Below are 72,089 nucleotides of genomic sequence, written 5' to 3' on the forward strand. Positions count from 1 at the left end.
GTTTTTATTGATCATGAGGATGTCTTCTGTTAAGATTGAGGTTCGTTGTTCGATAGAACCTTGGTATTTCTGCCCTTTTTGGATGAGGTTATAGGTTCCTCGGGTTATGCTTTGTGGTAATTCATTGTGTGTATGTGGGCTGGACAAGATAGCATTGGGGCTTGGATCGAATTATTCGCTTGGTGGTGATAGCATTGAAATTGGATCAATGGTGCAACCGGTTATCTTATTCTTTGATCGGGTGTGACCACGATTTCGTCGAGTTTTGCATGGGTAGTAGCTTGTTCTGTGTAGGAATTGGGTGTGGTATATGGTGGTTGTCGAGGCCAACAAAATAAATACCCTAAATATTACACACTAAAATAGTGTATAGTGGTAAAGGGATCGTATCCACGGAGATTGGTTCAATTTTATAACTCTATGATAATCTTGTTGTACAAACACTTGTAAAACTAAAATAAAATAAAATTAGGGGATTTTGATCTTTTGAGATGTTTAAAAGAAAGCTAGAATTACACTAAAATTTAAAAACACAATTCAACAAAAGAAAAGTTTGATGTAAAATCAATAAGAGAAAGATGGTTGACTTTGGACTTTCATCACTTCAACATTTGGTTAAATAATCATGAGAATACCAAGGTGCAATACTTGTGTTTATAGTCTAACTTGGCTATAGCAATTTATAACCATAACTTGCCTCAACTCTTCTTTTGTATTAAAATGACTAGAGAAGCTCATAGCACATTTCCTAAATCAAAGTCACAAAACTAATGAAGCATGCAATTTTGTGAAAATCAATTAGCATTAGGTTTTAAGAGTCACCAAATCCAAAGAGTAATCTATTGCTTTCATTACCACTATGGAGAAAATATTTTCTTAGTCTAAATGAAATGAAAACAAACATTTAAACTAATTGTTGCTTGTTAAATTGAAGACAAATTACTTAGCCAAGAATTTAACCAACAAAAATAACATTCACATATCAATATTCATGACTAGAGATATATAAACATGAAGGAAGTTTTCATAAAAAATATAATCATAGATATTCAACACAAGTTCATGGAGTTCTTCAAAATAACCAAATCATTCAAGAAATTACATCCAAGTCAACCAAAAGAAGTTTAGCCTAGCATGGCTAAACTCAAGAAACTAAAATAAAAATAGATAGTACCAAACATGTAGCAAGATTTAAGAGTGAAAAGATGATGTTCTTCACAATGTTCTTGGTGTTCTTCTAGCTCCAAACTCCAGAGAAAAGTCAAAAAAATCGGATCTAAAGTTCTCCCAAAAGTGAACTACCAACCATCCCAAAATAGAGGCAAAAGCACAAAACCCGGTTTCTTCACTGCATGCTGCACGCGGACGACTGGCGAGTACACGCAGACAAGTTCTGGAGCACACGCGGACCGCGTGAATTCTGCTGAGTGGGCCATTTGGCCCATTTGATTGGCACACCAACCCAATCTTCTCATTAATGTTTCAGCCCATATGCAAAAACTCTTGAGAGCCCAATTATGCCTTCCAAAGCCTTCAAATATGCTCCAATGCTCCTTTAATCTTCCATAGGTCGAGTACTCGTCGCCTCGTCATCATTCTCACCCAAAAATTAAGTCTAACTCGATTTCTTGTTTATGCTGACACCAAGTTCAATCGCACCACTTCAAGTCCACAAGCAAACCGCAAGCCTCCAAAAGTCCCACACTCCTTCCATATATCCAATGACAAATAGTCTTCGGTAAATCCTGCAATTAAGCTCAAAAGACTGGAAAGCACCCGATAAAGGAGAAAAATAACAAAAAGAGAAAATATGCATGAAGATTAACTAAAATGATATGGTTTTAACTAAAAATAAACTATGAAAAAAAGTAAATAAAATGAAACTATCAAATCACCCCAAGCTTAAACCTTACTTGTCCTCAAGTAAGACAAGACTAAAATGAACTCGGGATGAACTATCCTAAGAAAAATAAAAAGAATGGATAGAACCGCAGAACCTGATCACCGTTAGTCAACATGATCAGAATTGATCTTGCTATTATCTCATTACTTTTTCATCCGATGACAATGGAACCATAAACCACAGCTAGGACAACTCCTCTACTTGAGTAAGGAGGGATGGTCAGTCGTAGCCCCAATGGAACATGCATACAATGAAGAACATCTGTAGTATGGAGAAAGCAAATGGATGGGCTCGCGTAGAGCTCTTATTTTAAGTGTACACTCTTATCACGAAAGTTGTGTGATCTCACGTCTGCCGGCCTCTCTCAAGTGTGATTGGGTTTCATCGCTCGGGCATCATTGTAGGAATCAGTTCACTTAGTGTTGGCCCAAACCTCCCGTAGTATCCGACTCGACAGTCTGCCTAACATCACCAATTTATGAAAACAACTCGATCTATATACAATAAAACATTCCTAAATAAATAAATAAGTATCAAACCCGGGTGACCAAAATGTAGGAAAATTTGTTCAATAATTGAACCGGTCACCTATCTAAGATTATTACAGCCATGAACCTTTCTCTCTTTTATTTTTTAAACTAGAGTACTAGAATGTAATGCACTAACATATTGAATTTTTGCTTTTATCAAGAAAACTTTTTGACTCAAAATTTGGTTCCCAAAATTATGTAAGTGGAACTGAGGGAGTAACGATAATAATCCGAATGGTCTAAGTGTGAAAATAACCATGTGTGGAGCGTAAATATGCAAGCTCCTTTTTAAACTTGTGATTTTTCAAAAATAAAGAAAATGTCCAAATGTGGACTAAAAGACTCTCTAAAATCCTAAGAAAATCGCAAAGAAAATATGGTGATGTAAAGAGACCGGATATGGATTCTACTCGGGGACAAGCACCAGTGCTTCATCCTAACGGTTCAAACATGATCAAGTGTGATCCTCTCGGCGGTAGTGACCGCAAGGCTAAGAACATCCATTGCTATAGTATATCCTACAGTTGTTAGTATTGCATGCATAATTCTTCGTGAAACTACCTGGCCATGATCACTTACCCCTTTAAGCTTCCAGCATCTGATCCCAAGTATGAAGTCCCAAACTGCAGCTAGTGGTCCCGGTTCGATGGGTGAGATAGCAACACGATCCTGGACCAATAATGATACAATAACTGTGAACCTGTTCCATGGCATCCAATGGGGGTGAGAATAAACAGATAACAAAAATGCATGAATGATAATGCCCTAAGCTAAATGTCATGTAAAAATAAAAAGTGAAAAAGAAGAAAATAAAATCTTTTTTGGAATTTTATAAAAAAAAATGAATGCAAATTAAGGCTAAAATGCTATGCAACCTAATTTAGAATTCATGAGAAAGCAAAAAGAAAAAAAAGGGAATACCCCACCCCAAGCTTAGAAATAAGCATTGTCCTCAATGCTTGGGGCGAGGCGAAAGTACCTAAACCGGGGGATCGGGAGGAGGATATGGGTATTGATTCTTGAGAGAGAAAGAATGCATAGAGAGAGGGAAACAACTGGTGTGCTAATGAAAAAGAAGGATTGCATGTCACTTAAGTTATTTGGTCAAAAGTTAATGGGAGTCAAAGCTGGTCAAAGCTGGTCAACGAATCCACGCGGACAGTTTCTGGAGTACACGCGGACCATTTGTAGTACACGCGGACAAGGCATCGGGTACACGCGGACCATTTCAATAACCCACGCGGACGACCCCTCGAGTACACGCGGTCCGCGTAAAAAGGTCTGTGACCATCCATATTTGAAGAATGACGCGGTCGATTTTATTGGCCACACGAGGTCCGTTTGTATAACCCACGCGGACGCCCTACCGAGTACACGCTGTCCATTTGTGAACCCGTGAAAAATCTCAAACCTTCATGCTTGACCAAAACGAACACCGGGGGCTTAAAATTCAACACTCTTTTACTGCAAGAAGGGAGAAGAATAAATGTGAAATGCAAAAAGGATTTATCTAAAACATTTATTTGGAATTAGAAAAGATGAAAACACTAAGTTTTCCATAAATGCCCCTCTTTAACGTCTTTGGAGAGACGTCCTTCCCTCTCGGTTTCAGTATAATGGGGCATCCAAATGGATGACATCTAGCACATTTGCATTAAAACCTTCATAGAAAGGTTTCAAGCGATGCCCATTGAGTTTGAAGATTTTCCCCGTGTCGACATTTTTTTAATTCCCACACCTCTATTATGACTCTTTTCTTGTATTTGACTTTCTTTTTACGGGAGAACCATATCGGACTTAGACCTTTGATAATAGCAATCATCCAACCATATTCTTTCTTGTACTTGTTTAGTAAGGTGACCAACTCTTCCCTCTTTGACATGGTGGTTGAGTAGATGACCGGTTGTGCGTTTTCTTTCTCGGGATACGTATCCTTTGAAGGATCTGACAGATTTAGCATTTTCGGCTCTTGTGGTTGGTCTATCACTGGAGTTAGTTCTCAATGGTAGTGGGTGGTTCAAACTCTCTTTCGTTAACCCCCAAAACGTCATCTATAGTTGCACTGACATCTTTCTCAATTTCTTCTTCCTCCTTGATAGCCTCTTCCACTTCTACTTCTTCTTCCACTTCTCCATATAACACTCTTGGGGCATCAAAAAATTTCTCATCTTTCAAAGGAATGGCACATGCATTATGCCATGGGCTCTCTTCAGATGGTAGTTTGTCTTGAGCTTCCATTATATTTATTGTTTGAGCAAGTTGTGTTATTTGTTGCTCTAAGCTTTTGAGGCTAGCTTGCGTTCATCCTGGAAATGTTGGGTAGAAGTGGCAATGCTCTTCACAATCTCCTCTAAGGACATGCTTGGCGTTTCAGGTTGTTGACGAGGTGGAGGATATGGATGTTGGAATTGTGGAGTTGGTTGGTATTGGTCACTTCTCTAAGCTTCGTATGGGCTTTGGTATTGGTTGTATCCCCAAGCTTGGTTGTTGTCCCACCATTGATCATGTTGAGGTTGATCATAACTCCATTGGTTTGACCAGTAGTAGCTTCCCTTTTCTTGTACTTCTTCCCATTCTCCTTGTAATATGGACACATATCGGAATGATGTCCATTTTGGGCACAATTATCGCAAGGAAGAGTTGTGGGTTGCACACTTTTGTCACTTCCAATCATCATAACTAACTGAGCTAGCTCAGAAAGTTGGTCTTTAATGAAAGGATTGTTCATTTTCAAACCATACTTTTTTTTTCAATTTTTGAGTTTTAAACTAGAGTACCTGCACAATGAGATCTAGGCATAGAGAAACAAACTGATTAAATATAAACCAATCCCCGGCAACGGCGCCAAAATTTGGTGGTTGTCGAGGCCAACAAAATAAATACTCTAAATATTACACACTAAAATAGTGTATAGTGGTAAAGGGATCGTATCCACGGAGATTGGTTCAATTTTATAACTCTATGATAATCTTGTTGTACAAACACTTGTAAAACTAAAATAAAAAAAAATTGGGGGATTTTGATCTTTTGAGATGTTTAAAAGAAAACTAGAATTACACTAAAATTTAAAAACACAATTCAACAAAAGAAAAGTTTGATGTAAAATCAATAAGAGAAAGATGGTTGACTTTGGACTTTCATCACTTGAACATTTGGTTAAATAATCATGAGAATACCAAGGTGCAATACTTGTGTTTATAGTCTAACTTGGCTATAGCTCATAGCACATTTCCTAAATCAAAGTCACAAAACTAATGAAGCATGCAATTTTGTGAAAATCAATTATTAAGAGTCACCAAATCCAAAGAGTAATCTATTGCTTTCATTACCACTATGGAGAAAATATTTTCATAGTCTAAATGAAATGAAAACAAACATTTAAACTAATTGTTGCTTGTTAAATTGAAGACCCATTACTTAGCCAAGAATTTAACCAACAAAAATAACATTCGCATATCAATATTCATGACTAGAGATATATAAACATGAAGGAAGTTTTCATAGAAAATATAATCATAGATATTCAACACAAGTTCATGGAGTTCTTCAAAATAACCAAATCATTCAAGAAATTACATCCAAGTCAACCAAAAGAAGTTTAGCCTAGCATGGCTAAACTCAAGAAACTAAAATAAAAATAGATAGTACCAAACATGTAGCAAGATTTAAGAGTGAAAAGATGATGTTCTTCACAATGTTCTTGGTGTTCTTCTAGCTCCAAACTCCAGAGAAAAGTCAAAAAAATCGGATCTAAAGTTCTCCCAAAAGTGAACCACTAACCATCCCAAAATAGAGGCAAAATCACAAAACCCGGTTTCTTCACTGCATGCTGCACGCGGACGACTGGCGAGTACACGCGGACCATTTATAGGACACGCGTACAAGTTCTGGAGCACACGCGGACCGCGTGAATTCTACTGAGTGGGCCATTTGGCCCATTTGATTGGCACACCAACCCAATCTTCTCATTAATGTTTCAGCCCATATGCAAAAACTCTTGAGAGCCCAATTATGCCTTCCAAAGCCTTCAAAGATGCTCCAATGCTCCTTTAATCTTCCATAGGTCGAGTACTCGTCGCCTCGTCATCATTCTCACCCAAAAATTAAGTCTAACTCGATTTCTTGTTTATGCTGACACCAAGTTCAATCGCACCACTTCAAGTCCGCAAGCAAACTGCAAGCCTCCAAAAGTCCCACACTCCTTCCATATATCCAATGACAAATAGTCTTCGGTAAATCTTGTAATTAAGCTCAAAAGACTGGAAAGCACCCGATAAAGGAGAAAAATAACAAAAAGAGAAAATATGCATGAAGATTAACTAAAATGAGATGGTTTTAACTAAAAATAAACTATGAAAAGAAGTAAATAAAATGAAACTATCAGTATAGTTATGGCATTGTTATGCTTGGTTAGCGTTGTAAGGGACGTTGTTTAGGTCTCTACAAGGCAGTGGAAAGAGGTTAAGAGTCTTTTGGCCTGTGATATGGGTCGCGAGTGCCAGAAAGAATATTTAATGTCGACATGATCGGCGTGATAGTAGGAACATTCCAGTCATAGGCTGTGGGCCCAGTGATCATATTGTTGATTTCATCTGAGTATGGTACTTTCGGTATTGATGCATTAATGGATGTCGGGAGACACAATCAACTGGTTTGGTTAAAGGGAACAATTAAAGGTTGTTGGGAGTATCGGTCGTGTATCAGAAATCCTCTCGAAATATTTGCATTATAATCTCGTTAGCTCTCAAGTTGTTATAAGGGGTTGTTTATCAAGGTTGGGAAGCGGTTTTGAAGTCTCAAATCAAAGTTCTTCGTTAATGTATCGGGTGTTTTGCTTGATGGGGGTACATCTGAATTGTTAAGGTTTGGAAGTAAATGTTGGATTCCTGGAATTCTCATATTTGCTCGTAGGAGTAGTGGTTGGCGTGGCGTGTCAAGGAGTCACGGGTTAATTAAAGGATTTTGGTGTAACTTGTGGATTTTGGATTAGTGTAAAATTCGTGATTTATGTGTTTGGGTTCTTTTTAGATAAGGTATTGAATTCTTGGTTTTGAGTTGGGTAGTGATGGTTGTCTTTTATCAGGGATCTGGTAGGTGGTTGGGGATATATGTTCTCGGGTATCTGTAAACTGGAACAATTCCATGTTCTTGTGTCATTAATTTGAAATACGTTTTCCCTTTTTCAACTAATCCTGATCTACTACAAGCTGAAAGAACACCTATAAAATAGAGTCTCACAAAGCTTTGCTAATGTATGAAGTTGTGATGTTCTATAAGGCTTCCTACAATAATGCTTGGTTTCAAGTTGAATGAATAAATTTCTAAGAATCGTTTCAAGGTGAATGAACAATATTTTTAGATTGTGCATGACATTTTTTAGTAGTACGTAAGGGCGAATTTCCTAGAGCGTAAAAAATTAAAGACTTTCGACTACATAATAAATACTATGGAGGTGGGATCGAATTATGTTAGGTTTTTAGGATCCTAAGATCCCACTACAGATCTTGCTTCCATATCGGTCCTAGTCTAATAGAGTTTGTTTTTCGTTAATAGGATCTTAAGATCTTAACAACTGTGCTACTTAAGAGAAAATACTGGTTTTTAAAAAGGTAATTTTAGGAAACACCTAAAATTTTGAAATGTTTTCAGTAAAAACTTGATATTTCTTTTCCGATTTTAATATAACAAGACTCGAGTTTATTTTATTATTTGGAAATCTTAGCACGTTACCATGTTTGAAGTTGGTGAGTGTCTCATTGATTTTGCTTATTTGGCAACTGATGTGGCGCTGCTAACGTGCACACTAAAAGAATATTAGTGTGATTTCATTCCATTCCTTAGTGATTTCATTCCATCCATCCAACCAAACACACAAAAACAAAATCAAATTACTTACTTCCATTAAAACACATGTATGATGAAAACAAATCATCACCAAAAATCTCCACAAGAACACTTTCCATCTTTAAACAGATGAAACCGAACTAAATCTCTCACAAGAATCTCTCTCTGATATTTGAAATTAACTTAGTTGCATTATGACAATCCCCACATACCCTCAAGTTTTTAACAACTCTAATAGTCATACCCTTATGAATAAAAATCAACCCAAAAGAAATAGCAAGTTTCTCACTATGATGATTAAGCATCCTTATCTTTTCACTCTCTTCCACATTATGAAGAGCAAATATTACATCAGGAACATACCCTTCTTCTATCATCTTAGTGTTCAATTTTTCCAACTCATCATAAATTTATCTAAATAAGGACTTGATCTATCATCAGCTGAAAATACATGCACTTTGTTTTTATATTTAATCCAACTAAACCCTGGGGTTTTTCTTATATCTTTATCTCTCATTTCACTTTTTAAATTCGCCACCTCACCCCATATCCCTTTAGCAGCGTACATTTCTGATAACAACACATAACTTGTAGGATTCTGAGGCTCTAATTCTTTTAAACACTTTGAAGCCCATTTACCGATTTCAAAATTCCCATGAGATCTACATGAACTAAGTAATGTAGATAATCCAAATGCATCACGGGAAAAAGGCATATCATTTATAAAACATTTAGCTTCTTCAATATATCCAGCTCTACTCAATAGATCAATCATGCAACTATAATGATTAGAAACTGGAACAATTCCATGTTCTTGTGACATTGATTTGAAATACTTTTGTCCTTTTTCCACTAATCCTGCTCTACTACAAGCTGAAAGAACACCTATAAAAGTTACTCCATCTGGCTTGAGTTGACTAGTCAACATTTTTTCAAAAAGATCGATTGTTTTATTGGCTTCCCCGAATTGGGAATACCCTGAAATCAAAGAAGTCCATGACACCTCATCTTTGACTTTCATTTCATTAAACATTTGATTAGATTTCTCAATTGTTCCACATTTTCCATAGAAGGATACAAGTGAATTGGAAACAGTTATGAAAGAAATCAAACCTGAAACTCGTGCATGACAATGAAACTGTTCACCTTCTTCTAAACTAGCAAGATTCCCACATGAACTTATGACACTTCCAAGTGTAAAGTCATCTGGATGTATTCCATTTCTTTGCATTTCACAACAACACCTTATTGCTTCTTCACAATGACCGTTTTGCCCATACCCCACTATCAATGCAGTCCAAGAAACAATGTTTTTGACTTTCATTTTACTGAATACTGTTTTTGCATAGTTTACATGTTTACATTTTACATACATGTCAACAAGGGAGCTTCCAACGTATACATTGTCCATGATGTCAGTTCTTATGATGTATGCATGGATTTGGGAACCTTCTTTTAGAGACAGAGTTCCTCCACAAGCTTTCAAGATGCTTCCAAAAACAATATCTAAATTTTTTAGTGACCTTTGGCCGCACTTTTAATAAAAAGTGTGACAGACCGTTTTTCAAAAAGTGTGACCATATGTCATTTTTGTACTAGTGAATGGCTGTTGAACTATAAGCTAGAATGGAAGTTACAATGGCTAAGATTGGTTAGCAGTTATGTTAGTTATTCTCCTGAAAGTTAGTTATGCAGTTAAAGTATGTTAAAGGGTATATGCCCCTTTTGTATGTATGTATATAAGTCAAACTTGTGTCTATGTATAAAGTATAAACTAATGACTATATAATAAAAGAAAAGAATTCTAAAAGCATATTCAATGCTAAACCTATATTTTAGATAGATATGGATTTATTAATATTGATCTCTAATTAAATTGTTTTTCTAACGGTTAAACTTTTTTATGACTTTTTTTTATTAATTTGAATATTTTATCCGTATCAATCTAAAATATTATATAAAACTTTCTCGTTTAACTAAATGTTTTTTAAACATAGCGTATTTAAATATAAGATATCGCCACCTTATTATTTTATTAATATTGGCTTCTAATTAAATTGTTTTTACAATGGTTAAACTCTTTTATGACTTTTTTTATTAATAGAAATATTTATCATTATGTATCTAAAATGTTATATTAAACTTTCTCGTTTACCTAATCGTCTTTTAAACACACCATATTTCAATATAAACATTCACTCACGCAAAATGATTCACATATTACTACAGTATATGTTTAAATATTTATATATTTGTTTATCTATAAAATTTAGATAAATAATAAATACTTAAAATCAAATCAAAAGGATATATAAAATGAAATATTACTGAATAAAAAGGATTGAGTGTTCAAAATATTAAACTATATGAGTGGTCAATAAAAATTAACAAAAAAGTCATCATCTCCAATGGTGTTAAGTTATTTTGACCACTCAACAAAATAATAATAAATTATAAAAAACCTCATATTGAATATGTTCTAAGTATTTAAACTATATTTTCTTGTTTGTCCTTACAACATCCACCATTAGCGATTAAAACATGTTTTAGAAAGATAATTCTCCTGGGATCCAGAAAAAACTTTGATTAGCATGAAACGATATAAGTTTCTTGTAGCAAATAAGAGGTGGAGTAACATAGTATCCTAGTTACAGACCAGCGATTCCTTTGTATTTCTTTTATTGTTATTATGTGGCATATATGCATCAGATATATGTTAATTATATGGAGAATTTTGTATATACCCTTAATAAACAACAAAATATCAATTTTGTCCGACCTAATCTTTAAATATCATATATGTTTTTCTTAAACTGTCAAAATATCATATTTATCCAAATCTTTTTTTTTAACATTTTTTAATCATATTTTATTATTTAAAATCATTTTAACCAAAAAAAAATTAGATTGACAATAACACCCTTGTTTCAAAATTCCACGATTAATTTGTATCCCACCACAAACATGAACCAAGCTTGGAAAATGGAAATCCAAACAACACAAGTCTAGCCATTATCATCGTAGCTCCGCAGTTCAGACTCATCGCCGATTTTGTAAAACCCGGAATCTTGAGGAATAATTGTGGAAACAAATCCCCTTTCTAGGGTTAGGCATAGCGTGTTGGAGGAACCAACACGGCGTGTCTAGATTTAATAAACGCAACTTTCTTTAAGGTCAACACAGCGTGTTTATGGAGCAACACGGCGTGTTGGCGGTTGGTGGAGAAAACTTTAATTTTAGGGTGTTGTACCCTATATAAAGGCCTTAAGTCCTTATGGTTGGCCTCTTTACCGGCCTCTATTGTCACTAAAACCCTAAAATCGATCTTTAAGTCTCTTGGTGGTGTTCTTGAGCTAGTATGAAGTTCTTGGTGCTCATTTTTGGTCTTTGTGAAGGAAGAGGAGATCTTGAAGTTGCTTTGCTTGGGGAAAAGGCTTTGGATCCAGATTCATCATCATGTGGGGAAGCTTTATGAGGTATCAAGTTTGCATCTTGTCTTGTACATATTTAGATCTCTTCATAGTTAGTTTGTTGTGCTTTTGGTCCCTTTTTGGGTTAATGGATGAGTTAGGTCATTTAAGGGCTTGTTCTTTCAGATCTGAGTTTGTTTTGGTATCCTTGAGCATAAAAGTGCAAGATTTATGAGATTTTTGGTGTTATGCATGCATTAAGTCAATTACTAAGTCCTTTTAAGCTTAAGAGCTTCATTTAAACATGCATAAACGTACAGTTGGCAACTTTACGTGGTTTTCCAGCTCAATGAAGTTAGATCTATGTTTTGGGGATAAGTCTTTATGGATTAAGTGCTTATTGGTCAAGCTCTTGCACTATTAAGCTTATGGATGGAGTCTTGACCCTTTTTGGGTAGTCCCAATGGATAAAGTTTGAAACTTTATCCTTCTGGACCACATGAGAGGCTAGATCTGAGCTTTGGAGCTCTTGGTATCGGAGAAAACAGCTTATTGTATTAAGCTGTTGGATCTCGGGCAAACACGACGTGTTGGCTAGGGTTTTCCCGATTATCTGGATGATTGAAGAAAACGGCATGTCCAAGGGGCAACACGGCGTGTTTGGTCAACATGGGTTGTTGACTTTGACTTTGACCAGAAGTTTGATCATGGTTGACCTTGGGATGTTTTGGGCCATGTTTGGGCCTTTTGGATTGTTGATTTTGTTCTTGGCTTTGGGGGCAAGTTATGAAGAGGGTAAAAAGGTCGTTTACCCTTGTTTGGACACTTAGTGTGGGTCGGATCCTATTATTGATGGATATTTATCTTGTGATTGACAGGGCGTGGATTCTTGCGAGCCAGCAGCTAGTGATTCTTTCCATGAGATTCGGCAGTGCGAGGTGAGTCTTCCTCACTTTACTTGTTGGTTGAAGGCACCAATGACGGCCCATTGGATTGATATCTTGTTATGCATGCTATTATATTGTTATGATCTGTTAGATCGGTATCCTGGTAGATAGGATGTTGTTATGTTGTTATGATCTGTTAGATCGGTATCCTGGTAGATAGGATGTTGCTATACTTAGTGATCTGTAGATCTGTTTGACTGGCTGTGGACTGTTATATGATTATCTATTATATGTGCACATGTATAGCCGGTAGCTGAGGCTTTCACTACTTTGTGCGTAAGCCAACAGGCCGGGGCATTCCAACCCGATGGTTGAGGGGCCTGGGGTATTCTAACATGATGGTTGATTGGACCCATAGTATGTTGGCATTCCAACCCGATGGTTGAGGGGCCTGTGGTATTCCAACCCGATGGTTGATTGGACCCATAGTATGTTGGCATTCCAACCCGATGGTTGGGGGCCGAGGGTATTCCAACCCGATGGTTGATTGGACTCATAGTATGTTGTTATTTTGAATATGTTATTTATTTGTGTGTTGTTATTTTGGGGGAACTCACTAAGCTTCGTGTTGATAGTTTTGGTTTATGGTTTCAAGTACTTCAGTGGACCGTGGCAACGCGAAGGTGTAACCGTACACATCCTTGCTTTACAACTGATTGGATCCTGGAAGACTTTGATTTTTATTAATGTTTTGAAAATAATAGTTTGTAAACACTTTTATTAATAAATTGGTCGTTTTTGGAAGTTTTAAATTTGTTGGAATTTTTGGGATGTTACAGATTTCCTCATCAATAACTTCGATTCCACCAAGGCATTGTTGTCGATGTTCTTCCATTTTTTAATCAATGTTGATTTCCTCATCTGATTCGGATTCCACATGTAATTTCATCTTCAGCGACTTCGTGTTTTGGAATCGTTTCTATTTCCTCATCACCGAATTCAATTCCGAAAGGTAATAGAATTGTGTTTTACTGATTTCATCATCAATGATTTTGGAATTTTGTTTTAGTGATTTCATCATCAACGATTTTGGAATCGTGGTGTACTGTGTTTTACTAGGAGTTGTTGTGAAGTCGATGGAGAAACCAAGGTTAGTGTTGAAGTTCATCTGGATGAAGAAAAACATCGGTCTTGCATCAGACCAAGTGATTCCAGGATACGAGAATATTCCATTAAGTCCTTACTATTTTTTGCCAAGGAAACATGCTTGGGAAGTGCTTAAGGTAATACTTGAGAGTAAGCCGTGGATTTCTCAAAAGCAAGTGATTATTATTCTTAATCAAGGTACTAATATCATTAACTTGCGGCAGCAGGGTGGTAGTTATATACAATAAGTTGTCAATTCTTTAGATATGTGTAGATTATGATGACTTGTTACAGGTTGATACTATTCACAAATTGATAGAGATGATTGCTATTTAAGTAGTGTTTCTTTTATTGTTTTATTGGCATCTACTCCAGTTTCATGATCCAATATACTACTTTTTTTTGTTGATACCTTCTTTGATGAAAAACAATAAATAGAGAAATGTTTTACCTATTCATTTTGGTTGTTTATATGTTCGTTTTATCGGTCTCAATCGTTGGTATGAGGTTAATATAAAATATTGGTAATGCATCTGTTGTCTTCATAGGAATCGTATTTCCACGTAACAGTAAATTACATGTTTTGTTTCTGACTATAGCTTATTTTGTTATAAACTTATCCATCTATCCATAGTTTTTGTTAATTAAAGCATTCTCTTTGTCTTAGTAAATTTGGTTTGAAATATTTTTCTTGAAAAGATAATAGTTTTTAACATTATGGGCGTGTTCGGCACGGAACGTTTGAGAGCTTCTAGCTTCTAGCGTTTGACAAAACGTTTCGTTTAAAACAGAAAGCCTCGTTTGACACTACAAGCTTCTAGCGTTTAGTTTAATCAAAACGCTCCAAATCCAAATGCTACTTCATGTAGCGTTTAACAAAACGCTACAAGCTACAAGCTGTCCGCTACCTGCTACAAGCTACCAGCTAGTTCTGCTGAACACGCCCTATATGCAAGAGAAATCATGGGTGATAAAATTGGTTACGTCAAATTAGAATCTACCCACTGTTGTCATGCATTTACAATTAGGCTTCTTATGTTAATTTGTTGAATTAATATTTATGTTTTAGTAAAATTGATTAAAATAATAGTTTGGATAAATATGATATTTTGACAATTTATTAAGGGTATAAGTGATATTATAATAAACTTAGCTTTATAATAAGGGTATAGTAGTCAATATACAAAAATAAGAATTTAAAATGATTAAAAATGTTTAAAAAACAAATTTAGGTAAATATGATATTTTGATAACTTACTAAGGATATATATAATATTTAGATTTTAGGTTGGACAAATATAATATTTTACTGTTTATTAAGCGCATATCATCTATGAATTAAAATCTAGTCTTTGGTGGGTAAATTGTTGTAAGGCTCTTGGTACTCTCCATGAAGGCTCATTATATTCCTTTTTTCATGTTGCAAAAAAGATGTGGACCTTCAAAGTCTACATAAAAATAATGAAATTTATTATCTAATAAAAAACCTAAATTCCAAATAAAAAATAAAAAATAAAAAATAAAAAATAAAAATGTGGAAAAAAAAAAGTATATTTTTATCTTTTATCTTTTAAAATACAAATTGATAAAAAGGATATTTGTCAAAAAATAATAATAATAAAGAATTAGAAAGTCCATCCTATCGAATTAACACCCTGTTCTCGAGTTTTTTAAAGAATGAAATGAGAGGAAATTGAGGAAATAAGATGATTGTAAATCATTTAAGGGCCTTACAAAAATGTCAAAATGTAAGAGTGTGTTTGGTTCGCTGGAATGTAATGGAATTCGGGGGGGAAATGATTCCAATTCCACTTCCAGTGCTTTGTTCAATTTTGTGTGATGGAATTGGAATTCTGTCATTTTACATGGATTCTAATTCTATTTTTTGCCAACCAAATAGAATCTGGAATTAATTTCAATTCCATTTCCTGCCAACCAAACAATATATGAAATTGGATTCAAATTCATGACATTCATTTTCTAATTCTAATTCTAATTCTAATCCTTCATAAACATTTTGCGAACCAAACAACATATAAGGTTTTTCTCGAAATTAACATTTTTTTTACTTTATATAAACTAAATGGAAAACTTCATTTTCAGAAGTATATATTTTAATTTAATAGATAAATTCCCCAGTTTAGTCGAATATAATCTCATAATTAGGTAAAGTTGTGAATATCTGATTTTAGTTATAATTGTTTTTCAAGATCATGATTATAACATATTAGATGGGGATCGAAAAAATACTATCAAAATAAACTAGTTTCCAAATTTGCTAACAAATTTTTATTTTGAGCCACAATTATAAGTTGATATATTAACATATCATGGGCGGAATCATCTTTAACTTCTTAGTTTTTAACCATAATTTTATAGATAAGTTGATATATTAAGATATCATGGGTGGAATCATCTTTAACTTCTTAATTTTTAACCATAATTTTATAGATGCAAATCGCAACAATTATGGAGAAAAGAAAATGCATTGCCCATACATGCATCAAGAGTAAAGTTGCTAACTTTTTCAATTTTCCCTAAACAATATATAAAATACTATTAAAACAATACATGGTAAAGTCTCATCCCATTCCATTCCTTAGTGATTTGATTACATTCCATTCCATCCAACCAAACACACAAAACAAAATCAAATTACTTACTTCCATTAAAACACATGTATGATGAAAACAAATCATCACCAAAAATCTCCACAAGAACACTTTCCATCTTTAAACTAATGAAACCGAACTAAATCTCTCACAAGAATCTCTCTCTTTGTGATCTTTGAAATTAACTTAGTTGCATTATGACAATCCCCACATACCCTCAAGTTTTTAACAACTCTAATAGTCATACCCTTAGGAATAAAAATCAACCCAAAAGCAATAGCAAGTTTCTCGCTATGATGATTAAGCATCCTTATCTTTTCACTCTCTTCCACATTATGAAGAGCAAATCTTTCATCAGGAACGTACCCTTCTTCTATCATCTTAATGTTCAATTTTTCCAACTCATCATAAATCTTATCTAAATAAGGACTCGATCTATCATCAGCTGAAAACACATGCACTTTGTTTTTATATTTCATCCAACTAAACCCTAAGGGTTTTTCTTATATCTTTATCTCTTATTTCACTTTTTAAATTCGCCACCTCACCCCATATCCCTTTAGTATCATACATTTCTGATAACAACACATAACTTGCAGGATTCTGAGGCTCTAATTCTTGTAAGCACTTTGAAGCCCATTTACCGATTTCAAAATTCCCATGAGATCTACATGAACTAAGTAATGTAGATAATCCAAATGCATCAGGGGAAAAAGGCATATCATTTATAAAACATTTAGCTTCTTCAATATATCCAGCTCTACTCAATAGATCAATCATGCAACTATAATGATCAGAAACTGGAACAATTCCATGTTCTTGTGACATTGATTTGAAATACTTTTGTCCTTTTTCCTCTAATCCTGCTCTACTACAAGCTGAAAGAACACTTATAAAAGTTACTCCATCTGGCTTGAGTTGAGTAGTCAACATTTTTTCAAAAAGATCGATTGTTTTATTGGCTTCCCCGAATTGCGAATACCCTGAAATCAATGAAGTCCATGACACCTCATCTTTGACTTTCATTTAATTAAACATTTGACTAGATTTCTCAATTGTTCCACATTTTCCATAGAAGGATACAAGTGAATTGGAAACAGTTATGAAAGAAATCAAACCTGAAACTCGTGCATGACAATGAAACTGTTCACCTTCTTCTAAACTAGCAAGATTCCCACATGAACTTATGACACTTCCAAGTGTAAAGTCATCTGGATGTATTCCATTTCTTTGCATTTCACAACAACACCTTATTGCTTCTTCACAATGACCGTGTTGCCCATACCCCACTATCAATGCAGTCCAAGAAACAATGTTTTTGACTTTCATTTTACTAAATACTGTTTTTGCATAGTTTACATGTTTACATTTTACATACATGTCAACAAGGGAGCTTCCAACGTATACATTGTCCATGATGTCAGTTCTTATGATGTATGCATGGATTTGGGAACCTTCTTTTAGAGACAGAGTTCCTCCACAAGCTTTCAAGATGCTTCCAAAAACAATATCTAAATTTTTTTAGTGACCTTTGGCCGCACTTTTAATAAAAAGTGTGACATACCGTTTTTCAAAAAGTGTGACCATATGTCATTTTTGTACTAGTGAATGGCTGTTGAACTATAAGCTAGAATGGAAGTTACAACGGCTAAGATTGGTTAGCAGTTATGTTAGTTATTCTCCTAAAAGTTAGTTATGCAGTTAAAGTATGTTAAAGGGTATATGCCCCTTTTGTATGTATGTATATAAGTCAAACTTGTGTCTATGTATAAAGTATAAACTAATGACTATATAATAAAAGAAAAGAATTCTAAAAGCATATTCAATGCTAAACCTATATTTTAGATAGATATGGATTTATTAATATTGATCTCTAATTAAATTGTTTTTCTAACGATTAAACTTTTTTATGACTTTTTTTTATTAATTTGAATATTTTATCCGTATCAATCTAAAATATTATATAAAACTTTCTCGTTTAAGTAATTGTTTTTTAAAAATAGCGTATTTAAATATAAGATATCGCCACCTTATTATTTTATTAATATTGGCTTCTAATGAAATTGTTTTTACAATGGTTAAACTCTTTTATGACTTTTTTTTATTAATAGAAATATTTATCATTATGTATCTAAAATGTTATATTAAACTTTCTAGTTTAACTAATCGTCTTTTAAACACACCATATTTCAATATAAACATTCACTCACGCAAAATGATTCACATATTACTATAGTATATGTTTATATATTTGTTTATCTATAAAATTTAGATAAATAATAAATACTTAAAATCAAATCAAAATGATATATAAAATGAAATATTACTGAATAAAAAGGATTGCGTGTTCAAAATATTAAACTATATGAGTGGTCAATAAAAATTAGCAAAAAAATCATCATCTCTAATGGTGTTAAGTTATTTTGACCACTCAACAAAATAATAATAAATTATAAAAAACCTCATATTGAATATGTTCTAAGTACTTAAACTATATTTTCTTGTTTATCCTTACAACATCCACCATTAGCGATTAAAACATGTTTTAGAAAGATAATTCTCCTGCGATCTAGAAAAAACTTTGATTAGCATGAAACGATATAAGTTTCTTGTAGCAAATAAGAGGTGGTGTAACATAGTATCCTAGTTACAGACCAGCGATTCCTTTGTATTTCTTTTATTGTTATTTTGTGGCATATATGCATCGGATATATGTTAATTATATGGAGAATTTTGTATATACCCTTAATAAACAACAAAATATCAATTTTGTCCGACCTAATCTTTAAATATCATATATATTTTTCTTAAACTGTCAAAATATCATATTTATCCAAATCTTTTTTTAACATTTTTTAATCATATTTTATTATTTAAAATCATTTTAACCAAAAAAAAAATAGATTGACAATAACACCCTTGTTTCAAAATTCCACGATTAATATGTATCCCACCACAAACATGAACCAAGCTTGGAAAATGGAAACCCAAACAACACAAGTCTGGCCATTATCATCGTAGCTCCGCAGTTCAGACTCATCGCTGATTTTGTAAAACCCGGAATCTTGAGGAATAATTGTGGAAACAAATCCCCTTTCTAGGTTTAGGCATAGCGTGTTGGAGGAACCAACACGACGTGTCTAGATTTAAGAAACGCAACTTTCTTTAAGGTCAACACAACGTGTTTATGGAGCAACACGGCGTGTTGGCAGTTGGTGGAGAAAACCCTAATTTTAGGGTGTTGTACCCTATATAAAGGCCTTAAGTCCTTATAGTTGGCCTCTTTACCGGCCTCTATTGTCACTAAAACCCTAAAATCAATCTTTAAGTCTCTTGGTGGTGTTCTTGAGCTAGTATGAAGTTCTTGGTGCTCATTTTTGGTCTTTGTGAAGGAATAGGAGATCTTGAAGTTGCTTTGCTTGGGGAAAAGGCTTTGGATCCAGATTCATCATCATGTGGGGAAGCTTTATGAGGTATCAAGTTTGCATCTTGTCTTGTACATATTTAGATCTCTTCATAGTTAGTTTGTTGTGCTTTTGGTCCCTTTTTGGGTTAATGGATGAGTTAGGTCATTTAAGGGCTTGTTCTTTCAGATCTGAGTTTGTTTTGGTATCCTTGAGCATAAAGGTGCAAGATTTATGAGATTTTTGGTGTTATGCATGCATTAAGTCAATTATTAAGTCCTTTTAAGCTTAAGAGCTTCATTTAAACATGCATAAACGTACAGTTGGCAACTTTACGTGGTTTTCCAGCTCAATGAAGTTAGATCTATGTTTTGGGGATAAGTCTTTATGGATTAAGTGCTTATTGGTCAAGCTCTTGCACTATTAAGCTTATAGATGGAGTCTTGACCCTTTTTGGGTAGTCCCGATGGATAAGGTTTGCAACTTTATCCTTCTGGACCACATGAGATTCATCATCATGTGGGGAAGCTTTATGAGGTATCAAGTTTGCATCTTGTCTTGTACATATTTAGATCTCTTCATAGTTAGTTTGTTGTGCTTTTGGTCCCTTTTTGGGTTAATGGATGAGTTAGGTCATTTAAGGGCTTGTTCTTTCAGATCTGAGTTTGTTTTGGTATCCTTGAGCATAAAGGTGCAAGATTTATGAGATTTTTGGTGTTATGCATGCATTAAGTCAATTATTAAGTCCTTTTAAGCTTAAGAGCTTCATTTAAACATGCATAAACGTACAGTTGGCAACTTTACGTGGTTTTCCAGCTCAATGAAGTTAGATCTATGTTTTGGGGATAAGTCTTTATGGATTAAGTGCTTATTGGTCAAGCTCTTGCACTATTAAGCTTATAGATGGAGTCTTGACCCTTTTTGGGTAGTCCCAATGGATAAAGTTTGAAACTTTATCCTTCTGGACCACATGAGAGGCTAGATCTGAGCTTTGGAGCTCTTGGTATCGGAGAAAACAGCTTATTGTATTAAGTTGTTGAATCTCGGGCAAACACGGCGTGTTGGCTAGGGTTTTCCCGATTATCTGGATGATTGAAGAAAATGGCGTGTCCAAGGGGCAACACGGCGTGTTTGGTCAACATGGGTTGTTGACTTTGACTTTGACCAGAAGTTTGATCATGGTTGACCTTTGGATGTTTTGGGCCATGTTTGGGCCTTTTGGATTGTTGATTTTGTTCTTGGCTTTGGGGGCAAGTTATGAAGAGGGTAAAAAGGTCTTTTACCCTAGTTTGGACACTTAGTGTGGGTCGAATCCTATTATTGATGGATATTTATCTTGTGATTGATAGGGCGTGGATTCTTGCGAGCCAGCAGCTAGTGATTCTTTCCATGAGATTCGGCAGTGCGAGGTGAGTCTTCCTCACTTTACTTGTTGGTCGAAGGCACCAATGACGGCCCATTGGATTGATATCTTGTTATGCATGCTATTATACTGTTATGATCTGTTAGATCGGTATCCTGGTAGATAAGATGTTGTTATGTTGTTATGATCTGTTAGATCGGTATCCTGGTAGATAGGATGTTGCTATACTTAGTGATCTGTAGATCTGTTTGACTGGCTGTGGACTGTTATATGATTATCTGTTATATGTGCACATGTGTGGTCGGTAGCTGAGGCTTTCACTGGGGTATTCTAACCTGATGGTTGATTGGACCCATAGTATGTTGGCATTCCAACCCGATGGTTGAGGCGCCTGAGGTATTCTAACCTGATGGTTGATTGGACCCATAGTATGTTGGCATTCCAACCCGATGGTTGATTGGACCCATAGTATGTTGGCATTCTAACCCGATGGTTGATTGGACTCATAGTATGTTGTTATTTTGAATATGTTATTTATTTGTGTGTTGGTATTTTGGGGGAACTCACTAAGCTTCGTGCTGATAGTTTTGGTTTATGGTTTCAAGTACTTCAGTGGACCGTGGCAAGGCGATGGCGTAACCGTACACATCATTGGTTTACAACTGATTGGATCCTGGAAGACTCTGATTTTTTATTAATGTTTTGAAAATAATAGTTTGTAAACACTTTTATTAATAAATTGGTCGTTTTGGAAGTTTTAATTTTGTTGGAATTTTTGGGATGTTACAGATTTCCTCATCAATAACTTCGATTCCACCAAGGCATTGTTGTCGATGTTCTTCCATTTTTGAATCAATGTTGATTTCCTCATCTGATTCGGATTCCACATGTAATTTCATCTTCAACGACTTCGTGTTTTGGAATCGTTTCTATTTCCTCATCACCGAATTCAATTCCGAAAGGTAATAGAATTGTGTTTTACTGATTTCATCATCAATGATTTTGGAATTTTGTTTTAGTGATTTCATCATCAACGATTTTGGAATCGTGGTGTACTGTGTTTTACTAGGAGTTGTTGTGAAGTCGATGGAGAAACCAAGGTTAGTGTTGAAGTTCATCTAGATGAAGAAAAACATCGGTCTTGCATCAGACCAAGTGATTCCAGGATACGAGAATATTCCATTAAGTCCTTACTATTTTTTGCCAAGGAAACATGCTTGGGAAGTGCTTAAGGTAATACTTGAGAGTAAGCCGTGGATTTCTCAAAAGCAAGTGATTATTATTCTTAATCAAGGTACTAATATCATTAACTTGCGGCAGCAGGGTGGTAGTTATATACAATAAGTTGTCAATTCTTTAGATATGTGTAGATTATGATGACTTGTTACAGGTTGATACTATTCACAAATTGATAGAGATGATTGCTATTTAAGTAGTGTTTCTTTTATTGTTTTATTGGCATCTACTCCAGTTTCATGATCCAATATACTACTTTTTTTTGTTGATACCTTCTTTGATGAAAAACAATAAATAGAGAAATGTTTTACCTATTCAATTTGGTTATTTATATGTTCGTTTTATCGGTCTCAATCGTTGGTATGAGGTTAATATAAAATATTGGTAATGCATCTGTTGTCTTCATAGGAATCGTACTTCCACGTAACAGTAAATTACATGTTTTGTTTCTGACTATAGCTTATTTTGTTATAAACTTATCCATCTATCCATAGTTTTTTTTAATTAAAGCATTCTCTTTGTCTTAGTAAATTTGGTTTGAAATATTTTTCTTGAAAAGATAATAGTTTTTAACATTATGGGCGTGTTCGGCACGGAACGTTTGAGAGCTTCTAGCTTCTAGCGTTTGACAAAACGTTTCGTTTAAAACAGAAAGCCTCGTTTGACACTACAAGCTTCTAGCGTTTAGTTTAATCAAAACGCTCCAAATCCAAATGCTACTTCATGTAGCGTTTAACAAAACGCTACAAGCTACAAGCTGTCCGCTACCTGCTACAAGCTACCAGCTAGTTCTGCTGAACACGCCCTATATGCAAGAGAAATCATGGGTGATAAAATTGGTTACGTCAAATTAGAATCTACCCACTGTTGTCATGCATTTACAATTAGGCTTCTTATGTTAATTTGTTGAATTAATATTTATGTTTTAGTAAAATTGATTAAAATAATAGTTTGGATAAATATGATATTTTGACAATTTATTAAGGGTATAAGTGATATTATAATAAACTTAGCTTTATAATAAGGGTATAGTAGTCAATATATAAAAATAAGAATTTAAAATGATTAAAAATGTTTAAAAAACAAATTTAGGTAAATATGATATTTTGATAACTTACTAAGGATATATATAATATTTAGATTTTAGGTTGGACAAATATGATATTTTACTGTTTCTTAAGCATATATCATCTATGAATTAAAATCTAGTCTTTGGTGGGTAAATTGTTGTAAGGCTCTTGGTACTCTCCATGAAGGCTCATTGTATTCCTTTTTTTCATGTTGCAAAAAAGATGTGGACCTTCAAAGTCTACATAAAAATAATGAAATTTATAATCTAATAAAAAACCTAAATTCCAAATAAAAAATAAAAATAAAAAATAAAAATGTGGAAAAAAAAGTATTTTTTATCTTTTATCTTTTAAAATACAAATTGATAAAAATGATATTTGTCAAAAAATAATAATAATAAAGAATTAGAAAGTCCATCCAATCGAATTAACACCCTGTTCTCTAGTTTTTTAAAGAATGAAATGAGAGGAAATTGAGGAAATAAGATGATTGTAAATCATTTAAGGGCCTTACAAAAATGTCAAAATGTAAGAGTGTGTTTGGTTCGCTGGAATGTAATGGAATTCGGGGGGGAAATGATTCCAATTCCACTTCCAGTGCTTGGTTCAATTTTGTGTGATGGAATTGGAATTCTGTCATTTTACATGGATTCTAATTCTATTTTTTGCCAACCAAATAGAATCTGGAATTAATTTCAATTCCATTTCCTGCCAACCAAACAATATATGAAATTGGATTCAAATTCATGACATTCATTTTCTAATTCTTATTCTAATTCCTTCATAAACATTCTGTGAACCAAACAACATATAAGGTTTTTCTCGAAATTAACATTTTTTTTTTTTACTTTATATACACTAAAATGAAAACTTCATTTTCAGAAGAATATATTTTAATTTAATAGATAAATTCCCCAGTTTAGTCAAATATAATCTCATAATTAGGTAAAGTTGTGAATATCTGATTTTAGTTATAATTGTTTTTCAAGATCATGATTATAACATATTAGATGGGGATCGAAAAAATACTATCAAAATAAACTAGTTTCCAAATTTGCTAACAAATTTTTATTTTGAGCCACAATTATAAGTTGATATATTAACATATCATAATTTTATAGATAAGTTGATATATTAAGATATCATGGGTGGAATCATCTTTAACTTCTTAATTTTTAACCATAATTTTATAGATGCAAACCGCAACAATTATGGAGAAAAGAAAATGCATTGCCCATATGTGCATCAAGAGTAAAGTTGCTAACTTTTTCAATTTTCCCTAAACAATATATAGAATACTATTAAAACAATATATGGTAAAGTCTCATCTCATTCCATTCCTTAGTGATTTGATTCCATTCCATTCCATCCAACCAAACACACAAAACAAAATCAAATTACTTACTTCCATTAAAACACATGTATGATGAAAACAAATCATCACCAAAAATCTCCACAAGAACACTTTCCATCTTTAAACAAATGGAACCGAACTAAATCTCTCACAAGAATCTCTCTCTTTGTGATCTTTGAAATTAACTTAGTTGCATTATGACAATCCCCACATACCCTCAAGTTTTTAACAACTCTAATAATCATACCCTTAGGAATAAAAATCAACCCAAAAGCAATAGCAAGTTTCTCACTATGATGATTAAGCATTCTTATTTTCTCACTCTCTTCCACATTATGAAGAGCAAATCTTACATCAGGAACATACCCTTCTTCTATCATCTTAATGTTTAACTTCTCAAGCTCATTATAAATCCTATCTAAATAAGGACTCGATCTATCATCAGCTGAAAACACATGCACTTTGTTTTTATATTTAATCCAACTAAACCCTGGTGTTTTTCTTATATCTTTATCTCTCATTTCACTTTTTAAATTAGCCACCTCACCCCATATCCCTTTAGCAGCATACATTTCTGATAACAACACATAACTTGCAGGATTCTGAGGCTCTAATTCTTGTAAACACTTTGAAGCCCATTTACCGATTTCAAAATTCCCATGAGATCTACATGAACTAAGTAATGTAGATAATCCAAATGCATCAGGGGAAAAAGGCATATCATTTATAAAACATTTAGCTTCTTCAAGATATCCAGCTCTACTCAATAGATCAATCATGCAACTATAATGATCAGAAACTGGAACAATTCCATGTTCTTGTGTCATTGATTTGAAATACTTTTTCCCTTTTTCAACTAATCCTGCTCTACTACAAGCTGAAAGAACACCTATAAATGTTACTCCATCTGGCTTGAGTTGACTAGTCAACATTTTTTCAAAAAGATCGATTGTTTTATTGGCTTCCCCGAATTGGGAATACCCTGAAATCAAAGAAGTCCATGACACCTCATCTTTGACTTTCATTTCATTAAACATCTGTCTAGATTTCTCAATTGTTCCACATTTTCCATAGAAGGATACAAGTGAATTGGAAACAGTTATGAAAGAAATCAAACCTGAAACTCTTGCATGACAATGAAACTGTTCACCTTCTTCTAAACTAGCAAGATTCCCACATGAACTTATGACACTTCCAAGTGTAAAGTCATCTGAATGTATTCCATTTCTTTGCATTTCACAACAACACCTTATTGCTTCTTCACAATGACCGTTTTGCCCATACCCCACTATCAATGCAGTCCAAGAAACAATGTTTTTGACTTTCATTTTACTGAATACTGTTTCTGCATAGTTTACATGTTTACATTTTACATACATGTCAACAAGGGAGCTTCCAACGTATACATTGTCCATGATGTCAGTTCTTATGATGTATGCATGGATTTGGGAACCTTCTTTTAGAGACAGAGTTCCTCCACAAGCTTTCAAGATGCTTCCAATTGTGAACTGATCTATACTGAGCCCTTGCTTTCTCATTTCTCTGAATATATCGATTGCTTTTTTGGATAAACCGTTTTCTGTAAACCCTGTAATCATGGTTGTCCAAGTGATTGAATCTTTTTCAGGTGTGAGATGAAATAATTGCTCTGAATCTTCAATCATGCCACTACGGAGAAGATTGATAATCATTGTGTTATACATTACGATATTTCTCTCAGGCAATTCATCGAACACTTGTCTTGCATCATTTATAATACCTGCTTTTGAGTACATTTCAACCAATGGACTACCCACAAATACGTAAGACTGAAACCCATGAGATACTATCTGCGCATGAATCTGTTTACCCAAATCAAGAAACCCGTTGTTTGTGGATAAACTGAGCATAGTCGAAAATGTAATCCTATTCAAATTCACAGATTTTCCCTCTTTTAACATCAACTTATACGCCTTTAATGCTTTATCACAAGAACCAAAACTAGCGTAACCTGAAATAACTGAGTTCCATGAGACACCATCTCGTTTCGGCATGCTATGAAAGATCTTTTCCATTTCTAATAGGTTCCCTGATTTCGAATAAGCAGAAAGCATGGTGTTCCATGAAAAAAGATTTGGTTGAGGAATTTGATCAAACACTTTGCGTGCATAAGTAATATTCCCCAATTTGTTATAACTGCTGATGAAATTATTGAGCAAAAAGGTCTCGATATCTACTATGGTTTTAATTATAAAGCAATGGAGCTTCTTTGCTTGAAGTTGGTTACGGGTTTCACAACAGAGCTTGAGCAGTGAACAGTAGGAGTTTGATACGGAAATACACATGCTTTAATTTAGCGGGTAGAACTCTTTGATTATCAAAGCGCGAAACGCCAATAAAAGTCGTCAACTTAGATTCAAGGTCCCAACGCACCAAATATATCGTGTAAGTGTAAACGATCTTCGAGAGAAAGGGGAAGCAAACAGATCATTCCATTCTTATGGAAAAATCGTGTGTGGGTCGTAATATGAAAAACATTGAACAATTCCCTTCAAATAATATCATTCCCTTAAAACATATTTTTGGTATTAGATTAGTTGTATGTATAATGTTTGATAAAACTAGTACAACTAAAGGTTAAAATTTGAATGTTTATCATATATTGAATTCTTAGTTTATTTTATCATATAATAATCATAAATGACATGTATTTAAATTGCTTTGTTAAAATAATATCTATATATAATTTGTTAAGATATTATTTTTATTTTATTAGCATGATTTTTTTTTTTTTGAGAAGATGCAGATCAAAAGTGGCATAACATGGTATCCAAGACATGGACCAGGATTTGAGTCTCATTCCAAGTGATTCCTTGTATTTTCTTTTATAGTGCTTAATTAATTATTTGGCATGCATCGGATACATATTATGTGCATGGGATTAAAAGCCACTCTTATGGAGTGGTTTAGTGGGTATATTGATGTATTCCTTTGTATTCATTGGTTCACGTCATTTTTCAAATATGCAAATATTAACGGCCACTTGAGCATAATATATTAGAGTTAAGGATTAGTTGAAAACACATTGAAATGTAATTTTAGAGTTAAGGTTTTAATTGGAAAATTTTGTGGCTTTTTAAAAGAACATGTAATGTAAGATCTTTTTGAAATTAACATTTTTTATTCTAAAATAAAAACTTCATTTTCGATAGAGTAGATTTTTAATTAAAAGATAAGTTCCTCATTTTAATCAAATAGAATTTAATAGACAAAATTGTTATGATATTACAAATATCCTTTTAATATTTTTTTAAAATCGTGATCGTAAGATTGGATCGTAATCGTAGGATCTTACTAAAATAAAATAGTATCCAAATTTTTAACAAAGTTTTATTTTTGAGATTGTCATTATAACTTGTTGACAGTGGCGGACCTTAGTGGAGCATTGGGGGTCCCGGGCCACTGCTCAATTTCCGGCACCTAGTGTAAAAAAAATTGTTTTATCTATTAGGTGCACCGGCTTGAAGTACGAAGGACACCCCTATTAAAACAGTCTACGTCTGCCACTGCTTGTTGATTAAGACATTGATGGTGGAATTAACTTTTGTTAGGATTTAAGTACTTCAACAACTTGATAAACAATTTCTCAAACAGAGTAAAAATACAAAAATAAAAATAAAAAATACAATTAATTTACGTAGTTCACACGATCAGGATGATCGACAATTTGAAGTTTTAGTAACAAATATATTTTCAACATTCAAAAACCTTTGAATGCGGTTTTGTGAGATTTTATTGTTTCTCATTCGTTTTTTTTTTTAATTAGTACACAACAATACACCTACATACATAAGGAAATTATAATGATAATCAATTATATTTGCAAAGGGAAATGTTTTAATAGACAAAATTATAAATATAATATGCTAGATTATACAATTGTATTTATTAAAATAATAATTATATATCAAACACGATATTTAAAACTTTGCAAGCTTTTAATACATTTTGGATGACATTCGACCTCTTTGATGTATTTAATTTTAACAGGTATTATATAAATTTGTTTGACATATCAGCATAAAATATAGCAAATATTTCATATTTTAGATAAATTGGTCAAAATTGCTACCTTATTTATTATTAACATTTTTACTATATGTATAATGACATTAAAAACCAATAATATTTCTTTAAATATCATTATGGTACAAAACATATATTTTTATAAATTTAGTCGTTGTGAACAGTTTATAAGTTTGATTTCTTAATAGGTTGAAATAAATCAATACAATTCAAAAAAAAAAAAGTTGATATAGAACCTAAAATGATTCATACTCGGAGAAGGGATAATGACATAAAATGATAATATATTTTTTGATTTGTACACATTTGATTACTGAGTTTTTTTTCCGACCACATTTGCCCATTCAACTTGTTTTACTGTCCACATTCAATCCTTATGTCCGGCTACTCCAGACACGCCAAAAAAAATAACTTAATTGGGTAATATATTTATCATTTTGTATACATTTAGTCTTTAATATTTTTTGCACATTTACTCATTAATATTTTTTTTGTTGCAAAATAAGTTCTTATTGTTTTCATACACATTCAGTACTTATGATTGGTTTCTTTAGATTTTCTTACGGTATGTTATGTGAGACAATTATTAATGAAGTGTTCGAGATTATTGATGCTTAATTTTTAAAGGAAAATGCAAATTTGAATTAAAAATACAAATTAATTTATAAAACGTAAATCAAAACATTGTACGATAGTATTATTTAATAAATAAAACATAATAAAAACTCACTTTTTTTTTTAATAATACAAACGTTTAACTTTTAATTCAAACAAAACGATTTAAATACAAATATTAATTTATATAGCGTTTAACCTGTGGGCCATATGTGTTTGGGTTGTTGGACCTCATTCAATCATTATTCTTTGTGTTGTGGGCTATGTGGCTTTGTGAATGTCCATGAGAAAAAAAAGTGCCTACATTTAGAATTTATGGATTCGTTTGCAAAATAAAGTAACACTAATTAATATAATCAATATTCTTTAAAAGAAACTTCACCACTAAAAATTAAATGTATAGATATAATTATGTATAATTCATTTTTCTTAGGGTTATTTTACATAAATTGACCTTAGTTACCATGGAGCATTCATAACAATTTCCATAACACACAATCAATCCTACATCTACACAATAGATAGTTAGAACACAATAACTTTTATATATATATATATATATATATATATATATATATATATATATATATATATATATACTAGGTTAATATCCATGGAAACGATGGTCTGAGAAAAAAACACTATTGATTATTTCAAATTGTAATACTAATCAAAGATTTGCAAAAATATATTGATTTACAAAGATAAATCTTTTATCTATAAATTTATAAATGATCAGTTAAAATTAAGATATACATTATAAAATAACATAGAAACTATAAAAAATCATAATTATTAATCATAAATTTATAAAAAAATTATTTTTATACAACATTGATATTTTGTTTGTAAGTCAATTATTGTTATTTTAATTAATATATAAAATTGTTTCTTAATCATAATATGTTTGAAAACAATTTATGAAAACTATAATAACGATAAAATACAAATGAACACTTATACAATTACCATTTCACATCATGTTCCAAACTTGTATAGTAGATGAACTAACTCTTGACATTTGATATGTTTGACAAGTTTTTGGAATTTCTATTATCAAAATATATTTTTATCAATTTTTCTGTTATCTAACACCAATATAATCCATGTTTATACAAATCAGTAAACCAGTATAATTATCATAATAAATATAATAATGATATATTTTTAAATATATATTGTAACTTAACTTAATGTTTATTTAATAAGTGTTAGAGAATTATTTGTCAAAATATATATATATATATATATATATATATATATATATATATATATATATATATATATATATATATATGTCAATTGAAAAGTCCGTTTAATTGTGATAGAAAATCACTTAAATTATTTATTATGTTGGATTAGTTAATGTTGGATTAAGTGTCTAAGCTCATAACTATAATTGATATGTACTTGAATTGATAGCAACACAGTCCTTTTGGGTTGCCTTCAAACCTAGCAACTGGACAAGAAAATTATGAAAGGAGAGATATTAATTTATTATAAGATTAATAAATTAATATAAATGATTTATTAATATGTTAAAAGATTAATATATTAATTAGAAATCACTATGTTTAATTAATAGTTAGCCAGAAATTAATCATAATTAATTTTGGGATTAAAAGTATTAATTATAAAGTGCAAGGACTAGTTTGTAGTTATCAAATAGTTGAGTGGAAGGCTCGAGAACCTCCTTGGAAGGAGGTGGACGAAATTCATAGGGGAAACCCTAATGATTTTGTCCAAGGGGCTTAGATAAGGCCTTTGGATAAGCTTAGGCCCCAAGCAAAGGAGTATTAGGGTTTTCCCTAAACCCTAGATCCCTCAGCTATATAAGGAGCCTCCCAGCTCCTGAATTCGCCCACTCCTTCATTGGTGAAACCCTAGGGCCGAAAAATTACATACTCCCTCTCTCTCTCTCCTTCTAATTTCCTTCTTGCTAGCTCTTGGGTGTGATTCCATTAGAGGCATTACAATTGTGGTGCTAGGCTTCCAAGAAGATCAAGATCAAAGGATTGTCAATTGTTCGCTATAACAATTGAAAGGTATGTAACTCTTAAACCCTAATTGGTATTTTCGAAAATAGCCTCTCTCCTTAGGGTTCTTGTTTTGCAATTCAAAGTTATATGTTCAATAGTTAAAACATAGATCTAAAGTAGGTTGCATGTGAACTTAGGAATTGTTTTCTAGTTTATTTGTTTTACCCAAAACCCATCAGTGGTATCAAAGCCTTGTTTGTTTTAAATTGAATTGCTATAATGGTTGAATTGCAAATTAGGGTTTATAGCTATTAAACCCCAAAGGCCAAAAAAATTTCGATTTTTAGGGTTTTGGATCAAAGGGTTTTCGAAAAACCCTAGCCTCCATGAACCCTAATCGAAATTAGGGTTAGGGTTTTGAAAAACCCTAGCCTCCTCCCTTGATTTTCGAAATTTACATGGTAATTTAGGGTTTCTTGTTTTTGGATAATTGTTGCCTTATTGGATAATTGAGAAAAATAAAGAAATTATCATATCCCCATATTTTCGAAATCTAGAAGGGATATGGATTAGGATTAAATTAGTTGTTTAATTTAATTAGATAATCCTTACAAGATTTAATAAATTAATTAAAAGTTAATTAATAGATAAATATTAAATCTGGTTATTTGGTTTATTTTTAAATTTAAAATTAATGGCTTAATTTTTGAAATTTATATATAAACCTTAAAGTTTTAAAAAGTTTAAAACACATCTTATATATGTATTATAATTAAAAGTTAAATATTATATATGTATAAGAATATGGTCAGTCAAATCGCTAGTATGCCTCATTCACGAAACTAGTCTATAAGGGGGGTATAAGGAAACTGCCTATAAAATGGTAGTTGAATGGGTGTCCTCTCTCACCCACCGTTTCCTTGATTAGTGGAGGGTCGTTAGCAGAACGGGTTTGATAGGACAACTACATCTCATTAAAAGTATAATGTTATTAAAGAAAGTACTAGAACATTATTTTACAAAATCCCAACTTTAGTTACTTTAGGAAAAATGTGAAAAGTATGCTAATCCATGAAATTGCACATTATGCTTTATTGGTCGTTAGTGGAGCGTGTGTGGATTACCAGCACACTAATAGGCACTAATAAAGAGTAGTAATGGGTATCTCATAATTATCATTTTGGTGGAGCGTGTGTGGTTTTCCGGCACATCAATAGTTAATGATAAAGACAATGAGGTTACCAAGCACATTTGCATGGTTATTCACATCTTATTTGTGATCCTCGGTATCCCAGTCACAAATAGAAGAGCATAATCCGAGATTAAAACATGCCATTGAATAGTTTCAATGTATCTCAAAAGGGATTAGGAATTTCACTTCGTTTATTTCGTCTAATGGTGGAATTGGTGAATCGTCATTCACCTACCTTTATGAAATTTACACTTGGATCTCGGCATCCCATTTCTAAGTTATGAATCTTCATAGTTGGATCCTAACCTTGATATTATATCTTTTGGTTATTATATTGAGGTATCTTGAAATCTAACTAAAACTATCTTTCTTTTCAGATGTCTACTCCTGGAAACAATTCTGCTTCATCATCCTCCAACCACAACTTCTCTTTGCTCAACATTTGCTCCAAAGTCGTTATGGATGGCTCTAACTATAATGATTGCATGCGTAACATCAAGATGGCGCTTCGTTTTGAGGACAAAGAATATGTCCTTGAATAGGAGCTCAAAGAAATTGATGAATCTAAAGCTACTCCTGAAGAATATGTTGCCTACAAGAAGCACTATGACGATGCCACCAAAGTGGCATGCATCATGGTCGCAACCATGTCCCCAGAACTGCAGAGGTACTATGAGGACTACTGGCCCTTTGAGATGAACAAGGACCTTATGGAGAAATACCATAAGCGAGCTCGTCAAGAAAAGTTTGAGGTAGTCAAGTCACTCATGGCTTGCAAGATGAAGGAAGGGGAGTCGGTTGTTAGTCATGTGCAAAGAATGCAACGCTACATAGAGCGTTTGGTCAAGCTCAACATTCAATTTGATGAGGAATTGGCCATTGACATGGTTTTGAACTCATTACCCGATTGTTATGGTCAGTTTATCCTAACTTACCATTTGAACAACACTGAGCAGACACTGGCCCAATTGCACAACTTGTTGCAGACAGCTGAAGCAGGGATGAAGGGTAAAAGTATAGCCTCCACTCCTGCAAGTGCCCATGTCTTGGCTATTGGACAGGGAAAGGGGAAAAAGAGGAAAGGTCCTCCTAAGCAAAATTGGAAGGGCAAGGCCCAAGCTGGGTCATCTAGTAATGGCCCAAAGGCTAAGCCCAATGCTACTATTCCCCATGTTTCTGATCCAAAGGATGTTGATTGCTTTTATTGCAATGACAAAGGGAACTGGAAGAGAAGCTGCCCAAAATATCTGCAAGATATCAAAGATGGCAAAGTGAAGCCATCTTCGGCAGGTATTTCACTATTTCTTCTAATAACTCATTATCTTCTCGTTCATGGGTCCTTGATACAGGATGTGGTTTTCACATCTGTTCTGATTTGCAGGGGCTAAAAGAAAGTGAGGAGGTAGAGCGAGGGAGGATAAACTTGATCATGGGGAACAGAAAGTCTTCACCGGTAACCAAGATCGGAGTTTATCAACTTTTGCTTAATAATGATGTTAGATTAGATTTATTGAATTGTTGCTATTCGTCTGAGATGACGAGAAACATTATTTCATTTCATGCATTGTTCAGATAAGGTTTTAAGTATTCTTTTAATGATTTGAATGGTTCAATCTCTGTTTATAAGAATGGTGTCTTTGTGTTTGAATCTTTACCTTGTGATGGTGTGTATGAAACAGTGACTTGTGTTGATAGCTTAGGTAATAGTGTGTTTAATATTGACTTGTCTAATAGTGTAGACAAGGCATGCTTGTGGCATTGTCGTCTTGGACACATTAACAAGAAACGTATAGCCCAACTCCAAAAGGATGGAGTATTGGAATCATTTGACCTAAAATCGGATGATATGTGTGAATCTTGTCTTTTGGGAAAGATGACGAAATCACCATTCACAAGGTCTTGTGAAAGAGGTGAAGGTCTGTTTGACCTCATACATACAGATGTATGTGGGCCCTTCAGATCAACTACAAGGGATGCTAATCGATTCTATGTGACTTTCACTGATGATTATAGCAGATATGGCTATATCTACTTAATCAAACATAAGTCAGAAACCTTTGAAAAGTTAAAAGAGTTTAAGCATGAGGTCGAAAATCAACTGGGCAGGAAGATAAAGGTACTTAGATCCGATAGAGGCGGAGAGTATCTTAGTATCGAGTTCAACGACTATCTAAAAGAATGTGGGATAGTCTCACAATTAACTCCTCCTAGGACACCACAATTAAATGGTGTAGCTGAGAGGCGTAATCGAACCTTGTTAGACATGGTTCGTTCTATGATGAGTCGTGCTTCGCTTCCTATTCACTTCTGGGGGTATGCCTTAGAGACAGCCGCCCACATCCTCAATCTTGTCCCTACAAAGAAGGTTTCCAAAACACCTCACGAAATGTGGACGGGGAAAGTTCTCTCGTTAGCACATATTAAAGTCTGGGGTTGTGAAGCTTTCATAAGACTAGAGACTCGCGACAAGCTAGCAGCTAGAAGTGAGAAATGTGTTTTCATTGATTACCCAAAACAGTCTTTTGGATATTTGTTCTACAGACCTAGTGAAAACGTGGTCTTTGTAGAACGAAGAGGAGTCTTTCTAGAAAGAGAGCTCATATTCAAAGAGGACAGTGGGAGCACCATTGACCTTGAAGAAATTCAAGAGTTAGCCAATGAAGGAACCTTAGATGACACTAGCACTCAACCAGAGGAAACAGTTCCTGTTGAACCAGTTGATAACTCATTACCTCTTCGAAGATCCACTAGGGTGAGTCTGCCACCTGAGTTGTATGGTTTTCATATCACTTCAGATGGTGACACATTCATCAGTGATAGGACACTGGTAAATTTAGATGAACCAGTTACTTACAAGGAAGCAATGGCAGGCCCAAAGGCTTCCAAGTGGAAAGAGGCAATGGACAGCGAGATTAAGTCCATGTATGACAACCAAGTTTGGAATTTGGTTGATAGTGCACCAGGTCGTAAGACAGTTGGGTGCAAATGGATCTTCAAGAAGAAGACAGACATGGATGGAAACGTGCACACATTCAAGGCTCGACTGGTTGCAAAAGATTTCACTCAAACCCCAGGGGTTGATTATGATGAGACCTTCTCACCAGTAGCTAAGATTAAATCTATTAGGATATTGCTCGCCATAGCTGCCTTTCATGACTATGAAATCTGGCAGATGGATGTTAAGACTGCCTTCCTTAACGGGAAGTTGGTTGAGGATGTTTACATGAATCAGCCAGATGGTTTTGTTGATGCAAAGTTTCCCAATAGAGTGTGCAAGCTTGAGAAATCCATTTATGGATTGAAACAAGCATCTCGGAGATGGAATCTTTGCTTCCATGAGAAAGTCAAAGAGTTTGGTTTCTCTAGAAGTGAAGATGAGTTTTGTGTGTATATCAAGGCTAGTGGGAGTATAGTAACTTTTCTGGTATTATATGTCGATGACATATTACTCATTGGTAACGACGTTCCAACCTTGAAAGATGTTAAGACTTGGCTTGGAAAGTGTTTTGCCATGAAAGACCTTGGAGAAGCTGCCTATATTCTTGGGATTAGAATATTGAGAGATAGAAAGAAGAGACTAATTGGACTTAGTCAGAGCACATACTTGGATAAGGTACTAAAGAGGTTTAGTATGGAAAATTCCAAGAAGGGAGAGCTACCTATCCAAAGCAATACCAAATTGAGTAAGACTCAATGCCCGAGTATAGAAGAGGAAATAGCTGACATGAGTCATGTACCTTATGCTTCCGTTGTCGGATCGATCATGTACGCTATGACATGTACTCGCCCTGATGTGGCATTTACTTTGAGCATGGTCATTCGCTATCAGGGAAACCCGGGTAGAGCTCATTGGATAGCGGTTAAGAATATACTCAAGTATTTGCGAAGGACAAAGGACTGGGTCCTTGAACTTGGTGGCAAAGATACTTTGAGAATAGATGGTTACAGTGATGCCAGCTTTCAAACGGATAGAGATAACTTCCGTTCTCAATCAGGCTGAGTATGTTTGCTGAATGGAGGAGCAGTTACTTGGAAAAGTTCCAAGCAAGATATGGTGGCTGATTCTACTTGTGAATCAGAGTACATAGCAGCGAGTGAAGTGTCAAAAGAAGCAGCTTGGTTGAGGAACTTCATCGGAGATCTCGGAGTTGTTCCAACCATCCAGGAGCCTATGGAACTGTTCTGCGATAATGAAGGAGCGGTTGCCTTAACAAAGGAACCCAGAGATCATGGTAAAACCAGACATATCGACAGAAAGTACCATTTCATAAGACATAGAGTAGAAGAAGGCCATCTTGTTGTAAAGAGGGTATCATCTGAAGACAACCCAACATACCCCCTCACAAAGGGTCTGAGTAGGATTAAGCATATTCAGCATGCTCGGAGCATTGGACTGAGAGATGATATTAGTTTTAGTAGTTAGATTAGTTTTATTCTGAAACTTGTAACAAAGTAAATGTAATTGACCTTTGGTGATTAAATAATAAAGTATTATTTATGAGTTTGGTTATTGCCTTTTGTCAATTGTTTATGACTGTGTTTCATATTTTGCATCTTTTACTTCCTGAATAATAGGATTATTCAAACTCCACAGTCTCTCGTACTTTTGGAAGTAAGTAGTGAATTAAGACTCTCATGAATTGGATTGCAGATTGTCTAAGGAAAGACATAGCAATAGAATTGCTGCAATGATTCATGAGTACTCATAAATTGAGATTTGAGTATTGGATAAACCCTCGCTCAGAGTATTACTTCATGGAATTCATCACGAGTAATACTGAGACGATAATATCTTATAATTTTGAAATGAAGATATATGAGTTGTAATTTGCAAATTCGGTTATACATTGGTGATACGAAAACGCATCAGTAACTTGGTGTTATAAAACGTATTACCATGTATGGTTTGATGAGTAAAAGATACAAGCATATGAGTCAACGTTTATTCGTTCCTTTTGCCCTAACCGGAAAAGCGATATCTATGGGCCCCTCGATGATTTGGTGTTGACTTATGTGTTGGGCCCAGTCAGGACTAAATTGATGTGTTCAATTAGAAGTCCTATATCATCACAAATCAGAAATCGGGAAACATAGATTCTGGACAAAGAGATTGATTACATTCCATGTCTTATGTCTGGGGATATCTGGCAGAACGAAGGATTATATGATCACTTATCTTAGGACATGTAACTGACTGGGTCAGAGTTCAGCAGCGGCTTTTGGAAGCTACAATTTGCTGCTCAAATTTAGAAGTCATACTAGCAATTATAGTTACAGACTTATCCAAGTGGGAGACTGTTGGATTAAGTGTCTAATCTCATAACTATAATTGGTATGTATTTGAATTGATAGCAGCACAGTCCTTTTGGGTTGCCCTCAAACCTAGCAACTGGACAAGGAAATTATGAAAGGAGAGATATTAATTTATTATAAGATTAATAAATTAATATAAATGATTTATTAATATGTTAAAAGATTAATATATTAATTAGAAATCATTATGTTTAATTAATAGTTAGCCAGAAATTAATCAGAATTAATTTTGGGATTAAAAGTATTAATTATAAAGTGCAGGGACTAGTTTGCAATTATCAAATAGTTGAGTGGAAGGCTCCAGAACCTCCTTGGAAGGAGGTGGACGAAATTCATAGGGGAAACCCTAATGATTTCGTCCAAGGGGCTTAGATAAGGCCTTTGGATAAGCTTAGGCCCCAAGCAAAGGAGTATTAGGGTTTTCCCTAAACCTTAGATCCCTCAGCTATATAAGGAGCCTCCTGGCTCCCAAAATTGGCCACTCTTACTTTGGTGAAACCCTAGGGCCGAAATTGCATACCCTACTCTCTCTCTCCTTCTAGTTTCCTTCTTGCTAGTTCTTGGGTGTGATTCCATTAAAGGCATTACAATTGTGGTGCTAGGCTTCTAAGAAGATCAAGATCAAAGGATTGTCAATTGTTCGCTATAACAATTGAAAGGTATGTAACTCTTAAACCCTAATTGGTATTTTCGAAAATAGTCTCTCTCCTTAGGGTTCTTGTTTTGCAATTCAAAGTTATATTTTTAATAGTTAAAACATAGATCCAAAGTAGGTTGCATGTGAACTTAGGAATTGTTTTCTAGTTTATTTGTTTTACCCAAAACCCATCAGTTAAAACATTTAAAAATAGAAATTATTATTAATATTAGATTAAAAAAACATAATATAATATATTGTTTAATTATTAAATTATTTATTAAAATTAATAAGATTAGACACTAAAATATAAAACCTAATTTCAATAAAATTTCTATAAACAAAATACCTAATGAAAATAGAAATCATTTCAGTTGAAATGCCTAAATCTATCTCATCCCATTTAAAAAAGTATGAATCATCAGTCTTTTTTTCCCCTTTGTACTTTAAATTGTGATGAATCACCAGTTTAGCAACAACAAAAAATGTATATATTTTGCGTAAATCTGGACAAATTTCAATCATTATAGTCTTTTAGACAAATGATGCCAATATCATGGTTTTTCACTTTTTTTGCAGGTTTATTTTATGATTTTAAGAAAGCTTGTATGTTGGATCCCACTTCTAATGGATGTGGTGTTTGTCGATTCAAAATTGCCCTTCTTCAGGGGCTTGAAAGGGTAAGCACTCCGACTCTCTAATGGTGTTTTGGGTTTTCTCTCTCTCCATATCTCAAGTTCTTTTTTATGTTTAGGATTTTAATCAATGAAGAATCCTATTTCATTTAGATTTAGAAAATGTTGTGTTTTTTATAGACATCACTACTCAAATTACATCCAAGCTTACATAAGTGTTGCTGATAAGGTGACCGGTGAGTGTTTTAAGATGCATTGTTTACATTATGCTTATTCTCACTTTCTGTGCTTATGCCAAATTGCCAATTATACTTACCTCCTAAGAACCCTCAAATTTGCAATACAGTAGTAAACATGTTAAATCACCAAAATCAAACAGAATGGTGGAATTAAGAGGTGCTGACTAATTAAAATTTAACTATCGTTATTTCTTAATGATGAAATGAAGTGATGCTACTCCGCTCACCATACTTTCATCATTTTTAACTCCATATCTTCCTCTTCTACATTCTCTGAAACAATAAAGACTTTTGTCCCTCAATGCCTCTCATGCTAAGATACATAAAAATGAATCATTAGACTGATAGAGTAAATTAATATGAAGTTTTGCAGAGGTTTAAGAGCATATATACCTGCAGAAGACAAAATTGTTTGAGAAGTATGTATGATCCAAACATACAATATAGAATATACAACCACTTTAAAAGCATGACCCGTGGTCATGGCCTTGAGACCTATTAGGTAGAAATAAACAGGAAAATGGTGATTAATAGAATAAAAAGGAATAGAAAAAGGATTTTATATTGCATGTTAAAACTAATAAAGGACAATTTCACTTTCTCCAATCATCTTATCGAAGAAAGAACTAAAGGGAAATTAACCTAAATGAAAGTCACGGTTATCATTTGCTCTTTTGTTTTACACCATAAAAAATATAGGCATATCATTTTATTATCGAAACATCTAACACAAAAAGTAGACTTTTTTCATAGTATTTGTTTTTTTAGGGATTACATATAAAACATCACATGTTGTCTAAGAAGCAACATAACCCAACCATCCGTGAATGAAATACAGGTAACTTGAGACACCCTCTTCTCCTAAAATCCAAAAAGAAATACACCAACTGTTGGTAGAAAATTGGGCTTTATTGAAGCAACATGCAACATACCTGTAGATTGACTTTCTGCCTATACATAACCAAGTGAACAATCTTCATCACAGATTAATTGTAATCTCTAATCCTTACAAAATCACATAGATTAAGCATCACCTTGCAGGTAAGGTATCCAGTAGCCAATTCATATTTAAACAATCTATAACCATGAATTGATTGCATTCTGTTAATCTTTGAGGTAAATGCAAATTTAGCAAATTACTTTATATTTTTTAATAGGGATAATGACTTAAAAGGGTAATATATTTTTCGATTTGTACACATTTGGTCACTGCGTTTTTTTTCGTCCACATTTACCCCTTCAACTTGTTAAACTGTATACATTCAGTCCTTATGATCGGCTACTCCAGGTTACCCGGTAAAAATGACTTAATAGGGTAATATATTTCTCACTTTGTACACATTTAGTCCTTAATATTTTTGTACACATTTAGTCCTTTTTTTTTTTTTTTGCAAAATAAGTCATTTTTTTTGTACTCATTCAATACTTTTGAATGATTTTTTAGTTTTTTCTCACAAAATCTTACGTGGGACATTCATTAATGAGGTGTATGGGGCTTTTGATGCTTATATCTATCGCGATCTCGACTACTTGGTTGCTTAGGGTCATGTGTTCTGAACGTCATAACTTATTCATATAATCTCGGATTTTAACGATCTTTATATCCATGCGTTCGTATTTTAGTCTACTACAACTTTCATTTAGATTACTTCCATTAAAAAATAATATATTTTTACTTACGATTTTTATATCCATACGCGGTGGCGGATTTAGTATGGTCCCGGTGTTGCACCGACAACACCTGTTTTTTCTGTCCGCAGTGGAAAATTTTTCGTTTTTTTTTTTACGTTTATACCTATTTTCCATGTATCGGCAACACCTATTTCATCTCGGCAACACCTACTATGTATTACTGCGTCTTCCCCTGTCTATACGTTTTTTATGAATGCATGTATGTATGTTTTTTTTATAAAATTGTTAGTAAAAATATATTACATTTTAACGGGAGTAATCTTAATGAAAGTTGTAGTAGACTCAAAAAATGAACACGTGGATAAAGATCATTAAAATCTGATATCGTATGAAGAAGTTACGATGTTCAAAATACAAGACCTAAGCCAAACCACAAGACTTACGCAACCAAGCAGTCGAGATCGCATTGGACATAAGGATCAACAACCCCAAGCACCTCATCAATGATTGTCTCACGTAAGATGTCGTGAAAAAAACCTAAAGAAATCATTCATAAGTACTGAATGAGTACAAAAAAAGGACTTATTTTGAAACAAAAAAAAATGTTAAGGACTAAATATGTACAAAAATATTAAGGACTAAATGTGAACAAGATGAAAAATATATTACCCTATCAAGTCATTTTTCCCGGCTAACCTGGAGTAACAGGTCATAAGGACTAAATGTGTACAGTTTAACAAGTTTAAGGGGTAAATGTGGACGAAAAAAAAAACTCAGTGACCAAATGTGTACAAATCGAATAATATGTTACCCTTTTAAGTCATTATCCCTTTTTAATATTATATCAGCAACTATCACATAACAACTTAAAAACGTTGCATCATACTTTGAAAGCGTTTTGTATGATGGAATTCGGGAAGGAATGGGATGGTTCATTAAAAGAATGGAATGAAAAAGGACTTATTTAATAACGGAATGGAATGGAATGAACCTAGCCATTCCTTTTTACTGATTTCATTATTAGTGGGGTGTTTATTAATTACCTGATGGTAGAAATCTTCAAATGTCGTAAAAAAACGAATCTTCAATCCAATGGGAGAAGGTAAATGTCTGCTGCCTTACCGATACAAGAAAGTGAATGGTGAAGAATGTTAGGCTTTGGGGAGTGGTCACCACCAACCCACCGGAAAAATGGTGCCACCTCTGCGCCACGTCACCTTCACCACCACCCACTCCACATAGGAAATGGTCACCACTAACAATATTCATTTTTTTATTTTAAAACATTAGATTAAATAAAAAACATTATTATAAACTTAAAAGTAATCATTTTACTAATTAAAAAATCAAATAAACATATTATTAATTATTAAAATTAAATAAACATAATTAATTATATATAGTTAAGGGTTTAACATAATTCAAATAAAAGTGAAAGGGTATAATAGGATTAAATGACAGAATCTCATGGACCAAATATGTAAGTTGAATTAAATCATATAAATTTTCCACCCAGTTGTCTTCTTCGTCTTCTTCACCCGATTTACTGTAAAACGGGTCCATCCCTTTCTTCCTCTTATTTTTTTTTTCTAGTACGATGGATTAAAAGGAAAAACCAACGTGCTTAACGGTCAAAAAAGCATTCAACCAATCACTTCTTCCCAATGTTTTAAAACTCGGGTTTTTAGTTGACCCGGTGTGATGACCGGTTCACGGGTCAACCGGTTCAACCGGTTGAACCGCCGGGTCAACCCGGTTTATGATCTTTTTCTATTTTTATATATTTTTAGTTTCCTGCATAATGCATAAACATATAAAACCAATAATTTGATGTCCACAAAGTTTAAACATTGAAAAACACCGAAGAAACCGCAAACGGCTCGCTGTTTTGGCGTTTGCTACTAGTATCCAACTATCGAAACCCTATTAAAACGGGTCAATCCGATTTTAACCGGTTCAACATAAACGGTTGAACCGCGGTTTAGGGGAAACCGGCCGGTTCGATCCGGTCAGTATTTGTACAAAAACCCGTTCTCAATTGACCCGCCTTCTACCCCGGGTCACGGTCCAACCGGTTGAACCGGCCGGGTCGACCCGGGTTTTAAAACATTGCTTCTTCCGTCTTCTCTGTCTCCGTGAAGACGCAAAGCTCAGCCCACCGGGGTGGGGGCGGTGCTCACGTGTGGAGAGAGGCTCCACGTAAGCATCTCACGCGTGGAGCTCCCTCCACTCCGGGTAGCCTTAAACTCCAGGGATGAGTGAGGTAAATAAAAAAGGAGGTAATTAATGGGGTGACGGTTCATATTTTTTTGATAAAGATTACCGATGCTGATTTGTTGCCTAATATTGTTGAAATTCAAATAAATGCATTAACTTTGTGCTGATTTGTTAGGATATAATAATTGTTTATAATTTAAACTCCTAATATTAAGGAACGGATTTAAGAAGAAGGAATAGGCGGGAACATGTGAGTAACGTAATGTCATGCGAGTTGTAAAGGGCAGAAGGTCAAAATTGGTATTTACATTGAAATTTTCTCGAATGTTGAGATGCCACGTTGCATTAGAGCAAATTTTTTTTTTTTAATTTAATTAAGCGAAAAGTCATTAACCGATTCGGTTAGATTAGTAATTTTCCGTTTGTATATATACGTGGTTTGGGTTTTTTACCTTTTTGTTTCAGCAAGAGGATGTTTTGCTGTCATCGTAGTACTGTGTGCTGAAAAATATGTACAGAGAACAACACAGACCTTTCTTTTTCTATTACCAGAGTCATTACCGTTAAAACCTACCGTTTTTCACGTAAGTATACCTTCCTATATGTAATTATGTTTTCTTGTTCAAAATCAAGAACTACCCCTTTCCTCATCTACAAATAAGCACCCAATTAGGGTAATTATTCATACACAAATTCACAAGTTCACATTCTTATTCTCCTTAGTTCTTCCTTCGATTCTTTTAGAAATTCCACTGAAATTCTTAATTCTTCATTTCAAAAACAATGAAAAATTCTGCCCAAGATTCAAAAACAAGGAGAAATTCTGCCCAAGATTCAAAAACAAGGAGAAAGCGTGATGATTCCGCTGCTATGGGATACAACAAGGAGGCTGAGGATGAATATTATCTGAAAAAGATCCAGGAATTAGTAAACAAAAAGATGGAGTTGTTAGCAGTGCAACAAGAAAAAGACTCCAAGACATTGAAGCCTCCCACTGCGAAGAAAAAAATGAACAGTAAGCCAAAGGTGAGCACTCGGAGGTTGAAGAATTTCATCACGACTGTGATGAATGGCAAAGATATGACACTCGTCATCAACAAAAAACTGTATGAAAGCGATCTTTTGGAAAGTCAGAACAGGTTGAGTATGCCGATGAAACAACTGAAAACGGATGAGTTCTTGACAGAAAACGAGAAACAAGATCTGGAGAATGGAAAGGAGTTTGAGGTGGGATTATTGGGGCCAACATTGCGATTGCATCAGAAACCAATGGTGATGAAGATGTGGCGATTGAAAAGCACAGGCAGACGCAGTTATGTGTTGAAGACGAACTGGAATGAGTTTGTGAAAGAGAACGAGAAGGAAATGAAGCGACATTCAAAGATTCAGGTCTGGTCTTTTCGTAAAGATAACCGGCTGTTCTTTGCTCTTTCATGCGTATAGAGAGTTTTTAGTTCAAATGTTTATATTTGATTGATAGAGAGAAGAATTATCGGAGGTTGTATATGGATTTAACAATTGAATTTTGATATAGATTTCAAAAAACCCTAAATCTTTGAAGTTTTCCGCTTATGCTAAAAGTCCTGATTCGCTAAAATCAATTACATTCTTTGAAAACATAAAATTTTGATTGAACAAGTTTGCCTGTTGTTCATGCTTGAAGATGGCGACAAACAGGTTTAAAATTTCCCGCGATCTTGGATCAGTAACTGTTCGTTTTTTCATCTTTGATTTCGATTCTTCATCTGGTGGTTTGAGTTCGAGCAAGTTTAATGTTTTGGGTGAGATCTGGAAACGAAATCGTTTTCTCCATCCTCGATTTCGTCTTTCTCAATGGGTATGGAAGTTTCCGGCGACTTGTAGTCCATCAACGGCCTTTGTTTGTTTTTTTTTTTTCATTCTTGATTTTGGCTTTTGTCAGTTGAAATTTTGAAGTTAAAGCAGAAGACGTTCTTTTACATCATCTGAAACTTTAGATTAGGGCAGCAGCACTGCAACAGATTTTGAAATGGAAGTGATGATGCCTGCTGATGTTTTCTAATTCAAGTTTATGCTTTTCTTAATTGTAACTTCTCTATGTTTCAATAATTTGCTTATTATTTTCATATTCTGTTTGATATAATCTATTTATCCTTTTAATATTTTGTTTTTGGTGTAAGTACAATATATCTTTATGTCATTTTTTTCACACAAGTAAATCATAAACCCACTATTATATATTGTCCTCCTAAATCAACACCCGCGTCAGAAAAAAAAATATGTTATATGTATGTATAGCCAAACAAACGCATCAGTTGTCGAAGATATGTTTGATTGTGGGATAATTTTATATTTTTCTTAACGTGTATCATGGTTGTGGGGTTGATATGATCATTTGCATCTTGGTCATTTATAATCTTGGATTTTGTATGGAAAGATGATACATATCAAAACTCGAACCCTGTTATAACTAGGCTCGGTCCATAACAAAGATTGTGTAAAATACATTTAATTTGTATTGTTTTATTTGTTTGGGGAGCTATATTTCCATTTGTCTTTTTTATCCATCCACATGAAATCAAAGAATCTGGACTTTTTTGCCCTTATTTTAATTTATAAAAAATATAAAGACCGAAAATGGTTTATAGTTTATAGTTGTCACCTCTTATCTATCAGACTATCACCATTAATCGTCTTCGCTTCCCTATGTTAGCTGGAAACACCATCACTGCCACCATCTACAAACCTCTATTCTGACTGAAGCTTACCATCACCATCATTTGTACAACCCTACTTCTCTTTCAGTCGATCATCTTCTACATCAAACCACCAGCCATCATACGCTCTCTTCATCTCAACCACCACACCATCATTCACATCCAACAACTATCAATCCTTGATACACCATAAAACCAGAGAAAACCTCAACGTCTTCTCCTAAGAACACCACCATCACGATCATAATCATCTCATGCCACACACCAGACCCTACTGACACAATTCACACGCAGCCCCCACCATCTTCTTAACCAGACTGTGTTCTCGACAACCTTCATCATACACAACAAGAGTCATCATAGTTCCACCTTCAGGGAATTACCATAATGATCTCCACCCCTGTTCCATGACCATTGGCTTCACCTTACACAAGGGCGGTTTTAGGGTGAGTCCATGGTAGCACCAGCAACCCCTGACTTTTCAAGACACAGTGGAAAATTTTCCGAAATTTTTATTTTTTCTACTATCGTGCAACCCCTGACTTTCCCGTGACACCTCTACTTGTGAAATCATGTGTCCGCCCATGACCTTACACCAACACCATCAAGCCCGTAAATTAGAACTAGCAACCAAAACAACATCTCCGACCCCCTGTTCTGATCATCACCATCATCTTGTTTTAGAAGCCCTCATCAATAGGATCCCCTGTTCAATTCATTTACATTATTCCAATTTGTTTAATCAATTTTAACAATAAATTTTATGAGTAGGGAAACAAACATATACCCTGAACAGGAAAATGCTAGTTATTTTAAACATTTTATGAATTTTGTTTTATTTGTTTTGTACTTGTACTAACTTGATGCCATTGTAACAGAAAGAATTTGAAGAATCAAAAAAAGAGTTGCATGGGAACTAGAAAATGGTAAATCTCTTGACCACATAAGGAAGAAAACTATATGAAAGATTTAACCAAAATAATTGTTTGCATTACAGTTGCTCTCTAAAGGAAGAGGATTACAAGTTGAAAACTCTATCTCGATAGGAACCGAAATCCATTAAACAAAAACTCATGTGTAACAAGATTTAGAACAAAAAAAACTTACTTACTGTTGAAGAATAATGGCGACCGACGACTTGGAAGAAGCAATGGCGGTCGGCAATTCTTGAACGACAATGAGGAATCAGCGTTAGTCGCTTGGGAAGAAGAGTTAGTGTCAAAGGAAGAAACAGAGGGTGTTTGGGATTACTTTTCAATGTGACTTTATAGACTTTTGGCTTTTTCAAAAAGCCAAAAGTTTGAAAAGGTGTTTGGCAAACCCTAAACCCTAAACCCAAATCTAAAAAGTTCTTTTAGAATGAATTTTGGCAAAAAGAAAAAGAAGTTGTTTTAAAAGTCATGATTTTGTGACTTTTGGTGACTTTTGGCTTCTTGGCTCTTACTTCCTCAAAAGTTAATCCAAACACATTCTAAAACCTCCTTTTGGAAAAAAAAAAAAAACTATTAGCCAAAAAGTCATTTTGTCAACAATGACTTTTTAGACAAAAAAAAACAATCCCAAACATCCCCATGGTTCCAACGTTTGAGATCTTTCTTTGTCTTTTGAAAAACAAAATAAGGGCAAAAAGGTCACAACACTTTAATTTTAAGTGGAAGGATTAAAAAATGGAGTGGATTTATCAGCTCCCATTTGTTTGTGTTCTTTCTATATTTTTTTTTCACTTTAATACATTTTATTTTAACGTATGTAGTTTTAAAAGGGGAATTGTAATTATGATGAATCAAATACAAGCACGATATTGTTAGAGATTTTTTTGTTTGACATATTTAAGCGTGTCGGGGTTTCCGCCAAGAAATAGGTATCTGTGAATTTCTTGACTGGCCCGGCAGAAGAAAGGTCAATCCTTAGACCGACTGACGTTTTGATTTTTACATGGGTTGGATGGAAACACGCATGTGTGGACCTTACAGGGTTTCCCCTCCCGTGAGCTTGAGGGTTGGGGGTTTCATGGCGAGACAGACTGATTTAAAAGCTGTTACATGCAAAGTCACCATACATGAGAAATCGTGCATGGAAAATCAACATGTGTTCATACCATTTACATTTGATACGTTTGGTTTTCTAGCACCGGATGCAGTGGAGCTTCTTAATAGAGTACAAGGGATCATGAATACCAATGTTATATCCTCTAGATCTATGAATGTAGTTTTCAAAAGAATTAGTTTTATCATACAAAAAGACTTAGCTGCACAACTTGTTGCCCGTTTGTCATCTCATTCGTTGTATGATGATAATTAAATTAATGAAAATTTAATAACCAATCCAGATAAATTTTATAAGACTAAATCAAACCATTGTTAAAAAAATACTACTTAAATAAAACATAATAAAAAGTCACAATGAACCTTATAAAACAAAATACTACTTAATAAATAAAAAATAATAAAATGACAAAATAAACCTTATAAAACAAGGCTCGATTAATTTCAGTTAAGAAGGTTTCGGTTGTTGGGCCTCAATCGATTCTTATTCTTTGAATCTTTGTGTTGTGGGCTTGTCGCATTGTGAAAAGAAAAATGAGTTGAATTTATGGGTTCAAAGTTAATTAATTCGTGTATGTTGAGTTATTCTTTTTCAAAATTTAACTCGAATCTTTCCTTGTTAATTTAAAACTTATATGTTTTGTCGCTGAAATCATTAGGTAGACATCAAAAGATTATTTTGCCCTTATTAATTTCTTTTCGATTTATTTCTAATTTGTGTGTTGTTTAATAATTAGATTTTTTAGAAAAAGAAAAGATACACCATTCTTATACCTATCCCTTCGTTTTTCAAGAACACACCCTCAATCCCGTCGACTTCTCTACTTCACCGACGACATGACCTTCTTCATCTCCATGGTTCCACCGACGACATCACTTACTTTATCTCACATCTCCTTCTTCTGTCGTTGCTCAACCTCTCTCTCTCTCTCTCTCTCTCTCTCTCTCTCTATATATATATATATATATATATATATATATATATATATATATATATATATATATATATATATATATATCAAGTTATGTTGTTACTCCACCTCTTTCTCTCTCAAAAGTTTTCTTTCTCTCAAATTCTAGTGCCGATCCAAACACGAAATCGTCACTCCAGTTGGGTTTATGATTTGTTCATATCATTTTTGGCAAATTTGTTCATATGATTTTTGGGTTACCCACTCTTCCACAAGCAGCCCCTAAACTGAAACCTCTCTAAACTCTAGACAAATGAAAACCAATGAATAATGAACAATAGGGTTATTTCTGGATTTACATAAATGAAAAATGATTTTATAGATTTTGAGATTGTTCTAAAATTCATGGGTTTGTTTGAAATGAAGGATTGTTCGTATGCATATTGTTGAAATTCATGGGTTTGTTCTTTAGCTTTTAAAAAAAAATTATGATTTACATAAATGAAAAATTATGTTTGTAAACTTCAATTTAGCTCTTAACTACTTCAGACTCTTTTTAAGACCTCTATTTCTGTAACTTTTCACGACTCTCTTCTTTCTCACTCGACCATCTACCCACACTTATCAAAAATTGTGGTCTTCGATTTTTAACTCTAAACTCTCACACGACTTTTTCTGGATAATTTAATGACTCTACGATCAACAAAAACCAAAGTAAATCGTAGAAGTGAAATGAAAACAAAAACAATCATTCGGTTAAATGTCTTTAAACAAACCAAAAATCAAACCAAATACATAGAAACACACCAAAACAAATCAAAATCAACCAAACCAAATAAAAACTCAAAAATAACCGAATAAAATTCAAAAGGATATGGTGGTTGTCGAGGCCAACCAAATAAATACCCTAAATATTACACAATAAAATAGTGTATAGTGGTAAAGCGATCGAATCCATAGAGATTGATTCAATTTTATAACTCTATGAAAAATCTCTTTGTAAAAATACTTGTAAAATGACAATAAATTAAAAATGGAGGGTTTGGTATTTTGAAATACTTGAAATAAACTAGAATTAAACTAAGATTTAAATAGACAATTTCAACAAAAATAAGAGTTTGATGTAAAATCAATAAGAGAATGATGGTTGACTTAAGGTTTCCTCACTTTGACTTTTGATGAACATATCATTAGAATCCAATGGTGCAATAATTGATTTAAATCCTTAACTTGACTATAGTAATCCAAGAAGCTTGAGATTACCTAGACTTTTCTTAGTTGTTAAAATGGTTAGAGAAGCTCATAACAATTTCCTTAGTCAAAGTCACAATTTCCATTAAGCATGTAATTAGTGAAAGTCAACTAGCATTAAGAATTAAAAAGTCACCAAATCCAAGAGGAGTCAAATGCTTTCATTACCATGTTGGAAGAAATGTTTTTATGATTGTGAGAAGTAAAACTAACACAAAAATCACTTGTTTTTTGCTAATTTGAAGATTCTTTTACTTAATCAAGAAATTAGCCAACTAATCACCACAAACACATTTAAACTCATGAATAAAAACATACAAGTAGTGATAAGATGTTAAAACACAAAACATTTTCATAAAGATTCAAAGACAAGTTCATGGAATCTTCAATATTCAACAATTAGTCAAAGGATTCCACCAAAGTCAACCACAATTAGTCTAGCCAAGCATGGCTAAACTTAAGAAAACAAAGTTAGTGAAGATTATACCCAACATTTAACAATAATCAAGAGGAGAAAATGATGAAGTTCTTGAGGGTTCTTGGCCTTCAAAGTGCTCCAAAACTCCAGAGAGAATGAGTCAAAATCGGATGTCAAAGATAAGGTTAAAGAGGCACACCAACCTTCCCAATATAGAGCTCCATTTGAATTTCCGAAAATGCCCCCTGCAGGGATCCACGCAGGCCGCGTGGATATCTTACGCGGGCCGCGTAAGAGGACGGGGTTATGGCATTGTTCAAATCCTGGGCTTTCACAACTTAGTCTATTTGCCTAGCTTTGGCCCAATCAGCTTTTTGGTCATTTTTCTTCAAGATTTCTTCATTTTGAGCCCAATTAGACTTTTCTAAACGATCCATAGCTCCCGTAATTGCTCGACCATCAATCTTCACGGACTCGAAAATTCTCCCGCACCTTGCAAATTTAAAGTTTAATTCTTCCAAGCCTTCAAGTAATTGACAAGCCCACTCCATGCATCATCACCATAGTTATCAAGCCCAAAATTCTTGACGACTTCTAAGCCCAATCGCTTCCCAAATATCCCGCTCCGCTAGTCTCCAAAAATCTGCAATAATGCTCAAGAACTAGAAAGTACTTGAAATGGTCATAAAATAACAAAAAAGAAAATATGCATGGAAATTAACTAAAATGCGAATGAAATGTGCTAAAATAAACTATAAAAAGAAGTAAATAAAATGAAGCTATCAAATCACCCCAAGCTTAAACCTTACTTGTCCTCAAGTAAGACAAGACTAAAATTAACTCGGGATGAACTATCCTAAGAAAAATAAAAAGAATGGATAGAACGGCGGAACCTGATCACCATTAGTCAACATGGTCAGAATTGATCTTGCTATTATCTCATTACTTTTTCATCCGATGACAATGGGACCATAAACCACAGCTAGGACAACTCCTTTAGGTGAGTAAGGAGGGATGGTCAGTCACAACCCCAATGGAACATGTATACAATGAAGAACATCTGTAGTAGGGAGAAAGCAGCTGGATGGGCTCGTGTGGAGCTCTTCTTTAAGTGTACACTCTTATCACGAATGTTGTGTGATATCACGTCTGTCGGCCACTCTCAAGTGTGATTGGGTTTCATCGCTCGGACACCGTTGTAGGAATCAGTTCACTTAGTGTTGGCCCAAACCTCCCGTAGCATCCGACTCAACAGTCTCCCTAACATCACCAATTTGCGAAAAACAACTCGATCTACATACAATAAAACATACCTAAATAATTAAATGAATATCAAGCATCGGGGTGACCAAAATGTAGGAAAGTTTGTTCAATAATTGAACCGGTCACCTATCTAAGACTATTACAGCCAGACACTATTTTATTTATTATATATATATATATATATATATATATATATATATATATATATATATATATATAGATTAAACACAATGCACTAACATATTGAATTTTTGCTTTTGTCAAAAAAACTTTTTGACTCAAAATTTGGTTCCCAAAATTATGTAAGTGGAACCGAGGGAGTAACAATAATAATCCGAATGGTCTAAGTGTGAAAATGACCATGTGTGGAGCGTGAATATGCAAGCTCCTTTTCAAACTTTTGGTTTTTTCATAAATAAAGAAAATGCCCTAATGTGGGCTAAAAGACTCTAAAATCCTAAGTAAATCGCAAAAAGAATACGGTGATGTAAAGAGACCGGATATGGATTCTACTCGGGGACAAGCACCAGTGCTTCATCCTAACGGTTCAAACATGATCAAGTGTGATCCTCTCGGCGGTAGTGACCACAAGGCTAAGAACATCCATTGCTATAGTATATCCTACAATTGTTAGTATTGCATGCATAATTCTTCATGAAACTACCTGGCCATGATCACTTACCCCTTTAAGCTTCCAACATCTGATCCCAAGTATGAAGTCCCAAGCTACAGCTAGTGGTCCCGGTTCGATGGGTGAGATAGCAACAAGATCCTGGACCAATAATGATACAATAACTGTGAACCTGTTCCATGGCATCCAAGGGGGGGGGGGGAGAGAATAAACAGATAACAAGAATGCATGAATGCTAATGCCCTAAGCTAAGTGTTATGCAAAAAATAGAAAGTGGAATAGAAGAAAATAAAATCTTTTTGGAATTTTTGCAAAAAAATAAAAAAAAAAATGAATGCAAATTAGCTTAAAACTAAAATGAAATGCAACCTAACTAAAAAATGCATCAAAAAGTAAAAGTAAAAGGAAATGCCCCACCCCAAGCTTAAGAACAACCATTGTCCTCAATGCTTAAGGAAAGGGCGGAAATGACCTAAATCAGAGGGTCGGGCGGCGGAAAGTGACAGTGGTGGTAGTGGTAATCCCACATATCTTGGACCTGGAAAGAAGTGAGTGGGAAGGACTGCTCCAGCTGATCAACACGGGCCGCCACATCCTGGATAGCACGGGTGTTCTCCTGCGTCTGAGTATCGATGCGCTGAACCGTGGAGAACATCATGGCGAATTGGTCGAAGAAGTTAGGGGGAAATATGGTGGGAGCTCATTTCCCCCCTGCTGCTGTAGCTGATATTGAGGTTGGTTAAAATGTTGTGGAGGCTGAAACTGGTCATCATCATCATCCACAGGAGGAGGGTAGTCGGATGGAATGACCCATTGTTCGGGGTCGGTTGGTTCGAAACACCCTATATACTCGTGAGGAAGAATGAGGTATGGTTGATTATCAAGGTTCCAAATGTGACCACCGACTGATTCGCGGATGATTTGCATCCGCCAGAGTGCAAGGATGTCAAGGCGAGAGGCCCTGGTCGCCTTTTCAAATGGGAGGGTGGAGAGAAGGAGCTGAAGTGGGGGTCTAGATGCAATGAGTGTGATCAAGCTGCCGATGAAAATGTCCTCGATGTCCATAGTGGTGAGATTATAGCATTTGGTGAAGAAGAAGGTGGCAAAATCCGGGTTGGGTCCGTTTTCGCGAGTCATGCACCATAGAAAGAATAATTCAACTTTGGAAATTTGACCCAGTTCGGAGCGGGCAAAAATGGTGCATGTAAGGACTCGGTGGGCCAAGCATAAACATGGATGAATGATTGAGGAGGCCTTGGAGGAAGATGATGAGTATCGTGGCTTGTGAGTGATTTGCTGCCAAAAATGGTGTTCGTTAAAGGTGGCGGGCCAAGGATCCCGTTGGGAGTAAGTGTGATCCACATGGGTACCCATTAAAGCATTGACGACCCGAAATGGCAATGACCTACTCTCGCCTAACATTTGGAAGGTGATGGTGTTCATATCGTCATCAGCGCGGAATATGGAGAGGAATTCCAAAGTCGGCTCAACGTAGGTCGCTGCACGATTATGAAGAAACTGACCCTAGCCAATGTTGTTAAAAAGTGCTTGAACTCCCTCAAGAACTCCGAGAGTTTCAAAAGACTCTCGATGGAGAGACTTGGTTGATTTGACCTTGCGCTTGTTGGAAACAAGAAAGTCATATGTTTTGCGGTCGTCACGATTCAACAAACGAAATGGGGGGTCATTGGATTTGCCTTTCGACCCACCCTTAGATGAGCTAGGTCCTGTTTTGGCTCGCTTAGACATTGACTCGGGACAAAAATTTGACAACAATAATAATATTCAAATCACACCAAAGACCACCCGGGTGATGACACAATTCCACCAACAAACGGGTATTTAACAAACAAATAATCAAGTTAAAGGAACGAGGGTACCCAATTAGCTTAAACCCGGGACTAATGGTGGAAGCGGAATGAGAGTCACCAAAGAGATTCTCCAAGACACACCCCAAGCTTATGATTTTGCTCCGTATTTGACGCTTGAATTGCTAAAACAACCCCACAAACGAGCTTCAAGATGATTTTCCGGCGACTAGAGTGGCGGCACTTGGAATTGGGCGAAAATGTTTGGTGAGATTTCGGGGGAAAATTGGTATGTTTAGAAAGCTCTTGATGAGAGAAGCAAAATTCCGTGCTCGGAATCTCCAATGGTGGTCGGAGTTGGCCGGGAAATGCGAAAGAAGGTGGTGGTGGGTGGTGGTGGCGCCCGGAATTCTGGCCACAGATCGGACCGTATTTTGGGTGGGGTTTGTAGGGCTCGAAAATGGGAGAGAATGGCTGTGGTTTCTCGAGATTCCGACCGGTAGAACTCCGGGAAATAGAGTTTTTGTGTGGGGCTTCAATGGAGGTTGGGTGTTTTTGAGAGAGAAAAGAAGGAATATAGAAGAAGAAGAAAGGGACGATGGAGGCAAGAAATGAGATGGTTGTTCTTTAATCTCCAGTCAACACAAGTCAAAAGAAGCTCAATGTTGGTCAACATGAGTCAAACCATTAAAAAAAATCCAGTCAATGACCAACACGCGGGTAGGGCGCGGGCCGCGTGTCGGCTGCGTCTATCTGCTCGATAAAGGGTATGGTCTTATACGCGGGTGCTGCTCGGGTCGCGGGGTTGGCCGCGTTTGCTGAACGATAACTGCACCATCGATCTACACGGGCCGCAGGCTTTCTTCTACAATCCTCACGCGGGCCGCGGGCCCTTCCTGTGGGTCAAAATTTGATTTTTCTAAAAACTTGATTTTTAGCTCAAAATGATACCCGTAAGGCCCGGTTTCAAAATTTTCGACAAAACTTGGAATAAAACGGGGAATGAAGGGTGAAACCTTTCAAAATTTTATTTTCAAAATCCCGAAAACGCTTTTTAAAATGATTTATTTGGATTTGGAAAAGGTGAAAGCACAATGCTTTCCAAAAATGCCCTTCTTTAACGTCTTTGGCGAGACGTCTTCCTTGCTTACTTCAACACCCCGGGACATCCAAATGGATGATTTCAAGAGAATTAGCATTGAAACCTTCATAGAATGACTTCAAATGGTTCCCATTGACTTTGATAATTTGTCCCGTCTTTTCACTTTGAACTTCCACCGCCCCATGGTCAAAGGTCTTTATCACAACAAAAGGTCCAATCCATCTTGACCTTAGCTTGCCCGGAAATAACTTCAATCGTGAATGGTAAAGTAAGACCCTATGCCCCGGTTCAAAATGCTTCCGGGTGATGGACTTTTTGTGGAAGAGCTTCGTTTTCTCCTTATAAATCCTCGAGTTTTCATAGGAGTCATTTCTCAATTCTTCTAGCTCTTGGAGTTGAAGCTTCCTATTAGACCTGGCAAACGTGTCGTGTCGTGTCAGGTTCGTGTCGTGTCAATACATTAAACGGGTTGAAATGGCTTGACCCTAACCCGACCCGTTTAATTATCGTATCGTGTCGTGTCAACCCGTTTATTTTCGTGTCGGTTTCGTGTCAGGTTTCGGGTTAAGGTTTAGACCTTGTAAATATGTTGTGTCATGTTGGGTTGAAATATTTTAAAGGTTGGAAAGTAGAAGTTGTGGAGGCAAAGAGGAAAAAGTGAAACACTGGAGTTAAGAGATGGAATGGCAAAATTTATAGTAAGTTTAGAAGGAAAAATGAAAAGAGTTAAAGTTGGGAGCAAAAGGGATAGGTGGTGAGGAACTGATGATGACTAAAAGTAAGTAACTTTGAAATTTTGAATATTACTTCTAATTATTGAGTTTGGCCCACTAGAAGTCTATAACGTATAACATATTTATAAAAATATGAAATTTATAATAAATAATATATAATTATACGGCTCATCTTCGAGTCATCTTCGAGTTGAAAGTCTTGACCCTAACCCTACCCATTTAATTATCGTGTCGTGTCGTGTCGTGTCGTGTCAACCCGTTTACATAAACGTGTCAAAATCTCTTACCCTAACCCGCTAATTTCGTGTCGGGTTCGTGTCGTGTCATGTTTTGTCAGGTCTACTTCCTATGTCTTCCCGCCTCATCAATATCGTAATTGCATTGTTTGACCGCCCAAAATGCACGGTGCTCTAATTCGACGGGTAGATGACATGGCTTTCCAAAAACCAACCTAAAGGGCGACATTCCTATCGAGGTCTTGTAAGCGGTCCGATAGGCCCATAAGGCACCATCAAGCCTCAAACTCCAATCCTTCCTTGTTGGATTCACTGTTTTCTCTAGAATACTCTTCACCTCACGATTTAAGACTTCCGCTTGACCGTTCGTTTGAGGGTGGTAGGCGGTTGTGACACGATGGGTCACATTGTACTTCTTCAATAAAGCCTCCATCATCTTGTTGCAGAAATGCATCCCTCGATCATTGATCAACGCCCTAGGCACACCAAATCTCACAAAAAGATTAGACTTTAAAAACTCGATAACCTTTTTGGCATCATCCGATCTTGTGGCTTTGGCTTCAACCCACTTAGAAACATAATCTACCGCGAGCAAGATGTAAACGTTGCCAAACGAAACGGGAAATGGGCCCATGAAATCAATCCCCCATACATCAAAAACTTCACAAACAAGGATGAGATTTTGTGGCATTTGGTTCTTTTGTGAAATGTTTCCCATTCTTTGGCACCTCTCACAACTTTTACAAAACATATAACAATCGCGTGACATGGTTTGCCAAAATAGTCCACACTCAAGAACTTTTATCAAAGTTCAGCTAGGCCCGAAGTGTCCCCCACAAGCAAATTCATGGCAAAATTGTAAAATGGATTGATGTTCTTGTTGGGACACACATCACCTAATGATTTGATCGGGACAATGTTTCCACAAATAAGGCTCATCCCACACATAATATTTTGCATCACTTTTTAATTTGTATTTTTGAGCACGTGAGAATGTGTCGGGATACCTTTTTGTGACCAAAAAGTTAACGATATCGACATACCAAGGAGTAGATTGAGTAAGGGAAAAGAGATGCTCATCCAGAAACTCGTCCCGCAACGGGAGAGGAGTTTCATTTGAAATGATCCGGCTTAGGTGGTCGGCAACAAGGTTCTCGCATCCACTCTTGTCCCGGATTTCCAAATCAAATTCTTGTAACAATAAGATCCACCGGATGAGTCTTGGCTTTGCATCTTTCTTCGTCATCAAGTACTTGAGAGCCGCATGATCCGAATACACTATAACTTTGGTGCCAAGTAGATATTACCTAAACTTCTCCAAAGCGAACACTATGGCCAATAGCTCCTTCTCCGTGGTAGAGTAGTTGCTTTGAGCATTGTCTAGTGTCCTCGATGCATAGTAGATCACATGGGAGGCTCTTCCATTCTTTTGACCCAAAACGGCGCCAATAGCATAATTGCTTGCATCACACATGATCTCGAAGGGGAGATCCCAATTTGGTGATTGTATGATGGGGGCGGATGTAAGCAATTCTTTGAGCTTGTCGAAAGCTTCTTTGTACGCATCATTGAACTCGAAATCAACTTCTTTTTGCAAGAGTTGGCACATCGGTCTTGTTAACTTTGAAAAGTCATTGATGAATCGTCGGTAGAAACCTGCATGGCCCAAAAAAGAACGAACTTCCCGAACACAAGTCGGGTAAGGTAAGCTATGAATAACCTCAATTTTGGCATTATGTACCTCAATTCCTTTCTTTGACTCAATGTGCCCCAAAATAAGACCTTGACTCACCATAAAATGACAGTTCTCAAAATTTAAAACCAAATTTGTTTCAATGCATCTTTTTAAAATTTTGGTGAGATTGGTCAAACATTCTTGAAAAGAGTTTCCATATACCGTAAAATCATCCATGAAAACTTCGATTATATTCTCGACATACTCCGAAAAGATACTAACCACGCAACGTTGGAAAGTGGTTGGGGCGTTACACAATCCAAATGGCATTCTCCGGTATGCAAAAGTGCCAAATGGACATGTAAATGTTGTCTTTTCTTGGTCTTCTGGTGCCACTAGGATTTGGTGAAAACCGGCGTTGAGACAACAATAGTGAGATTTTCTGGCCAACCTTTCTAACATTTGGTCAATGAAAGGCAATGGAAAATGATCTTTTCTTGTGCTTGCATTGAGTTTGCGGTAGTTAATACATACTCTCCACCCATTTTGCACATGGGTGGGGACCATCATACCTTTGTTGTTCTCGACAACCGTGATCCCCGTCTTCTTCGGTACCACTTGCACCGGACTCACCCACTTGCTATCCGAGATTGGATAGATCATCCCCGCATCAAGAAGCTTCAATATCTCTTTCTTCATAACTTCCATCATAGGCGGGTTCAATCTTCTTTGTGCGTCCCGGCTTGGCTTGCATTCATCCTCCATCAATATCTTGTGCATACAAATGGAGGGGCTCAATCCCTTAATATCCGCGATTGTCCAACCCATGGATTCTTTGTGCTCATTCAACACCTTAAGGAGTTGCTCTTCTTCACATTCAGATAAGTGAGTTGAAATAATAACCGGAAGGGTTTCATTCTTTCCTAAATAAGCATACTTTAAGTGTTGAGGTAGGACTTGCAATTCCAATTCGGGCGGTTGAATAAGGGATGGCGACAACTTCGTGTGGGTTGGGGGCAAATCAATTTGCTTGACATCAAATCTTATAGATTTCTTCACCTTTAAATTATTGACCAACCTCTCAATCTCTGGATCCAAAAAAATAAAGCTTTAATTGCTCGGCTAGCTTCCCACAATCAAACCTTTTGCTTAAAACCATTTCCAACACATCACCATTAGACAACTCGAACAATTCTTGGGTTATTGGCTCAACAACATCAACAAAGTACAAAGACGAAACATCACTAGGATATCTCATGGCATCATAAATATTAAAACTTATTGTTTCACCATCAAACTCCATTGTCAAACTTCCCGCATACACATCGATCTTCGTCCTATCCGTCTTCAGAAACGGTCTCCCAAGTAATATTAGAGCCGATTTGGAGGATACCTGCTCATCTAGATCAATCACATAGAAATCCGTCGGAAAGACCAATTGATTCACTTGCACCAAAACATCTTCCAGAACACCTCTAGGAAAGACACTCGACTTATCCGCAAGAGATATTGTAACGACGTAAATTTCCAAAACAATTTTTCATTTTTAAATCATACTTTCAATCACAAAACATAATGTATCCACTGTGTCATAACAAAACATGTCCCAGAATCTCAATAACATAAACTCCATAAGTGTGTACGGATCATGCCGGCGCCTTCCTGCGATCCTCGCTAGTACCTGAAACACATAACATAACAACTGTAAGCATAAATGCTTAGTGAGTTCCCCAAGATACCACATACCACACATACGCCTTTCCAGGCCATACTCTGTAGGATCTTCTGATCCATGTGTCTCAGGGGACTTCCGTCCCGAATCCCGGTAGACCTTCCGGTCCCTCCCGTATCGACCTTCCGGTCCGTAACCTCTTGACCTTCCGGTCCATGTCATATTGACCTTCTGGTCTGTAACCTCTTGACCTTCCGGTCCATACCATACATAACATACATAGCACATACATATCACATAACCGCATATAGCACATACATCTCATAGCATACAAGACCTCCTGGTCACACATAGGTACCCTTCCATGTACAATATAGTGAGAAGACTCACCTCAATGAAGTCGGATAAACTCTCGTGCTCAACGTCCCGACCTAGCCTCCTCCTATTATTCAAATAATATTCCCGATCAATATTCTCTCATAGCCTCATCTCTACAGATTGGGTAGAAGGCCATTCTACCCTTCCCTGAACTCTCTTGAATCAGTCTTGACCAGAACCCTAAAGTCAACGAAAGTCAATGATCAAACTTTGACCCGACTCGTCGAGTGCACAAGGGTGACTCGGCGAGTCCAAGCGGGTCCTCTGAATCCTTTCAGCCTCTCTTGGCTCGTCGAGTCATCGTCCCACTCGACGATTTACACCTGTCAAGAATCGCGGGGCAACCCCGACCCGACTCGTCGAGTCCACTTATGGACTCGGCGAGTTGCTTCCATGTTCTTACTCAAATGACCTTCTAAGGTCAGATCTGCTTCCCTAACTATCAGATCTACCCTTCAAGTGTTCAAATGTCACGTAAAGGTGCAACCTTTACGTGCATGCAACCCACAACAAGTCACAAATGGAGAAATAACTCTAAAAATGGCAACCTAGTCCCTAATCTCTCATTTGCTTGAATAAAGCTGAGGGATAGTGACTCTATGGACCTCTAATGGTCCAGATCTGATGCTATTAACACAAAGGGGACCTCATACTCACTAGCTCTTACATAAAATGGAGGTAAAAACCCTAAAATCATGAAATCTATCATATCAACATGAAATAGAAAGGATTATACCTCCAGAGATGAATTCTCAAGATGATTAGCCCAGATCCAAGCCCCCTTCACGCTCTAGATGGGTGTTTCCTTCTTCCTTCTAGCAAAACTACACCAAAAGTGATGTATTAGCCTCCTCTTGCTCTCAACTCTCCCACTGCTCTCTCTAGGGTTTCTCTGGGATGAAGTGGCCGCAAATGGAGGCTATAAAGGCGTTTAAATAGGGTACAGACCCCGAGAGTTAGGGTTTCGAATTACAGCGCGGACTCGCCGAGTACACGCATCGAATCGTCGAGTCCTTCATTAAATCAGACAAGAAATGTGCGCTCCTACTCGGCGAGTCTGAGCGCCTACTCGCCGAGTCCCTCCATAAAACTCAAAATAAATGAACTTTATAGCATACCTGGAAATCCGGATGCTACAATTCTCCCCCACTAGAGTCAGACTTCGCCCTCGAAATCGCTCCTCAACCACATAGATAGAAACCAAACACTCGAAAAGCACCACTGAGAGGTTCTCACACCAAAACGATATCTTTCTTCATGAATACCTGGATCCGACCAGGAACTCCAAATTTGGAACAAAATCGGCCCCTCTGTCGCTAAAATACCCTTTTCTGACCTTCCCAGAATCGGGAAACTCTAGTGAGCTGGCCTGCCGCCAAACCCTCCACTCACGCTATCATCATGATATTCGCTCTTCGAACATCAAACCCTGATAACTCACTGCCCCTCTGATCTTCACAAAACAAAATCCGAAAATCGGCCAGCGATCGCTCATACCAACATACCCAAACAGTCTGAATCACGCCCCAAGGAACGAAAGGGTTTACATCCCACCAGGGCTCATCCACTGAACTACTAACAGAATCCATCCGAACAATGAACTTTCAACATCCTGTTCTTTGACACAAGAGAATCATGCTCGCTCAGAAGTCCTCAGACATCTAAAATCATAAGCCTCGGATGCATCCCTCGTTTCCCCTTTTTAACACTGAGTACCAGATCTGATCTCGACCCAACAGTTGAACCTCCAGGGTCATCTGTTGCATTATCCCAACCGTCTCCATGGTTTCCTTCTTACTACAACCACATCAGCCCAAGGTGACACACGAATAACAAAGTTCGCTTAACCCTAAGCGAATGCCACCTCCCCAACTGGAGATCGACTCAACCCCGACCTCTGTCATCTGTTACTCATCGATCCATGCAACTTGCGGTACCTCCCCTACCCGAGTACTGACCCACACAGGTCTAAGACGTCAGATGACAAACAATACTCCTCAACATGGAACCCACCTCAGAGTCCAGAATCTCATTTCACCTATTCAATGCACCACCAGAGCCAAACTCAACTCGAGGGTTTGGTCCGACCCAGAGTTGGAACCACTCGTCTCAACGAAGCACTCAACTCAGAACTCATTTTCCGCAACTCATGCGTACCTCACTTATCCCATTCTTTCGGATTGCAATGACCACACCTTACTCAGAACATAATGATCCCCCAACATTGAGGAGACCCCGATCTCGCCCCTGGTCCGACCACCAGGTTTCCAAAAACTCACCAATCAAGGCCACCCCATGCCTAAAACTCTCTGCGCCATGCTCTGATCAAAGAGTACTTTACCATAGCAACTTCTCACTAACTAGTGTGTACTACGTCTTCCCGTAGCACCACCTCGACCTCTCACTGACCGGTGAGTACTACGGCTTCCCGCAGTATCACCACAACCTCTAACTGACTGGTGAGTACTACGGCTTCCCGCAGTATCACCACAACCTCTAACTGACTGGTGAGTACTACGGCTTCCCGCAGTATCACCACAACCCTTCACTAGTGAATACTACGGCTTCCCATAGCATCACAACAACCTCTGACTAGTGAGTACTACGGCTTCCCGTAGCATCACAACAACCTCTGACTAGTGAGTACTACGGCTTCCCGTAGCATCACAACAACCTCTAACTAGTGAGTACTACGGCTTCCCGCAGCATCACAACAACCTCTGACTAGTGAGTACTACGGCTTCCCGCAGCATCACAACAACCTCTGACTAGTGAGTACTACGGCTTCCCGCAGCATCACAACAACCTCTGACTAGTGAGTACTACGGCTCTCCGCAACATCACAACAACCTCTGACTAGTGAGTACTACGGCTTCCCGTAGCATCACAACAACCTCTGATTAGTGAGTACTACGGCTTCCCGTAGCATCACAACAACCTCTGACTAGTGAGTACTACAGCTTCCCGTAGCATCACAACAACCTATGACTAGTGAGTACTACGGCTTCCCACAGCATCACAACAACCTCTTCTGCTGCAATCCATATTCTCGGACACTCTCACTTGCTGTCATTAACCGAAAGGGCTCTCACTAGAATTATCGATACCTGACCCACCACTTGCCGTCTCCACTCAAGACTCAAAATTATCCGAAATTCAATGCATTAAATTCGGATACCTCGATATACCACATGGGACCTCACGACGTCTCATCTCATCCACTGATTTTCCTATTCCACAACCTAGAATTGGTTGTCTAATCAACTTCTACCCTTTCCAAGCTGAATAACAGCCCCATCGTTTAACCAGAATTTCTCAACCGCCGAACTCACCCTACGAGCCAACCATCTCGAATTCACCATTATGACCTTGAAGAATTCCCATTCACCCCAAGGTCTCCGATCAACGGCCACTTGCCGTGGAGGCACTCATCCTTTTCAAACATAACACATGCATCATCTCGCTCTGCACCTCGTCTCAATCGCCAACAACCCTGGCTTATGAGTTCGCACTGCCGATCTCTCCATATCCAGATCTCTAACCATTCTCGATCGAATCTCTAATCCCTTCAATAAAATACCAGGTTCTCCCCCACTTAGGGTTCGAACCAACCCCAATCGGCGCACCAGCAATCTATCCCACAGACTGTTTCCACCATTAACATCGCACCGACTCCTAGAAGGTGCTACACAACGCTCGATGATCTCCTGACAAAGATCGATCAACTCCAATGCCCCGAAATTCAGATGAAATCCTCAGAACTTTCTACCATGACTGCCTTTAATCATTCAAAATCTCACACCATTCCATCAACGGACCTCCTCAACCGTTCGGTATTAACCCTGACTCTTAGTTTGGAAGTAATGATCTACCGTACTCCTTATCATCGACTCCTCAACCAACGTTCCATCGCGTCACTTATCATAAGAACAGAACCCATATTTCCACTCTTAATACCTATCAAAGACAATAAGGGCCACCGCCCTGATATACTCTTCTTGATCGTCCGACGTTGCAGCTAACACATGCCCTACTATACTCAATTACCGAAATCTCATCACCTCTTTAGTCTCCCACAGGAAACGGAAATAGCACCACTCGGGTCACAGAAAGTGACCTCTCCACTATCGGCCGGTCGCCCAACCCAGACCGTATTCTCCCATAATGCACCATCCCTACTCATTCCTGAGTCTTGCGACTCCAACTGGCATATCACTCACAATCCCTCGGAGCTCACTCGATTTCCCTTTTCAAGGGATGCTCCACTAAAACTTGTTCATCAAGGCCTTCTGGCCCCATACTCATCCACCACTGATCTCAGTCTAGAAAATCCCCACGGAATAACCGGTAAAAACCCGAAATACTAACCGCCACATGTCATGGTACTCAAACCGCGTGGCCACCTCTCGATCTGCTATGAATCATGGTATCTGCACCATGTTATCTCCTCTTAATCTTCTACGAATCATGGTACTCGAACCATGTTCCCTCTTCTCATTCCACCTCACATCATGGCACTCAAACCATGACATCACCTCTCGACCTGCTACAACTCATGGTACTCGAACCATGACACCACTTCTCAATCCGTTAATTATCATGGTACTCGAACCATGACATCACTTCTCAATCCGCTACTTATCATGGTACTCGAACCATGTCATCATTTCTCAATCCGCTACTTATCATGGTACTCGAACCATGTCACCACTTCTCAATCCGCTACTTATCATGGTACTCGAACCATGTCATCATTTCTCAATCCGCTACTTATCATGGTACTCGAACCATGTCATCACTTCTCAATCCGCTACTTATCATGGTACTCGAACCATGTCATCACTTCCCAATCCGCTACTTATCATGGTACTCGAACCATGTCATCATTTCTCAATCCGCTACTTATCATGGTACTCGAACCATGTCATCTCGTCATGAATCATACGGAGAATCTCATCATCGCTAACACCGCTGCTCTCCGGCGTGTGTGGTGTACCAACCATGATGTTTCTGAAACACAACATAAAGATACCAGAGACTCGATCGAGTATCCTCGCACTCGATCACCCAACCCTACTTGTTCCTTGGTACCCTAAGGATTTTTACTTGGACTGCTCACTGATCCGGTGTTTTCAGTAGTACGGGCCCAATACTACCTTCCACACCGTATCAGTATTCATTCCAAGTCCTCCTCCTAGGATCCCAGATCACAAGTACTCTACATCTCGCTAAGCATAGGCTACCCTTCGGTAGACTTCTCATAAGCTCCTCACTGCTACCTACTCCCTCTCGAAGCATCTCAAAGCAGCAATAATCTCCTAGGCTAAGGCATCACAAATAAGGCCACTCTAGTCCTAATATGAATACCTAGCCTACTCTAGCATGCATAACATATCATATCATATCTCGTAACACATAATGTAAGGGTATTTTGGGAAATCACCGTTCGGGCGCTGGCTGATCGTACACACTGCTTCCTTCTGCCTTTCTCAAAATCTTTTACTTTCTTAGAAAAATTGTTTATCTTATGAAAAACTTTCTCAAATCCTTAGTTTGAGTTCAGATTCATCCGAAGATGCACCCGAATCCCTCAAACCAAGGCTCTGATACCAACTTGTAACGACGTAAATTTCCAAAACAATTTTTCATTTTTAAATCATACTTTCAATCACAAAACATAATGTATCCACTGTGTCATAACAAAACATGTCCCAGAATCTCAATAACATAAACTCCATAAGTGTGTACGGATCATGCCCGCGCCTTCCCACGATCCTCGCTAGTACCTGAAACACATAACATAACAACTGTAAGTATAAATGCTTAGTGAGTTCCCCAAGATACCACATACCACACATACGCCTTTCCAGGCCATACTCTGTAGGATCTTCCGATCCATGTGTCTCAGGGGACTTCCTTCCCGAATCCCGGTAGACCTTCCGGTCCTACCCGTATCGACCTTCCGGTCCGTAACCTCTTGACCTTCCGGTCCATGTCATATTGACCTTCCGGTCTGTAACCTCTTGACCTTCCGGTCCATACCATACATAACATACATAGCACATACATATCACATAACCGCATATAGCACATACATCTCATAGCATACAAGACCTTCTGGTCACACATAGGTACCCTTCCAGGTACAATATAGTGAGAAGACTCACCTCAATGAAGTCGGATAAACTCTCGTGCTCAACGTCCCGACCTAGCCTCCTCCTATTATTCAAATAACATTCCCGATCAATATTCTCTCATAGCCTCATCTCTACAGATTGGGTAGAAGGCCATTCTACCCTTCCCTGAACTCTCTTGAATCAGTCTTGACCAGAACCCTAAAGTCAACGAAAGTCAACGGTCAAACTTTGACCCAACTCGTCGAGTGCACAAGGGCGACTCGGCGAGTCCAAGCGGGTCCTCTGAATCCTTTTAGCCTCTCTTGGCTCGTCGAGTCATCGTCCCACTCGACAAGTTACACCTGTCACGAATCGCGGGGCAACCCCGACCCGACTCGTCGAGTCCACTTATAGACTCGGTGAGTTGCTTCCATGTTCTTACTCAAATGACCTTCTAAGGTCAGATCTGCTTCCCTAACTATCAGATCTACCCTTCAAGTGTTCAAATGTCACGTAAAGGCCTTTACGTGCATGCAACCCACAACAAGTCACAAATGGAGAAATAACTCTAAAAATGGCAACCTAGTCCCCAATCTCTCATTTGCTTGCATAAAGCTGAGGGATAGTGACTCTATGGACCTCTAATGGTCCAGATCTGATGCTATTAACACAAAGGGGACCTCATACTCACTAGCTCTTACATAAAATGGAGGTAAAAACCCTAAAATCATGAAATCTATCATATCAACATGAAATAGAAAGGATTATACCTCCAGAGATGAATTCTCAAGATGATTAGCCCAGATCCAAGCCCCCTTCACGCTCTAGATGGGTGTTTCCTTCTTCCTTCTAGAAAAACTACACCAAAAGTGATGTATTAGCCTCCTCTTGCTCTCAACTCTCCCACTGCTCTCTCTAAGGTTTCTCTGGGATGAAGTGGCCGCAAATGGAGGCTATAAAGGCCTTTAAATAGGGCACAGACCCCGAGAGTTAGGGTTTCGAATTACAGCGCGGACTCGCCGAGTCCACGCATCGACTCGTCGAGTCCTTCATTAAATAAGACAAGAAATGCGCGCTCCTACTCGGCGAGTCTGAGCGCCTACTCGCCGAGTCCCTCCCTAAAACTCAAAATAAATAAACTTTATAGCATACCTGGAAATCCGGATGTTACAGAGATTATGACACCGGTTTCGCTTAAAGGCCCGACATTCAATGATTCATACATCGAATAGGGCATGACATTGATAGAAGCGCCAAGGTCAAGCATGGCACTACTAAAAGTGACATCTCTAATCTTGCAAGGAACCGTAAACATTCCGGGATCTTTGCATTTGGATGGAAGTTTCCTCTGTAAAACCGCGGATGCGTTTTCATTCATCGAGATTTTCTCGTTTCCCTTCAACTTCCTCTTGTTGGTACAATTCTCTTTCAAAAACTTTGCATATCTAGGGATTTTCTTGATGGCATCAAGTAAATGGATGTTTACTTCCACCTTTCGGAAGGTGTCTAAAATCTCTTTCTCCTCCATATTGTTCTTTGAAGTTGCAAGTCGGGAGGGAAATGGTGGTTGAGTGGCTATTGGTGTTACGAGGGGAATAGTCTTCTTTGGAACTCCGGCTTGTGCATTGTTCTTGACTATAGGTTCTTCAATGGGAATGACTTTTATTTCTTCCTCTTCATCCCTTGGCTTCTTCTTTGAACTACTCTCTCTGGTTTGTTTGCCACTTCTCAAGGTCACCACATTGACATTTGGGTTCTTTTCGGTTTGAGAAGGCAACTTTCCACGGGACTCCAACTTGCTTATGGATGTAACTATATCTCCCATTTGTGCTTCAAGGTTGGAGATACTAGTTCTTGTCTCTTTTTGGAATTGTTGGGTACTAGTGGCTAAGGATTTGACAATGTCTTCAAGGGACATTCCGGAGCTACTCGGTTGGGATTGAGGAGATTGTTGGTGATGATGTGGAGGGTGCGGTTTAGGTTGATAGTGTGGTTGTGGATGTTGGTAATGAGGTTGTGGTGGTGGATAGGAAGGTCTAACCAATGCATTTTGAGGCAATGGTCTTAGGTTGTACCTCATGTTGGGATTTGGCTTCCAACTTGAATTGTAAGCATTTTGGTAACCGGATGGCTTGTTGTGGTAATTTTGGAACTCTCCCATGGCGTTTACATGTTCCGCATCTTCTTGAAGAATGGGACACATATCCGTAGGATGTCCCATTGTTGCACATATTCCACAAACCATCACTTGTGGAGTTTGTCTCATGGCTAACTTTTGAACAACGGAGGTTAAGTCTTTGATTGAGACTCGAGATTTGATGTTCCCACTTCATTGACTTTGTGTTGTGTCTATCTCTTCATATCTTGGTGCGGGCCAAAATGTTGGGAGTTCGCGGCTATGGTGTTGAAAAGTTGTCTTGTTTGTTGTGGAGTTTTACTAAAGACATCACCACCACTTGAGGCATCAACTAGTCTTCTCTCCATTGGTAACAATCCCTCGTAGAAGTGTTGGATGAGGAGTTATTCCATAATTTCATGTTATGGACAACTATAGCACAAGTTGTTGAACCTCTCCCAATAATCATGAAAAGTCTCATTTTGACCTTGGCGGATTCCATAAATCTCATTTCTAAGACTTGAAACTTTTGAAGTGGGATAGAACTTGTCAAGAAAAGCTCTTGCATGTCGGTCCATGAGTTGATTGACCCCGGGGGAAGATAGAATAACAAATCATTTGCTCTATCAGCCAATGAAAAGGGGAATGCCCTTAGCTTGATTTGGTCATCGGTTGACCCTTGTGGCTTCATACTAGTGCAAATAATGTGAAACATCTTCAAATGTTTATGAGGGTCTTCATTCTCCAATCCATGAAAAGTTAGAAGGTGATGGACTAGACTTGACTTCAATTGCGAACCTCCTTCCAAAACCGGGTAATTGATACCGGTTGGAGTTTGTGTAACATCGGTTTCCATCATTTGCCTCAAAATTCTTTCGGGAGCTTCTCCTCCGTCCGCCATTGCGATTGGTTCAATAATGGGTGGATTTTGTTGTAGAGGTGGTGTTTCAGGAATTTCTTGGCGAGGGTCGGGACTTGAATCAGGTTCCGTGTCACTTGATGAAACGGGTTCAACCTCCGAATCCCCATGAGGATTAGAAGTTTGACCACGTTATATTCTCTTTTCCTTCGCCAAACACCTTGCTTCTTTTTCAATTTCCGGATTATAAATCAGAGCACCTGTACGTTGAGATCTGGGCATAGAGAAACAAATTGATTAAAAATAAACCAATCCCCGACAACGGCGCCAAAATTTGGTGGTTGTCGAGGCCCAGAAAATAAAAACCCTAAATATTACACACTAAAATAGTGTATAGTGGTAAATGGATCGAATCCACAGAGATTGGTTCAATTTTATAAATCTATGAAAAATCTCTTTGTAAAAATACTTGTAAAATGACAATAAATTAAAAATGGGGGGTTTGGTATTTTGAAATACTTGAAAATTTAGAATTAAACTATGATTTAAATAGACAATTTCAACAAAAATAAGAGTTTGATGTAAAATCAATAAGAGAATGATGGTTGACTTAAGGTTTCCTCACTTTGACTTTTGATGAACATATCATTAGAATCCAATGGTGCAATACTTGATTTAAATCCTTAACTTGGCTATAGTAATCCAAGAAGCTTGAGATTACCTAGACTTTTTTTTAGTTGTTAAAATGGTTAGAGAAGCTCATACAATTTCCTTAGTGAAAGTCACAATTTCCATTAAGCATGTAATTAGTGAAAGTCAACTAGCATTAAGAATTAAAAAGTCACCAAATCCAAGAGGAGTCAAATGCTTTCACTACCATGTTGGAGGAAATGTTTTTATGATTGTGAGAAGTAAAACTAACACAAAAATCACTTGTTTTTTGCTAATTTGAAGATTCTTTTACTTAATCAAGAAATTAGCCAACTAATCACCACAAACACATTTAAACTCATGAATAAAAACATACAAGTAGTGATAAGATGTTAAAACACAAAACATTTTCATAAAGATTCAAAGACAAGTTCATGGAATCTTCAACATTCAACAATTAGTCAAAGGATTCCACCAAAGTCAACCACAATTAGTCTAGCCAAGCATGGCTAAACTTAAGAAAACAAAGTTAGTGAAGATTGTACCCAACATTTAACAAGAATCAAGATGAGAAAATGATGAAGTTCTTGAGGGTTCTTGGCCTTCAAAGTGCTCCAAAACTCCAGAGAGAATGAGTCAAAATCAGATGTCAAAGATAAGGCTAAAGAGGCACACCAACCTTCCCAATATAGAGCTCCATTTGAATTTCTGAAAATGCCCCCTGCAGGGATCCACGCGGGCCGCGTGGATATATTATGCGGGCCGCATAAGAGGACGGGGTTATGGCATTGTTCAAATCTTGGGCTTTCACAGCTTAGTCCATTTGCCCAACTTTGGCCCAATCAGCTTTTTGGTCATTTTTCTTCAAGATTTCTTCATTTTGAGCCCAATTAGCCTTTTCTAAACGATCCATAGCTCCCGTAATCGCCCAATCATCCATCTTCATGCACTCGAAAATTCTCCCGCACCTTGCAAATTTAAAGTTTAATTCTTCCAAGCCTTCAAGTAATTGACAAGCCCACTCCATGCATCATCTCCATAGTTATGAAGCCCAAATTTCTTGACGACTTCTAAGCCCAATCGCTTCCCAAATATCCCGCTCCGCTACTCTCCAAAAATCTGCAATAATGCACAAGACCTAGAAAGTACCTGAAATGGTCATAAAATAACAAAAAAGAAAATATGCATGGAAATTAACTAAAATGCGAATGAAATGTGCTAAAATAAACTATAAAAAGAAGTAAATAAAATGAAGCTATCAGGATAATTGATCAGTCTTCATCTTCATTTCCTCATTGTACACTAGATCCGGACCAAAGTTACGTGATGCCTATATCTCTTCCCAAGTTAGAATGTATGGTGCTTGTGGTGGCATAAGTGGCAGGCATTCAATGTGAAAATGTGAATAAATCCCATCAATTTCTTGATTTTGATAATGCACAACTCCACGAATATTGTCTGAATAATAACCAACCTGACTTTGGAATGGGTCGGTAGGCAGTCCTCCTAATAGCATGTCCTATTGTTGTGGTTGTCCTCTCTTACCTCTTCTGTAACGACCCAATTTTCAAAAGAAAATTTTCATTTTTAATTAATCAAAATACTTTCCACAAACCATGAAATCCCAAATACAATTTTTTTCCAATTCGTAACAATAACAATTTTATTTTAAATCATCAGAGTGTCCCATAAAAACGTCTGAGAGGGAGTGTACGCCGCGCCATTAAGCCTTGCCCTTGCCCTTGGGCTCAGATGTACCTGAAACAAATCCACAAACTGTAAGTTAATGCTTAGTGACTTCCCCAGAGCATACCTCACACACAATCCACATAACACAAATCATATTAGCTATAAAAGCTACATATATCACACAAGCCATGCATACACACATATAAGGATGTCATGGGCTCCCCCACATGGTCTTATACCAAAGTGCCATAGGATCCCCCCATGGTCTTTAACCGACAAGCCATGGGCTCCCCCACATGGTCTTTCATCCGACTGTCATGGGTTCCCCCACGGTCTTTAACTAACAAGCCATGGGCTCCCCTACATGGTCCTATATCCAAGTGTCATGGGCTCCCCCATGGTCTTCCCTGCAAGTATCATATAATCACTATCATACCACTTAGCATATAGCTAACTATCATACCACATATCTGTTGGATTTGCGTCTAAGTCCATAACTATAATTGGTATGTATTCGACCCGACTTGGCATGGTCCATTTGGGTTGCACTTTACC

The 72,089-nt window shown here is 36.5% G+C and overlaps 1 protein-coding gene and 1 pseudogene across 1 annotated transcript; both read right to left on the reverse strand.

Moving 5' to 3' along the window:
- Nucleotides 1-8,364: 8,364 nt before the first annotated feature.
- LOC145104341 (putative pentatricopeptide repeat-containing protein At1g68930) lies at nt 8,365-17,919 on the reverse strand (annotated as a pseudogene).
- A 6,875-nt stretch (nt 17,920-24,794) lies between these two features.
- LOC145103924 (pentatricopeptide (PPR) repeat-containing protein) lies at nt 24,795-27,308 on the reverse strand. The gene has a single exon (XM_079041194.1). The coding sequence runs from the start codon at nt 27,081-27,083 to the stop codon at nt 24,846-24,848; it is 2,238 nt and encodes a 745-aa protein (XP_078897320.1). The 5' UTR covers nt 27,084-27,308; the 3' UTR covers nt 24,795-24,845.
- Between the last annotated feature and the right edge of the window lie 44,781 nt (nt 27,309-72,089).

This window comes from Lactuca virosa, chromosome 4 (assembly GCF_052849685.1).
Source record: "Lactuca virosa cultivar CGN04683 chromosome 4, Lactuca_virosa_CGN04683_v6, whole genome shotgun sequence".
NCBI classification, from domain to species: Eukaryota; Viridiplantae; Streptophyta; class Magnoliopsida; order Asterales; family Asteraceae; genus Lactuca; species Lactuca virosa.

Excerpts from the sequence above, each read along its gene's own strand:
- LOC145103924 (XM_079041194.1), bottom strand. The coding sequence starts at position 27,083 with ATGTGTATTTCCGTATCAAACTCCTACTGTTCACTGCTCAAGCTCTGT.